At 42.6% G+C, this 72,089-nt stretch overlaps 1 long non-coding RNA gene across 1 annotated transcript; it reads right to left on the bottom strand.

Moving 5' to 3' along the window:
• Positions 1-50,027: 50,027 nt before the first annotated feature.
• Positions 50,028-65,775, bottom strand: LOC117355466. Its single transcript, XR_004538376.1, has 3 exons — positions 65,542-65,775; positions 61,393-61,523; positions 50,028-50,483 (listed from the first exon to the last, which is right to left on the bottom strand). It is a non-coding gene; the product is annotated as an uncharacterized LOC117355466 (long non-coding RNA).
• Between the last annotated feature and the right edge of the window lie 6,314 nt (positions 65,776-72,089).

Here is a 72,089-nt window from a genome sequence, read left to right as displayed (position 1 = left end):
TCAGACTTAGCCTGCCAAGTTGTTATTCAGCAGCTGGCTGGCTAAGGCAAAGTGATGAAAGACAGACCTGCTTTTTAGGTGGGTCTGTCTAGCCGCTAGCCTTAGCCTTCCAGCTGCTGAACATAGCTGGTCACCAGCCAATCTGCCAAACCAGACATTCAGCAAGAGATAGCTTGCCCTCTCCCTCTGAATATCAACAGATAGCTGGCTAAGTGGAATGCAGCCAGCCAGGAGCTGTTCCCACCCACTAAGTATCACTGAATACTACTACTACTACTACTACTATTATTCATTATTTCTATAGCACTATCAGACGTACGCAGCACTGTACAGAGTCACAAAGAAGAAGAAAACAGTCCCTGTGGTGAAAGAGCTTACAATCTAAAAAGACAAGACAGACAAACGGGATGTCATGGATACAATTAATGGGAATGGTTAATCATCTGGCTGGGTTGGTGAACAGTGAGGACTAGGGTTAAGGATTGAAGGCTATATCAAAAGGTGGGTTTTCAGTCTGCTTTTAAACATGGTAAGAGAAGGAGCTTGGTGGATAAACTCAGGTAATTTATTCCAGGCATAGGGGGCAGCTAGATGAAAGGAATGAAGTCTGGAATTAGCAGTGGAGGAGAAGGGTACAGCTAAGAGCAGTTTATCTGAGGAATGGAGTTCTCTGGGAGGTGTATAAGGAGAGAGAAGAGAGGAGAGATATTGAGGGGCAACAGAATGAGCACACTTGTAGGTCAGCAATAGGAACTTGAACTGTATGCGATGGTGAATAGAGAGCCAGTGAAGTGATTTAAGGAGAGGAGTGACATGAGTGTAGCGAGGTTGGTAGAAGATGAGTCATGCAGCAGAGTTTTGCACAGATTGCAAGGGGGAGAGGCGACATTGCAGGAGACCAGTTAGAAGCAGATTGCAGTAATCTAGACGTGAGGTTATAAGAGTGTGGGCAAGGGTCCGAGTAGTGTGCTCAGAGAGGAAGGGGTGAATTTTGGTGATATTGAAGAGATGGAAGCGACAGGTCTTAGCAGCTTGTTGGTTATGCGTAGAAAATGAGAGGACGAAGCCAATGTTGCGTACAAAGGAGACTGGAACAATGACAGTATTATTTACTAAAATGGAAAAAGGAGGAGGAGGAGCAGATAGTTTAGGTGGAAAGAGGAGCAGCTTAATCTTGGACATATTTAGTTTCAGATGATGGCAGGACTTGTAGGCAGCAATGTCAGCCAAAAAGGCATAAACTTCTCCTTGGACTTTAGCTGAAATTTCGGGTATAGAGAGGTAGATCTGGGAGTCATCAGCATATAGGTGATACCAGAAGCCATGGGAGGAGGTCAGGGCATATCGTGGGGAGGGGGAGGTTTTGTGCCTTTTTGCCATTTTTTCCCTCATGCAAAATTTTACCCCATTGCATTTGATGCATCAATTACTGCTATGGGAAGCTAAAGATGCCTGCTTAACCTATAAAAGGAAAAATAGGTTTTGGTCAATCTGTGAGCCCTATAAGGCCCTTCCTGCCAGGACTCGGAGCTTGGTCCTTAACCATGCTAACCTATAGACCTTGTACCTCAAATCTTCTTACTTAGCATTCATTTGTATATCATTACTTTGGTTTAGGGATGGGTGGGAGGGTGGGTTTGTTACTTTAATGTGGAATAGAATCTTTTTTTGAGGGGAAGGGGGGGAATTGTGTTCATCTTCCAAGGACTATAAGAATCAACAGGTCCTTGGATGGCTATGGTTTCAGAGTTTTGGTATGGGGTTATATAGTTGTCATCAAAAAAATTGTTTGAAAGTAAATGAAGAGTTATTTTGCTCTCAAATTGACAGGCATTCTCGAGCACTTTTGTATACAGGTAAGTCTTTCTACATTCTGTTGGGTTGGAAGAATAATTTTGAATCCATGTAGAAGTCATTTGACAGTTAACTGTATTCTGTAGGTAAGGCTCTTTGACTTGCTTCTATGGATGAAAAATCTTAACCCTTTACTAAAAATTTCTATTCTGCAATTTTGGATGCAAACATTCAAAGAAATATAAAGTAATCCTTTGATGTGCTAAAGAAAGGGATGAGAGTGGATAGGAATAATATACTACTGCAAAATATTTATTGAATTGATTTGACAGACATTCAAATTCTGTATTACAGGGTACATTAAGTACTGACAGTTTTAATCCCAAGAAAAGTACCTGACTGTCCTCTCATTGTCTTCAAGTGTCAGAACACGAAGTATTAATAGAGGTGTTTTTGGTTGTCTGAACACCTTTGCTGGCAGGAGATGTCAACTTTGGTCAGACAGACAATGCAAATGTAATACTAAGTAGTTACAGTGCTAATATAGTTTTCTTTCTCACTCTCACTTCTTCTAGAATAGATACATGATCCAGAGAATATATTTTATATAAATTTATATCCAGCATTATAATTATAATGCTAGTAGGCAACTGAAAACTTTGCAGCTTTTAAAGAGGACTGTGATTTATTTTAGTAAATTCTTTCCGAAACATATTAACACAAGAAATTCCATAACAGACCAATGTAATGGCCCATCAAGTCCAGTGGGTTCTGCCATAGTCCATGATACTTAGAAATACCCAGCAGAGCTTGATGGGCAGGGCCGGATTTTCCTATAGGCTAACTAGGCTTCAGCCTAGGGCCTCAAGATCAAGAGGGGCCTACATTCAAATTGTTAGCAAAATTAAAATTACACTATTCTAAAAACAGTGAACACTAAAACATTGAACCGAAAATAAGGAGAAATTCTACGCTTCGGGATTGGAACCAGCTCCGGCCGCAATGGGGCGCCGACTTGGCTTCTCCCTTTCTTTTTCTCGCCCTGGGAGGAGGATCGGGGAGGGAAAGACGTCAGTCCGGAAACAGCTGGGCAAAGCCCAGCCCCGTGGGGAGAGAGGCAAAACATGGATCCGTCAGGACAGGGCGGCCCAGACTGGCATCGGAGGGGGGTGGGGGGGTTTAATGGAAGGCAGGCAGGCAGGATGGCATGGGGGGTGTTCAATGGAAGGGGAATGGGAGGCAGGCAGGCATCAGAGGGGGGGGGATGAGGTGAGGAAGGACGCACTGGGGGCACTATGGACATAGGAAGGGGCAATGTTGTGTGTTATGTTTGATTAGTTATTGTTACAAGTACTATATATGGTGCTGAGAATAAATGTCCAAATAAGTGTTCTCGACTTTTTTTTATTTATTATCCGTGTCACATTTTTTATAAAGGTTAGTACCAATAACATGTTTCATTTAACATATTGATATATATATCACAGTAATGATGTATTTTATTATCTCTCATGTAATTTACAAACTTAAAAATGGGAGGTGAAAGGGCCTCATAAGTGGAATAGCCTAGGGCTTCTTTTCATCTAAATCCGGCCCTGTTGATGGGGTGATTATTTTCTATTGCTCTTTCCTAGAACTGAGAGGGGGTGATCCCTATATCTCCCAGTTCAAAAGCTTTTAATGAATCTGGGTTTTACATGTTGAGGACAAGAGTTTAGAGGACGGGTGCATTAGCTATGCAAATTTTAAGATCACGATCCTTGGGAACGAGCAAAAAAGGGAATGGATCTCCTGTTTAGGATCTGTTGTGCACTCACACATGAACTAGATTGACCACTGGCAGGGATAGGATGTTGGGTTTTATGGGCTATTGAGAGAGTTTGTTCCTGTGTATTTTCAGCAACTGAAATTTTTTTAAAAAAATGTTGTTAGAAGTAGTGGCGTAACAAGGGGGGGCGGGGGTGCAGTCCGCCCCGGGTTCACACCCCAAGGGGGTGCACAGCTGGCCACCAGCTGGGTTAAGGCTACCACTGCCACCATCGGGAACAAGCCGACGCCGAGTTCTCCCTCCCTGATTTTCTTCCCCTTGGAGCCGACCAACTCTCGCCACCCGACGTCAATTCTGACATCGGAAAGGACGTTCTGGGACAGCCAATCGCTTCCTGGCTGGCCTGGAACGTCCTCTCCGACGTTAGAGTTGATGTCGGGCAGCGAGAATTGGTCGTCCCCGCGGGGAAGAAAGGCAGGGAGGGAGAACTCGGCGCTGGCATCTTCCCAATGGCGGCAGTGGCATCCTTTCCACGGTGGCGGTGGCAGCAGCATGTTTCCCAATGGTGGTGGCATAGGGGAGGGCAGGGAGAAAGAAAGGAAAAAAGGGGGGGACAGGGAGCCAGAAAGAAAGAAAGGGGGCAGGGTGAAACAAAGAAAGAAAAAAAAATGGGGCACGGAGAGAGAGAAAGACAGACATAGAGAAAGAAAGGGGGCATGGAGAGACAAAGAAAGAAGGGGGCAGGGTGAAAGAAAGAAAGAAATGGGGCACGGAGAAAGAGACAAAGACATAGAGAAAGAAAGGGGGCATGGAGAGAGAAAGAAAGAAGGGGCAGGGTGAAAGAAAGAAAGAAATGGGGCACGGAGAGAGAGAGAGAGAGAAAGACAGACATACAGAAAGAAAGGGGGCATGGAGAGAGAAGGAAAGAAGGGGGCAGGGTAAAAGAAAGAAATGGGGCACGGAGAGAGAGAGAGAGAGAAAGACAGTCATAGAGAAAGAATGGGGGCATGGAGAGAGAAAGAAAGAAGGGGGCAGGGTGAAATAAAGAAAAAGTTTGGGGAGGGAATGAGATCTGGAGGGGAGGAAGCATGCAGAAGGCTGAAGAAGAGAAGAAATATTGGATGCACAGTCAGAAGAATGACTGATGAAATTACCAAACAAAGGTAGGAAAAATGATTTTATTTTCAATTTAGTGATCAAAATGTATCCATTTTGAGAATTTATATATGCTGTCTATATTTTGCACTATGGCCCCCTTTTACTAAACCGCAATAGCGTTTTTTAGCGCAAGGAGCCTATGAGCGTCGAGAGCAACATGGGGCATTCAGCGCAGCTCCCTGTGCTAAAAACCAGTAAAATATGTGCTGGGATTTGAACCTAAGACCTCTGGAAGATGAGCACAGGACTTTTACCCAGTGAGCCACAGCTGCTTCCTCTTGGTTATGGGGGTTCCTGCCATGAGAGCTTAGTGATCCTAGCCATGTGAAGGTCATGACAAGATCATAGCTTAGCAGATCCCTAAGCTATCATATCAGATGTGAGGAAGAATGACTTGTAGAAGCTGCTTTGGCTCAATGGGTACAAGCCCTGTGCCCATCTTCCAGAGGTCTTAGGTTCAAATCCCAGCACATATTTTACCGTATTTTTCATTCCATAAGATGCACCTGACCATAAGACGCACCCTAAATTTAGAGAAGGAAAACAAAAAAAACCATTCTGAACCAAATTCTCCCTTCCAGGATCTGCACCCAACCCCACACTCCTTGACAGGCTCTGTACCCTAACCCCCCCTATCAGACTCTATACCCTGTCCCCCCTCTGGTGGTCTAGTGGTAGGCCGGGACAGGGCACACTGGGACAGGGTACAGGGTAAGCCAGGACAGGGCACAGGGCTGGCCGGGATAGGGCACAGGGCAGGGACAAGGCAGAGGTCAGGCAGGGACAGGGTAGGCAGGCTTAGTAGCACCTAGTGGCCTGGTGGCAGGCAGGCCTAGTGACAAGCAGGCAGGGCCCCCTCCCCCAGCAGGGCCTCCCCAATAGGGCCCCCATATTAAGACAAGCAAGCAGGCAGGCCCCCCTTTACCTCAATTCCTCAAAGTGGTGTCAGAAGGTAAGTGCGAGCGTTTTGCTTCCTGCCTTGTCCTGTGCTGTGGGAGTCAGCTGGAGGAAAGGTCTGGAGGGAGTCAGCCGGAGGAAGGACCCTGAAGAGAAATGTTACTGCTTTGCTGGCTCTTTCCCAGTCCCAATGTCAATGGGAGTCTTCGTGTTTCAAGCAGGGCAGTGGCAATGCACCGTCAGAGGTCCTTCTCCCTTTTACACAGCGCCGCCAGAGCTGAAAACTTTTTTTTTTGTCTGCTATGGTGGTTTTATGCTGCCTTCCCCCACTGGTGCCAAAATCAGGGAGCTGAACAGACGTGCTTCAGCAACTCTTCCTCTGTGCCGGTGTGGAGCAACACTGAGGGTAAGCTTATAGACAGCGGTGTCTACATAGTTGGAGTCAGCTGGAGGAAAGGGCAGGAGGCTGAAAGCTCCTGCCCTACAGCGCTGGACCGCCAAAGGAATTAAGGTCCGAGGGGGAGGTATTCATTCTATAAGATACACCCTTATTTCCAACCAATTTTTTGGGAAAAAAGTGCATCATATAGAGCACAAAATACGGTAATTGTGACATTCTACCTTGCAGATGCACTTTGATGATCTCACAATGAGGTCAGCATTATGCAGCTGCACATCTCCATTTGCAATTAAATAGAAGCTATGTTAAGGTCTGTATCTGTTTCTTTTCTGTTTTTAAGCTTTTACAAATGAAGTTATGTATGCAATCTATATATTTTTATGTACTTTCCTTGCTTTTAGTAATGAGCTGATTGGAGCACTGTTTAGTTAGAAAAAAAAGGTAGCTTCTAAGCAAGAAACATAAAGCTGTGTTTTTCATATGCTGTGCTACAGTTAATGGAGCTTTTCCTCTAATTAGCATTGCTTTGTCCACAAAAATAGAAGGTTTTGCATGCAATATATCGTTTTGATGTGCCATGTTTATGTGGTACCTTATTAAATGTATTTTGAACTTAATAAAGCAAAAATAAAAACCCAGAGAGCTATTTAGAAGAACACATTAAGGACGTCCAAACTGTGCCTGTCCATAGAACTCAGGTCTATCTGAAGCCCAAACTATACACAAAAGTAGACCTAGTTTTCATTCGCTTACCATGTAAGCATAAGATGGAAGCCCTAGGTTGCTCAGAATCGAAGGACGCCCATATTAAAGTCTCGCCCAGACCATGCCCACGCCTATTCTGTTAAGCATGAGTTTTCCCAAGGGGCATCCATGAAATTGTGGAAGTGCCTATAAAGTGACATCCATATCCTTTGGATGGCCATGTGCCAATTATCGCTCATTAAAACCCTTAAATGGCTCATTAACCATTTAGTTTGGATGCCTATGTCCGGCTTATCGCTATATGGGACTTAGGCATCTTTTATAGAATCAGGGCCTTAGAGCCCAGTTCACTTCTACACTGGACTTGACCAAATGGAATTAGCAAGTACCAAGGAGAGAGTGACCTTCTCTGTGCCTCAGGGTTAGAGCGGTTAGGACTTCATGCTGTGTTCTAATCCCTGGTTGACCTTTTGAGGTCCCATGGCAGTTATGAGGCAGTATATTTGGATGAGATTGTAAGCTACTGTGCAGACTGGAAGACATAGTTGATCCAAACAAAAGCTGTATTGTTAGTATACTGGAAGCTGAGTTAATAGCAGACCTGAAGAAATACTTTCTGGGAGAATACGAAGTATGAAAACAGATGACATCACCTACATACCCATCGCTCAGGCCAAGAACCAAGGGTGTGCATTCCTCCAACTGGTTGATTATTACTGACTAGTATTTAAGCCCGTTACATTAACGGGTGCTAGAATATATGGCTGTCTGTCTTTCTTTATTTATGTCTCTCTCCCTGCTCCTGTCTCTTTCTTCCTTTCTTTCTGTCTCTCTCCCTCCTGCAATTTTTCTCTCTCTCTCCCTGGCACCCTTTGTCTGTCTGTCTGTCTTTCTTTCTGTCTCTCTTTGGTCCCCTGTCTTTCTTTCTTTCTGTCTGTCTCTCTCCCTAGCCTCCTTTGTCTGTCTGTATTTCTTTCTGTGTCTCCCCCCCCCGCCCACCCCACTTTCCTTTGCAGAAGCAGCAGCGGTATTTCCCTTCCCCTCCAGATCCCTGTGAAGTAGTAGCAGCATTTCCCCCCCACCCACCCCCCATTCCCTTCTCTTCCCCCACCACCACTTTCCTTTGCATAAGCAGCAGCGGTATTTCCCTTCCCCTCCAGGTCCCTGCTGAGTAGTAGAAGCATTTTCCCCCACCCCCCATTCCCTTCTCTTACCGTAAGCTGCCCTGCTCCGTTCGGCCCCTCCCCCTTCCCTTCCCGCGTGCTGGCCTGCTGCTGCTGAAGGTTTTTTTTCGGCGACTCCTCCTGTTAAAATTCTAATCCTGTTAAAACTCCTCCCCCCCTTCCCGCAACCGCTCCTGTTCAAAGCGGCCTGCTGAGGTTCGCGGCTGGCTGTAACGAACCTCGCAGGCCGCTCTCCAACTCGGTAGCAATCGCGTCAGAGGGAACGTGCTACCATGTGGAGAGCGGCCTGAGAGGTTCGCTACAGCCGGCCGCGAACCTCAGCAGGCCGCTTTGAACATGAGCGGTAGCGGCTGTTGCGGGAGGATGGGGGGGGGGGAGTCGTTGGTCCTACAGGCCGCTGTGAACAGGAGCGGCGGCAGGACCATGAGGCGGGAGTGAGCTGTTCGGCTTCCCCTATCTGGGGAAACTGCCGTGCCGAGGAGAGCCGGGAGTGAGTTTTTCGACTTCCCCTATTTGGGGAAACCGCCGTGCCGAACTCAGCTGCACGTCGGGAGTGAGTTGTTCGACTTCCCCTATCTGGGGAAACCGCCATGCCGAACTCAGCTGCACGTGGGGCCGTAGTAAGCGCGGGGCATGCTGCAGTCTTGGCGGCCACGGACATACGGATCATGGAAGCACGCTGATAAGACTGCGCATGCGCCGCCTACGGTTTTATTATATAGATGGCTCATTCTGAATTTTGCAGAAAAAAAATGCAATGACTTACCTCCTACAGAAGGCTTCAGATATGGTTGACTAGTCAACTGAGATGGACAACACCTTCCAAGCCTGAAAGATGTCCTATGCTTAGAGTCAGTCCTACTCAGTTCTGACTTCAATGTGCATTTTTCAGACTGATGCATCAGAGGCGGACCTTGGTAGAGTCCCATAGCCTTCATCAGTCTGTAACTTCTTCTTTGTGAGAACTATGCTGTACTCGAGGAGATGCTATGGCTTTTAGGTCAGTACCAAAAACATTCCAAAACTGTTTATCTTGATGATTTATCCTAATTGACCATCAGCCCTCAAGTGGCTGGCCCAACATAAGGAGGCCAGTGGTCAAAATATATAGTGGTTCATGAGTCTCCAGCCCTTCCATTTTGATGTGCATCACTGAGCTGGCCAAGAGTACCAGAATTCTGGACCTAATTGATGAAGTTGAACTGAGGGAGACGATATGTGATGGAAGGTATAGGAAACTGCAATATCTACAGAGGGAACAGGGCAAACTGCCATATAATTGAACATTCCCTGATCAACTTGCTAGCATTCATGTGATCACTGTGCATGTAGTGGTTACATGTATAGAAGTTGAGCAGAGTATAGGAAACATCCTTTCTTAAGCACAGTCCTTTACAGAGACACTTAAGGAGCCTTCATCTAGAGCAGTGGTCCCCAACCCTGTCCTGGAGGATCACTAGCCAGTCAGGTTTTCAGGATAGCCCTAATGAATATGCATGGGTCAGATCTGCACTCCTATCATCTTCATTACATGCAAATCTCTTTCATGCATCTTCATTAGGGCTATCCTGAAAACCCGAATGGCTAGTGGTCCCCCAGGACAGGGTTGGGGGCCACTGCTCTATAGGGCTCAGAGCCCACAGTAAAGACAAGCCAGGGAAGCTCACAGCAGGAAGAATGAGACCTCCAAAGTAGTGCCATAAAACTATATTTTTATGGAGGAGTAGCCATAAGGTAGGAAAAACCTTTGACTTTGCAAGCTTTGTGCACACTGTGATAAATCTGTGGTATTATAGGAATCACACCCTTTTGTTTGCTATTGAACTACAAGCTGCTTTATGTATACTCATGAGCCTATGAAAGTAACAGGTTTGTGCCTGTTTTTTTATTTTTTTATTTTGGGGACCACATTATTAAAGGGATTTTATTTACTTTTAAACTATGGTCTAGCTGTGTTTGTGAAGGATTTTTGCCCTATGCCTGTTCACACCATCACATAGGATTTCCATAAAATACAAACAGGGGTGTCATGTTCCTATGAGTGTCAGAGCAGCGCAGAGCATTCAGCGAGCCGGCTAACACTAAAAACCCCTTGCATGGTTTTATAAAGGGTAAAGGGTGGAGGGGGGTGTAAATTCTTTCAAAATAAGTAATTTGAATTTATTACACCAACAACCAAAAAAAATAGGAATAAAAATTTAGGAAAATTCTATGGCATCTAGCCTACCTCATCATATTGCAATTTCATATTACGAGAGATATTCATAGTTATTAGCCTAGTCTTTGGAAAAATCAGTAAGCCTAGATTTCTTTCCTAAACTGCATTTTCTATAAATTTTAACTATTAAAATGTAGAATCAGCCTATTTTTAACATTGGCCACACTTGAGGTCTGCATAGTTTATTTATTCATATCCGATATTCTGCCTGCGGCTGAAAGTAAAGCCCTAAGGCAGATCACAATAAAATCATATAAAACAGAGACAAAAACTGAAAGCGCAATCTGTACCAATTCAACTAAACATACAGTATATTCAAAATGCTAAGCTTTTGTTAACTTACAAAAGTGCAAATACAGTGGTGCCTCACACAACGAACTTAATTGGTTCCAGGAGCAAGTTTGTTATGCGAAAAGTTCGTTATGTGAAACGCGTTTTCCCATAACAATACATGTTAAAAAAAATAATTCGTTCTGCAGCATAAAATATGCTAAGATGACATAAAAAAAGATAAATTTGTCAAAATGGTGAAAATGGTGGTCTTGCTGAGGCCAAACTCTTTGACGAGGTCACACTGTTTTACCCCACATTCACTCCTTCTAATTATTTCCCGTTTCATTTCAACAGAAATCACCTTCCTGCTTTTTTTAGAAGCCATGATATATAAAAAATATTGAGTTTATCTTAAAAGGACGACTGTATACAGTGAGAGAGGGCAGTTAAGCGCAGTGACTAACGACTGCCTGCAGTGCCTGCGCGGAAGGATGCAATACATCGGCAGCTCGGGCGACTTCGTTGTGTGAAACGAAGTTCGTTGTGTGAAACGAAGTTCGTTGTGTGAAGTTCGTTGTGTGAAACGAAGTTCGTTGTGTGAATCAAGACATGAAGTTCGTTGTGTGCAGCGTTCGTTGTGTGAGGCGTTCGTTAAGCGAGGCACCACTGTAGTTGGTTTCACAATGACATGCTAAAGACACTTATCCTACAGGCTGGGAGCACCACACTGAAAGGCACAACATCTCATTGTAACATAGCAAATGACGGCAGATAAATCAGCTGTGAGGTCCATCCAGTCTGCCCAACAATCACATTCATTCTCATTACTGGTCTCAACAAACCAGTAATTATTCATTTTACTTTCTAAGTTCCAATATAATATGACTTCCTCTCCACACACACACACACACACACACATATACACATGCACACACACACACACACACACACACCCTCCGAGATGGGTATTACATCATTATTAATGAGGTTTTGGAACTGCCAGGAAAGCATTAGATTTTATCTGCCATATAGACACCCAGTCTTCCAGTTTCCTAAGGACTGCCTGCAATTTTTCACAGTCTGCTTGCATTTTAACAACTTTGAACATTTTAGTGTCATCTGCAAATTTAATCATCTCACTCATCATTACAATTTCCAGATCATATATAAATAAGTTAAATAACACTGATCCCAGTACAGATCCCTGCGGCACTCCACTATTTATCCTCCTCCGTTAAGTAAAATGGCCATTTAACCCTACCCTCTGTTTTCTGTCAGATAATCAGTTCCTAATCCACAACTGAATTTTGCCTACTATCCTATAATTTTCTCAGGAGCCTCTCATGAAGAACTTTGTGAAAAGCTATCTGAAAATCTAGATACAACACTACTTCATCTGGGTTACCTTTATCAAAATGTTAATTCACACCTTCAAAGAAGTCAAGCAAATTGGTGAGGCAAAATCTCCTTTGGCTGAACCCATGCTGACTCTGTCCCATTAAATCATGTTTGTCTATGTGTTCCACAATTTTATTTTTTATAATTGTTTCCACTATTTTGACTGACACTGAAGTCAGGCTTACCAGTCTGTAATTTCCTATATCTCCCCTAGAACCCTTTTTAAAAATTGTTATAATATTGACCATCCTTCAATCTTTCAGGTATTACAGATGATTATAGTGACAGATTACAGATCACTAACTGCAGATCAGCAATTTCATGTTTGAGTTCTTTCAGAATCCTGAGATGTATACCATCTGGTTCAGGTGATTTATCAAATCTTATTTTTCAACAACAGATAAATAATGTACTTAGAAAATGTTTTTACAGTTTAAATTGCCTTACATCAGGTTTTTTAAAAAAATAAAACAAACTTATATTCTGCCTTGGGATAAGTTTATATCCCGCTTGAGCAAATCCACTGCTTATCCGTAGGATAATCAGCATAAAAACTGTTTATTACTTGAGGTCTAACTAGATACTTGGAAGTTGGGTTAGCCACTGCTGGAAACAGGACACTGGGCTTGATGGACCTTTAGGGATCCTTTTACTAAGCCGTGTTAGGGCTTTAACACACGGAATAGCACGCGCTACACTGCCGTGCGTGCTAGACCTTAACGCCAGTATTGAGCTGGCAGTTCTAGAAGCATAGCACGCGGTGTAGTGTGTGATAATTTCCTGCGTGCGCTAAAAACGCTAGCGCACCTTAGTAAAAGGAGCCCTTAGTCTGTCCCAATATGGTAATTCTTATGTTACAGAAATACATGCATAAAATACAAATAAAATCAATAACATAATATAACAATACTATGACATAAGAATTACTCATTCTGCATCTATCATTCCTCATTAAATAGTACTTCTCATCTATCTAAAAAAGCTTCCACAAATACAGATGTTTTTACAAGCATCTTAATATGCCAATAACAAGGGAGCTTGTCTCTACTCTCTACGCTGAGCTATCTGGCAGAGTAAGAGGCTCATTGATGGCCAAATGAGAATTAACATCTAGCATGTATAGCTGAAGATCTCCCGAGGAAGCTCATATTTGAGTGAAACGGAGATGCTCCATTGAGCAAAGCAGAGCATAAGCATAGCGGATTATGACAAGGAACTCAGCTGTGAGCCATTTATACCAGCTGAGTTAATCCTGAAGCTACATTATACAGCTAGCAGCTAAAAAGCAAAGTATTTTAGGCTTTATGAAATTTAATAAGCTTGAAGATTGGAGCAATTTTTATTCAGATTTAATATTTGCTATGTCACTACTTTAAAAAAATTAATAGTTTCAAATTGAGTATTTAAAAGTTTTTATAAAAAATAAGTTATCAATAAACACGTATTCAATAGCGACAAAGGATTAAAAGAAAGGCATATGAGACCAATGATAGTTCACAGATGGTTGTTCTGACAGGGCTTGCTCCAAAGACAGATGGCCGTGAACACTTGAGGTCTTTTAGCAATCAAATAAGTATATAAAAATCAGCATTTATAGATAAGAAGTTTTTGCAAAGAATTCCTTCTTATATTCATCACAACTGGAGGGTCATTGGTCTTTGACTTATTATTTTGAGGATAAGTTTGTTTAACTTTTAAAATTTATCATGGTCAATCAGTAGAATCTTTAACATCTATAATTTCTAATTTTTTAGTCAAACTAATCATAGATCTATTCATGCACATTCTTTCATGTATCTGTCTATTAAGGGTATTTAATCTAAGAATTTACTTTCTCATACTTTGTCATTTATTTTTACCTCTACCTGGAATCACTTACCAGTAAATCTAAAATTATATACATCTTATAAAAACTTTTTGAAAATACCTAAAAGCTTTTTTTTTTACTGACACTTTTAGAATGATAATCTTAATTATAGTTCACAAGCATCTAAGGGCTCCTTTTACGAAGGCGCGTTAGGGCCTTAACGCGCGAAATAGCACGTGCTAAATTGCCGCACACGCTAGCCGCTACTGCCTCCTTTTGAGCAGGCGATAGATTTTTGGCTAGCACGCACTAATCCGGTGCGTGTGCTAAAACCGCTAGTGCACCTTCGTAAAAGGAGCCCGAAATCTTTAATTTACAAAGCTGTGGATATACATATCTAAAACTGAAAAAATGTGTATCTGGCAAGGGACCATGGTCTGGGCATTTTGGGGGCCTAAAAATTGTATATTCACCATTTGAGAAGGAGAATGCACCTCTGTGTCTATAAAGATTGACACCAGGATTTATTCCTGCTGTTCAGGTTGTCCAAGTTTCTGAAAAGTGTCCCTGTTTAGCAGTGCTTCATTGCAGGGATTTGGGGAGGCCATCTTTCTTAATCCAACAGTAACTGAAGCCCCCCCCCCCCTTCTTTCCTCCCAAAAGTGAAACTGGCAAGAGATACCTGACTCTATGATGGCTGCTGGAAAAATAAACATTTATGTTTTTAAAATGGCCAACACAAACATTTATATTCTAGCACATATACATTCAAGTTGCTATTTCAAACCATAAATGTATATATGCCCATTGTATGTCCACTGATATATTTTTTTGCTTATTCTTCTAAAATTGATGTTCTTCTTGTTCTTCTTGCACATAACCAGCACATCAGCTTCCATTTTTCTATGCATTTAAAAATAGGCTCTGTGTCAACAGATCCATTTCTAAGATACTATTGCAATTTGAGACATCCTGACCTAAGCATCTCAATTCTAATCTGTGCGTCCTTTCTAAAGGGAGGTGTGTGGTGCAATGGTTAGAACTACAGCCTCAGTATCCTTAGACTGTGGGTTCAAATCCCATGCTGCTCCTTGTGACTCTGGCAAAGTCACTTAATCCCCCATTGCCCTAGGTACCTTAGATAGAGCATAAGCCCACTAGGATAGATAGGGAAAATGCTTGAGTACTTAGGTTATAAGTGATATATAAATAAAAATTTAAAAAATGGTGCTCCACATGCTATCCAATATTAACACTTGGAGTCATTATAGATTTCTGAATCTAAATCTTCTGGAAATGTGATTTTTCTTATAAAGGATAATTCCTACTAATAATTTCAGCCTATAATAAAACATTCAGTTGCTGAGACCAAACCCCTTTGAGCAGGGCAGGATTAATTCTTTGAGGGCCCCTAGGCACACAAGTACACTGGGTCCCCCTGGCCCTAACCCGCCCATGCCCCTCCCATGCCTCACCCCTGCCTCGCCCATGTCCCGCCCCCATTTATCTGTTTTCTTCTTTACTTCTTTATTTCCACTTGTATTTCTTTTTTTTTTTTTTTTATTCAAAACAAAGATTAGTATGCCAGTGCACAGTTTTTCTTCTATGCAACCCCCAAACATCCCTGAACAAATCCCCCTTCCTTCCCTTCCCACCTACTTACCCAGGAATTTAACTCTGAACCCTTTCCATGCATATATGAAAGTGTTCAATTATTTGTAAAAGCAGTAATACTATCCGAAATATAAGTCTATATTAATAACCAAGTTTACAACCCCTCTAACTGCCTCACTCTACATCAACCAACTGTAACCCATATGTATGTATAAACAACCAAATCTGTAACTCCTCTAGTACGTTCCACTCCATGTATGTTAACTTGCAACGAAACAACAAGGCAAGCAGTCCACCAAAGAATCCAACATGAAACAAAAGAAGATTGGCAGAAAATAAGGAGATTCAAATCAGGTTAATTCAAGGTGCTCCCAAGAACCATGCCTGATGCATTTCGCCAAACAAGGCTAGTCAACGCTAACAAAAAACCATGTCTTTCACACAAACAGGTCACAGAAAACATCTTCACCTAGTATGGAATATGTAATCACAAACTAACCTCTCCCCTCTTTTACAAACTGTAGTATGTTTTTTAGCCACAGCCCGTGCTAAAAAAAATGCTCTACAGTTTTGTAAAAGGGGGGATAAAATAGGCAAAGGTTAAATAAAACCACCAAGAAGCTGGACTCTACATACAATGGAACACCACAGAAACAGCGATGCATGTCCCCTAAAGCAAAAAAAATAAATAAATAGAAATTTTATTTCTACCTTTGGCTTGTCTGGTTTCTGCTCTCCTCATCTTCTTGTCAATATCTTCCTTTTATCTTTTGTCCTTCTGTGCCACTTCCAGAAACTGTATGCCTCTCCCTTCCATCTTTCCCTTCACCTTCATTGGTCTGGCATCCATCTTCTTCCATTCCCTCCTCCAATGGAATGGCATCTCTCTCCTCTCTTCTTCCCTTCCCTCTCCCACACCCCCATGGTCTAGCATTTCACTCTCTCCTCTCCCTTCTCCCCACTTCCATCAGCATCAGCACCCTTTCTTTCCATCCAACCCAATTCCATCCAGTATCCTTCCCTTTCCCTACACACAATTCCATCAGCATCTGCCCTCTTTCTCTCCCTCCACCACCCTTCCATACCATGCTGCCCCACCATCCTTCCCACCATCCTTCCATACCACCTTGCCCCCTTTTTCTTCCTCTACCACCCTTCCATACCATCCTTCTCACAACCCTTCCATACCACCCTGCCCCCTTTTTCTTCCTCCACCACCCTTCCATACCATCCTTCTCACAACTCTTCCATACCACCCTGTCCCCTTTCTCTGTTACTAGAAGGTCCCGCGATGACTGCTTCTGCCGGACCATCCCCCTCTGACATCACTTACTTGCTCTGGAAGAAGTGACGTCGGAGGGGGATGGACCCGCAGAAGAAGTCATCGTGGGACCTTTCAGTAACAGATCCAGCTGTATTGCGGTTCCTGCCGGGAGGAGGGCTCGTTGCCGTTGCTGCCGGGAGGGGGCACCCGTTGCCTTTGCTGCCGGGAGGGGGGCCCATTGCGGTTGATGCCGGGAGGGGTGCTCGTTGCCGGCAAGTTGAGTCGTCCTCTTTCAGCGGGCCCCCTCATCGTTTTGGGTCCTAGGCATGTGCCTAGTGTGCCTATTGATTAATCTGGCCCTGCCTTTGAGGCATGAGTGAGGGGTTAACTTAACTGAGCACATTATGAACAGAAAGCCTTATGTTGTCTCATTTCAGATAAACTGCTTAGACAAAACACTGTGTTGTGGCTTTGACATTGATTCACCCTCTCTCCTTATTTTTTACATACATGCAATCAGAGGAATTATGTTAAAGCTGGTACGATTATGAGACTATGGTATGCCAACTGCCATTAACAAGTGTACTTGAGTCATAAGAACATCTTCTCCCTTCTCCCTGCACCAAAAAAAATTATATATATATATATCTATATAATAAAATGCTAGCCCGCGCATGCGCACTCGCAACAAGCGTGTTCCCTGATCCCTTTTCTGTTGGGATGTGGCCGCACGAGTGCGCATGCGCGCGTATTACCTCACAACAGCCTCCCTACTCTCCACCTAGCGCTGCTTTCAAAGGGCCCGGTGAAGGTTGGAGAAGGCACTGCGATCGGCAAAGCACAGCCGGCGACTCCCCCCTCCCGCCCTCACTCACTGCCAAAACCACCACCTCCTCCTTCTCGCCGGCTCACCCGCTTTTAAATGAAGAGAACGTTGGCTTTGCTGTCTTCTGTCTACTGCGGGCCGCCCTCTCTGACTACTTCCTCTTTCCGCTAGGGTTGGCCGCAGTGGATAGAAGACGCCAAAGCCAGCGGCTGTAACCGCCGATATCCGTTCCTCCAGCGGAGGGGGGGGTGTCTGGGAGGAGAGGGATCGCGGCCACTCAGCGCCCCCACCGAGGAGCCCAGCAACTTTCCGCTGCCCGGGACCCGACTCATTTGCCGCCCCCCCCCCTTCCCTTACCGCGGGCCCGACTGGCGATTTAAGCAGCGTGTCCAGCAGTCTTCACACGCTGCTTCGGGCCCTTCTACTGCCCTGATTTGCTCAGGACATGCCAGAGTAAATCAGGGCAGTAGAAGGACCCGAAGCAGCATGTGAACACTGCTGCACATGCTGCTTGAATTGCCATGTGTAGTCGGACCTGCGGGAAGGGAAGGGGGGAGGGGGGCGGCAAAGGACTCGGGCCCGTGTTTGTAGTCGCGACTGTGGGAAGGGAAAGGGGGTAGAGGAAACGCTAATGCAGGCACAGGGAACTGGTGTGGGGGGAGGGAAATGGAAGGGGGAGGGAATGCTGCTTTGGACAGACAGACAGAGGGAGGAAGGGAGACAGAAAGAAAAGAAGAAAGACACAGGGGCAGGGAGATATACAGAAAGACAAACAGACAAAGGGGGCCAGGGACAGAGACAGAAAGAAAGACAGCGGGAGCCATGTCAGGAGGGGTGCAGGATACGGCAGAAGGAACTTTTCCAATTGGTGCAACTGGGCGACTGTCGGGAACCTCTGATTAGGGGCAGAGCAAGGTACGTGTATCATAGGGATAAGAAGGAGGAGGGTGGGAGAAAAAGGAAGGGACGCCTACTGCTGGACAGGGGGAGAAGGAAAGAAGTGCTGATGGACAGGGGGGAGGTAAAACAAAGGGAGAAGGGCTGCTGCTGCATAAGGAGAGCAGTGAAGGGGTGGTGGAGGACACAGGGGAGGTAAAAGGAAGGGAGAATGGACAGGGGGAGCAGGCAAGGGGTGGTGATGGACAGCCAAGGAAAAAGAAAGACAGAAAGAAAGAAAGCGGCTAAGGAGAGAGAGAGAGAAAGAAAGAAAGAGAGACACACACACATATATTCTAGAACCCGTTAATGTAACGGGCTATAAGACTAGTATATATATATATATATATATATATATATATAAATCAGACTTTTTTCTGCTTCTAATTTTTGACGAATGCTAATAGAATCAAATACGAGGGGGCTGCAGAAAAGTTCTCAGCCCAATCAAGAAGAGAATGATATGGAGCCATGAAACTTACAAGTTATTCCACACTTTTTTGACACTTTTCATTTCAAAGATATGAAATGAAACAAAAAAATGTCAAGAAAAGTGTAAGTTTCATGGCTCCACATCATTCTCTTCTTGATTGGGCTGAGAACTTTTCAGCGGCCCCTTCATATATGTATACATAATGCATCAAGCGTCATTTAAAGTAATTTGCAGACATTTGTTACAAGAAATTAATTAGGGTTGGTATGTTACATAGATTTTTTAAAAATCACCTTGCCAAACCTGCAAATTACATTCATGAATCACCGAGCTCTGGAACAACCTTTCCTCCCCTCTTCGGAACTTGAGCTCTCCAACTTTTCCGCAAACATCTGAAGACCTGGCTATTCTCTAAAATGTGATACTTACTGCATTTCTGGCATTCTAATCCATCTAAAAATTCCTCATACTTGGACCTCTAACCCTTTATTGTAGTTCCTTTCTATCCCATCTCCTGTAAACCGTGCCGAGCTCTACGAATGTGGAGATGATGCGGTATACAAACCTAAAGTTTAGTTTAGTTTAGTTTAGATCTAGAGCATCTTAGTTTTTCTAGCTCTAGGTTTTTTCAGATGAATCTGATCAATTCCTTTGACTGGGACATCACAGAGTTTCAAATGATGATATAAAACATCCAACCTTTTTCATGTATAGGGCCACAGTGTGAACATGAGAAAGCTCCAAAATCCACCAAAGATTTCAAGCTTACACATATGTACTACTAAGTTTGTAAACTATCTTGTTCAGATTGAGTATTAAATATTAAAAATTAATACTAATATTGATTCTACAGCACTTCAAGGATATATTTTAAAAACTCACTTTAGTTTGGGCTGTCAACAGTAGCAAATTCCATACATGAGACACCTAAGTACTTAAGAGATTGTTCGCAGTTAATGTATCAAGTGATTATTAAACATGAAATATTGATTCCACAGCAGAAACAGGATATTTATAAACTCGCTTAACCCTTTAATTGGCAGATGGTGAAAACGGCTGCATTAAGTAACTTGATGTAGAACGAGAGCAACAGTGCCAAGTAACAGGCATTTGGAGATGTAGATCTCCCATAAGAGCCATGGAAACACATGTTGCTTCTGAGCGACAACGCCAAATAAAGGGTTAACTGTGGCTTGTCAACTGGAGCAAATGAAATTCCTATGTCTGCTTATTGTTTACCAGCATAGCAAATCGTGCTTCATAATTTGTCTTGCATATTTATAACAGACTTAAGAGACTGTTTACAGTTAGTCTGTGCCTCTTTTTTTTATTTTAAAATGTTCATAGTTGAAAAAGTCTGTTAACACAGATACATAGAGCCATAACATGAAGGAACTTTTCATGTACATGCTTCTAAATATGATTCCTGACCTTTGACCTTTTGTACAGCACAAGCATAGTAGGTCCTATCCCTGGCCTACAGTGACCTACATACACACTTGGCCTACAACAATCCTTTTTTAAGACATGTAATCAGTGGCGTAGTGGCCTCTTCCCCACCCTCTTCTCCACCCTTCAGCTCCACATGCTCTTTTCCCCACCCCTCCTGCCCCGTGTGTGTCGCTTCCCTTCCCCGTACCTCTTTAACATTCCTGCTGCGAACAGCACCCCCCAACCTGCTGTCGCACCAGTGTTAGCTCTTCCTCTGATGTCACTTCCTAGGCACGGGTACAGGACGTGATGTCAGTGGAAGAACCGACACTGGCACGACAGCAGGTTGGGGGTTGCTGCTCATGCCAGGAATGTTACAGAGGTACAGGGTAAGGGAAGAGTCGCACGTGCGCGGGAGTGGGGAGGGACACGGAAGGAGCAGGGAGCAGGTGCCTGCGCCCTCACCAAGACAGCGCCTGAGGCGGACCACCCCATCCCCTTACTACGCCACTGCATATACCCCCTCTTTTATTAAGGCACGTTAGCTGATTTAGTGCTCGCTAACAGTTAACACGCACTAAATGCTAACGTGCCCATTATATTCTATGGACGTGTTAGCATTTAGCACGTGCTAATCATTAATGCATGCTAAATCAGTTAGTGCACGCTAAATCAGTTAGCGCGCACTAAATCGGTTAGCTCGGCTTAGTAAAAGGACTCCTATATAATGAACTATCTGAGTTGGCATGATTGAAATTAATGCATTGACAGGATTTAAAGAGCATTCTAACTAACTGTTAAAGGGCCACAGTGGAAGACTTTGGGGGCACCATGCAGCCAGGGCCTGCGCATTGGAGATCATTGATATAAGAAGTGGTTCCTAGTTACATAGCTCCAAAGTAAGACCTGCCCCTGCTGCCTTAACTTTTGAATATATTTATTTATTTATTTTAACTCATTTATATACCGCCTAAAATCTAAGTGGATTTCAGTATCAAACATTCATAAAAATTTCCATAAAATACATAGACATAAAAACAACATCCATTATCTGCTTATCCATATAAAGTGGTCATATACCTAAAGTAACATGGGAGCTTTTCATCTATATTATATATAGGTATCCACAAACAGCTGTGGGGCTCATAATAAAAAAAAATGTCTAAAAAGTGGCCTAAATGGGTACTTGGACGATCAAAAAGCCTGATAGTCCAAGTACCCATAACCAAAACTGGTTTTAGACGTATCTAAAACCAGCTTAGGCCTTTCCCCTGCCTCTAAACGCGTGGAGGGGCATAATCAAAAAAAGTCTAAGTCCCCTTTTGGGGGAGGGGCTGGATCACGGCAGGAGAGATTGGCTATCTCTCCTGCCGTGATAGCGATCAGAAGTGTTGCACTTCCCAGGATCGTTATCACAGCAGGGAGATGAGCCATTTCTCCTGCCACGATCATTGCTGGGTGTGTGTGTGTGTGTGTGTATTCTGTAACTGGTGTTCTTTTTGACAGACACTGGTTACAGAATCCAGCTTTTAGGCAAAGGACTGGCCCCTCCTTCGCCTAAAAGGTCTGGTTCTGGGCATTTGGGACTTAGGCTTTTTTTTGTTTGATAATATGTTGCAAGTGTAGACGTAGTGGTGGTATGGCCTTCTGCCCCAACGCAGCTCCCCCCCCCCGATCGGATTGGGCAGGAGGGATCCCAGGCTCTGCTGCCCAACGACCCCCCACCCCCGACACGATCCGGGCAGGAGGGAGCCCAACCCCTCCTGCCCGAAGACCCCCCCCCTCCCTGACACGATCCAGGCAGGAGGGAGCCCTTCCAGTTTCACAAAAATATATATGAGATATTCCTATCACTGAGATGGATACTTAGGGGATTCTATCCTTCCATCTATTTGATCTATTACCTGCCTTGATAGCCTTGAGTGAAAGCCTTCAAAAAAGATCCATGACAACACTTAAACAAAGCAAAAACCTTTTATTTGATGTAACTAATAAAGATGGGCAAGAAGGAAAGGAAAGTCTTAAGGATGTCAGGGATGAGCAGAGAGAATCTAAGGAAGCTAAGTAAGAGAAGTTCAGGAAAGTAGAGTTAAAACTACAGGGGACTGGCATGTTGGCCATAAGAGGAAACCCTCATGTTCCAGAACAGAAGAAATTATAGTAGTAATATCAAGCATACATTCCTGGGCATGAAATACCCTTTCAAGTGTCACACCCCCACCCCCCATCCTCTGACCTCCCTCTCCATAATAGCAACATATTGGGCTAACTGATATAAAGCAGCAGCCACTTTACAACACCCACTGGGTCCAGGAAGAGAAGCTACCGCTCCTCTCTGAGTCACAGCAGCCAATGAAATGACTGTCTCTGAGGCTGGCAAGGGCAATTGGTAGCCAACAGAGAGGGGGAATCTTCAAACAGATGACCATCTATGCCCCTTCATCCTCACCTCTTAAGGCAGATCAAAGGGGTGAACCTATAGGGAAAGGAACAAAGGGATGCGGAAAAGAAAAGTGAAAGGGAGTTTGTGTTCCAACTGTTGCCTCCTTTGTTGCCCTGGCTGTTGTCACTTCTTTTTGTGGTGGCAATAGTTCCTCCAGTGCCCCAGTGGCTACAATCTCTGCTGGTGCTGGAGGGGATTTGGGGAGTCATCATGCGGCTGCATCCCTAAAGAAACATAAGAATAGCCTTACTGGTTCAGACTAATGGTCCATCAAGCCCAGTAGCCCATTCTCATGGTGGCCAATCCAGGTCACTAGTACCTGGCCAAAACCCAAGGAGTAGCAATATTCCATGCTACTGATACAGGGCTAAGTAATGGCTACATGAAAAAAAGAGAAAAAGAGGTAAATTCATAAGACAATTAGATATGTAACAGTGATGAATATGTAGTGTGGGCAAATATGTGGGTTAGTCCAGCAGATTAGTAAGAAAGAGGTGGGAAAAGGCGTAAGTTTATATGTTGTAAGCTAGGAATACAAAGCTATGCCAAGATTTATAGTTTTCATATTTTATATTGCTTGGCTCACTGGTAGAGCTGCTCCTTGTGATCCTGGGCAAGTCACTAAATCCTCCAGTGCCCACCACTTTGAATGTCAAAGCAACCAAAAGGCACTATACAAATCCCCATTCCCATCCCTCACACATAGGAGCCAAGAGGAGCCAAGACATTTTAAAGAGCCAGCTTACTTGAAGTTCTGCCCGAACTTCAGATACCACTGCTGCCTCTGGGTTAAGAGAGCTCTTTAGTAGACATTCTGAAGGAAAGTTGAGATTATTTAGGGTTCCTTTTATCAAGTAGGTTGGCGAAGTAAATGCTCCAATATTCATTCAATTCCTATAAGTGTTGAAGCATTTACCATGCCGGCCCTCAGTAAAAGGCTCTACTGCTGCTTGAAAAAAGGAGCCCTTAGTTATTATAAAGTTATAGTCCACCTAGCAAGAATGTTGCTACAATTTGGTTTTTTGCCAGGTACTTGTGACTTGGATTAGCCTCCGTGAAGATGGGATGCTGGACTAGATGGAGCATTGGTCTGACCCAGTAAGGCTATTCTTATGTTCTGAGGGATGCACAGTCATTTGAAACAACACAGGAAATATTGTTATATGCATAGGCATCTGAACGGGGGGGGGGGGGGGAACCACAGGGGCCCTGGCCTCCCCAAAACTTTCCAATCAGAAGTACGGTTCTCCTGACTCCCCCACCTACCACCTCCCACTGCTGATATTTAAACTCTTCAGGCAGCCGACGGCACAACAAAGCCAGCCTCTTGCCGTTGGCCTGTCCCAGAAGTGTTCTTTCTGCAGCATCCTGCTTAAGTGGGAAGAGGAAGTGCTGCAGAAAGGACACTTCTGGGCCAGGCCAACGGCAGGAGGCTGGCTTTGTTGTGCTGTCGGCTGCCTGAAGATTTTAAATATCAGCAGCGAGGAGGTGATAAGTGGGGTAGTCAGGAACTGGGGCGATGTTGTACAGGGGGAGGGGCTGGGGTTGGGAATGAGAATGAGGGAAGGACAAATGCTGCATGGGCTGCAGAGGGAGGGGATTGGGAAAGCAAGAAGGACAGATATTGTACAGTTTGGGAGAGGTTAGGAGAGTGGCATGGGGATCTTGGTGTGTTGGGGGCATATGGGGAGTGTAGGGGAATCTTGGGGTGTTGGGGAGTGTGGGGTAGAGTCAAGGAGTGTTTGGGGAGCTACGGTGGATGATGGGATCAGCAGTAGGAGGGAGTGGGCATCTCTCCTGCCGGGGGATGTCTCGGGGGGTGGCAGCAGGAAGAATTGGGCACTCCTCTTGCTGCAGAGATTCATGGGGGCTTCATGGGCTCCAGCAGGAGGGAGTGGGTATCCCTCCCGCTGGGGGATGTCTCATAGGGATGGCGGCAGGAGAGAGTGGGCATCCCTTCTGCTGTGGGATGTCTCAGGGGGTGACGGAAGGAGGAACTGGACACTCCTCCTGTCAATGACATTTGGGAGAGGGGACTTTAGGGGTTCTGGCAGGAGGAAGTGGACATCCCTCCTGCTCTTTGACTTCGCGGGAGGACAGGTTCCTTGCTGTGGCCGCTAATCTGATCTCGGCAGGGAGATTCCCTTGCTGCGATCAGCTCAGCAGCTGTGTCTATTTGAAATGTAGACCAGCATTTTGCTGGCCTACATTTCAAGCACCTATCGCGACCCTAGGGAGCTCCCTAGGGCTGCCTAAGCTTGCCTAAGGCCACTTCCAGGCAAAACCGCACCTAGCCTTAGGCGAACTTAAGCAGCTCTATGCACCTCTCTAGGCTGGCAAAAATGCCTATAATATAGGCAGCCTGCCTCGGGGTGTTTGTTTTTTAAATGTGCATCCCAATCGGCTGGTTGGATAGTGGTAGGATGCCTACCGCCACCTACAATCAGGATGCTGTTGATAAAATTTGCCCCAAAGTGTGTCTATATGGTGCCTAGGCATAACAAGTCAAATACACACTGGGAGGGCATCTATAGGACACTGCCCCTTTCCTTTAAGAATACTCCCTCACAAAGTCAGGACTACCTTGAGCCCTGTAGTCCCACACAAAAGAAGAGGTGGCACTGGAGGAGTAGAGTGAAAACAAACAACGAAGGAGACTTCTGGTGTTCAATGCCTTTATTTTATATCACGACTCGACACGATCGTGTTTCGGCCCAAATGGGCCTACCTCAGGAGTCTGAAGTCTGAATGGTGATTAGGTATGCTATCCTTTTAAAACAATCTTGAGAAACAATTTTCTAAAACATAGAAAAGGTCTCTGAGAGCCGACGTCGCGGTCGTAACAGAAAGCTTAGCCACAAATACTTGTACTAAATTTACTCTCTCTCAGAGCCCTTTTCTATGTTTTAGAAAATTGTTTCTCAAGATTGTTTTAAAAGGATAGCGTATAATCAACATTCAGACTTCAGATTCCTGAGGCAGGCCCATTTGGACCGAAACACGATCATGTCAAGTCGTGATATAAAATAAAGTCATTGAACACCAGAAGTCTCCTTCGCTGTTTGTTTTCATTTTCCAGGCTTTGGGAAGTTGGCATCTCCTGTTTTCCTGGGACAGGAGGAGTAGAGCCAGAAAGACAGCTGCCAGGAAGTATAAAAGGCAGGGCCAGATTTGGTTTAAGGAGACCAAGGAAGGAATAAGTGTATCCACAGTATGTGTCTTCCACAGTTACATATAATTAGACTATCGTGGCTGAGAGAGACTGAGGCTTGGCTGGAACCAGACCAACTTTGGAGTACCTGAGAGAGAGACTGGAATCTATGTTTGGGGCCTGTCAACCACAGGCCCAAGTTCAGACTTCCCCAAGTCTAAAGAGACTTTACCCTTGAACCCTTATCCTTTTGCATTAATAAACAGTTTTGTTTTATCTTCACAACTGTGTCTGGCTGTGTATCCATGGGCCTACTCCCCCCCCCCACACACACACACACACTCTTGGTCATGTTATCACATGTACCTATAATATAGGAATAAGAACGTAGGCCATAGAGCTGATGGAAGCAATTCTGTAACTGGGCACTTGCATTTTGGTACCAAGGCCATATGGTAAGTATATATTCTATAACAGAACCTGGGTTATAGAATATTAGTGTAACCTGCTATTAGAAAACATAATATTTAGATACCCACATTTAACCATAGATCGGTTATAAGTGTGATCTCCTAAATATGGCAGGACTGCACGTACTTACTGTATTTTCTAAGATACCTGTGAATATCATCTCTGACCAGCCCCCCAAAAATGGACAATCAAAGGTGGGCTAGGGAGAGGTTCTGGGGAGGAGCCAGGGCTTATAAGGTGCTGGTGAAATTCAGTCAAGGTTCACATAAACTAAGTGGGTAAATTTAGGAGAGCTTTTGAGCTTAACTTATGCAAGCCTCCTATCTTCTACCCCTCTCCAAGCCCATTGCCACACATCATTCCTCCTATCCCACCCTGAAATGCCCCCTCATCCGCTCAGCCCCAAATGTCTAGGTAGGCCCTCTGGATTTACCTCTCTCCCTGGTGGTCTACTGGGGGATTCACTAGGCTCCTGCAGCTTTTGCTAGTGCTTTACTTGCCCTGGGAACTGTTCCAGAGATCTCTCCCTGAACATTGCAGACTCCTCCCACTGTTATGTCAGAGGGACGCTGAGGATTTCAGGAGAGATTCTGCATCACAAACTCACAAGCTAAGTTTCACACCCATTCAATCAGGCTCCTGCAGTATTTACCGATGCTTTACTTGCCCTGGAAACAGCTCCAGAACTCTCTCCCCAGAACATTGCTGACTGCCCACTGTGATGTCACAGGGACATTGAGGATTTCAGGAGAGACTCTGTCAGAAGTGCCATGAGCCAGAGGTCATGTGTCAACTCTGTCATGCTGACGAAGGAGCTTAACAAAGGAGTACTCTGAACTGTTTGTGGTATTGCGGTATATAAAAATAAAGTTATATTATTATTATTATTATTATTAATGCATACTTTGTGCAGGTATGGACTCTGGAGTTTTGAATTTTGCTCTAAATAGTTTATTGTGTGTTAAAGCTTTAACATGATATCTGCCATTATGGTGTGTTATGGGTAAGGAAGGTATGGTTTTTTTATCTGGTATGTTAAAGCTAGATGATTTGATCTGTATTAGTGTCTATTAAAACTCCCACAAAACTGCAAAATATACATACTAGAAAATTATTAATGTATGTGAATTCAAGGTCTATGGAGAATAAGGTGATATTTTAAGTTATCCATAGCCTGATTAATTTGCATTATAGAATCTTGTTTGCTTTCTTCTGACATATTGATTTCAAATCAATTATATGCCTCTAGTTATGAAGCATTTTCTCAACTTAGATTGAATAGAAGAGGTACGAGAAATATCTTGGTTTAAAGCAGAAAGTTGTTACTGATTCTATTGAAGCCTTATATTTGTCTTCAGTGAGTTTTAATATCTTACTGATTTATGCTTCCTAGGGACTCTTCATTCTGATTTCTCTCCTTTAATTGAAGCTTTAATAGCTTATAATATCTGTCCTTATAATACTATAATGAGTTGTGACTTTAATCTTCATTTTGATTGTGTATTGACGGATTCTATTATAACTGAATTTTCTCAGACTTTTGTCAGATCTTGGCTGGAAGCAATTTATAAGTGGACCGACCCACTCTGCAGGGCACACGTTAGATCTTTGCTTCTTTTGATCAGGATTATTTACAAAAGGCTTCTGTTAGGATAGATGGTGACTTAGTACCCCGGTCGGATCATTATCTGTTCTATTTTCTGCCTTCTGTAAATTTGAAGTAGCTAGTAGTAAACCTCAAATTAAAACTAGAAGTAAAATTGATGTTAAGTTGAAAAATAAGTGGACCCCCTTGCTCAATGATTTAGAGCCTTTATCTGTGTCTAATGCTGCTGATTGTTTGGTATTCAACTTTCTCTGGCTGTCTGAATGACATAGCACCCTGGAAAGAAGTTAAGAATAATACATCATGCTCTGTGCCCAGGTTCTCTGACTCTTTGATAACGGTTAAAAGGAGTTTGAGGAAACAGGAAAGAATGTTGAGAAAGAAACCCAATGATGATCATTTTGCTGCATACCATGTATTTATTTTACTTATTTAAAAGATTTATAATGTGCTTAAATCTTAAGTGGCTTACAGGTAAACATACACAATTATACTCCAAGTTATAGAGTACACTTTACATTACAAGAACTACATGCAATAAAAGATAGGGAAAAAAAATCATTGGACAAACCTTATTTTCTTTCTTCAGCGAGAACATAATGGACAGTCCCACATCTACATAATTGTTAGAATCAGCTAAATGCTAAGACAAAAAAAAAATGTATCTTAAGTAACTTTCTAAACAGTGGTGCATTATTATACAATCGTATCACTCCAGGCAGCTTGTTCCATAGTACCGGACTTGCAACTGAAAAGCAGGACGTTCCGATGGTAACATATCTGATTACATCTAAGAGCATTCTATTCTCAGATCTTAATGCTCTATTTGTTTGCTATATTTTCAGGCATTTGGTCAAATAATCAGGTAAAATACCATATATCCCTTGATGGATTATTTTCAAGTATGTTTGGTTGAATATAAAAAAAATAACTTTGCAGGTGAAAAAAAGATTTTTGGAATTCCCAAAATTAGTGAAGCTTCATCATCTTGTAAAGAATTATTTCAAATTCTGCGTAAACTTACTACTCTTCCTGATAGGAGTTCTGGTTCCTCCATCTCTAGTGAACAGTTTGCTTCTGCATTTTGCAAAAAAGGTGATGATGTTATATGTACTTTTAGTTATGAAATCCAGTGGATTGAGTGTGTTTCATCTCAGCAAATGGCTGATATTGTAAAAAAAAAAAAAAATCCCTCTACTTCTGTATTGAATGATTGCTTACCAACGATTATCTGGGTTAGGGCTCTCTGCCCATGCCACCATATTACACATGTCATAGAAACATGATGGCAGATAAAGGCCAAATGGCCTATCTAGTCAGCCCATCCGCAGTAACCGTTATCTCTTTCTCTTTCTAAGAGATCCCAAGTGCCTATCCCATGCCTTCATAGAATCATGATGGCAGCTAAAGGCCAAATGGTCCAACTAGTCTGTCCATGTCATTCAAGAGGATTTGTTACTAAATCCTAGAGAATTCTATAATATTCCTTGCCAAACCTGTCTGGGCCAGGAGCCTTTGCTAATCTGTATGCTTTAATACTAATCCCCATTTCTGCCTTCATGATTGGAGCGTTCAGGGTGTCCAATTATGCTGTAGAGAATTGTGGCAGGGATAGACCTGTAAAAAAGGAGGTACCTTTTCGTACAAGTCCCATCTTTCATATAGGGCCTTGGAAATAGCACAAATTGATCTTGTATTTGCTCCTCACACACAAATTTAGTGGACAATTTAAAAGTATCTCAATCATAATTAATACATCTTTAGATGAAAGTTGTGTTCCTAACACATCAACATGCACTGCCATTCATCCATTATTTAAAAATGCTAATTTAGTTTTCATTATTAGAGAATTACTACCCAATCTCTTCATTCAGCTTTTTGGTCAAGATTTTGGATAGTTACAAGATTTTTGTAAATATTAATGACATATTGGACACAGCTCAATTTGGTTTTCATCCAAAACACTCTACTGAGATTTTGTTGATTTCTTCGACTCTATATATGTGTGGAGGGGCATAATCGAAAGGGATGTCTAAATCACAAGTCGTCCAAAGTAAAAAACAGCCTAAGACACATTTTCGAAAAATACATCCAAAATTTTTTTCTTTCGAAAATCGTCTAACTATACATCCTGCCGATCTGATCGTCCATGCCGCTAAATCATCCATTTTTATAGCACATTTTCATCCAACTTTCGTCCAAGTCAAAACCACCTAGAACAAGCCCTGTTGGACATGGGAGGAGTCTGCAAAGCGATGGACTGAACACCCAGACATGGCACCTAAATAGTGGGGTAACTTACAGGACACTGCTGTGAACTTCACAAAAAGGGTGCCATGTTTTCTCACTATAACTCCCTTATAGGTCACGGTGAGCCCCCCAAACCACCTCCAGAATCCCCTAGACCCACTTATCTACCTACCCAATAACCCTTATGACTGCAGGAGCCACTTATATGCCAGTAAAAAAGGGTTTTGGGGGTGTATAGGGGAGTGCACATGTGTAAGTATCAATGCAGTGATTACAGGGGCTTATGGGCCTGGGTTCTCCTCTCCATGAGTCCCTAACCCACCCTCAAAATGGCTTAAGCTGCCTCGGTGCTGGATGACTAGGCTTTCCTATGCCAGGCTGCCAGGTGATGATGGTCTGGAGGCTAAATTTTAAAGGTGTGATTAATATTTTTATGTGGGGGGGGGTCGGTGATCACTGGGGTAGTGTATGGGGGTCTGTATTATGTGTTTGCAGTGCTTATCTGGTGACTTTAGGTGGATTTTTGTGACTTAGACCATGTTTTACATGGTCTAAGTCACAACGTCCAAGTTCCGTCGATCCTGGGCTGTATAACTTTCGGTTATACATGCTGTACGACTAAGTCTAAGCCGGCCCATGTCCCGCCCAACTCCCGCCCTCAACACTCCTTCTGAAGCACCCCATTTAGCTTTGGTCGTTCAGCGGCACTAAGAAGGCCTAGGTTGTTTAGAAATACGTCCAAAACCCATTTTTATTATCGGTACTTGGACGTATTTGGATAATGTTCGTACAAGTGCCGACTTAGGCTGGTTTTTGGACGTTTTTCTCTTTCGATTATGAGCCCCTTAGATATTATTGCAGCCTTTGACGCTGTACAACATGGTATTTTGCTAAATCAATTTAGGTTATTTGGTATCTCTTGCAAGGTGCTGACATAGTTTACTTCTTTATTCAATCTTATAGGGCTCTTTTTACAAAGGTGTGTTAGGGCCTTAACGCGCGGAATAGTGTGCACTAAATTGCCACGAATGCTAGAACATAATGCCAGCATTGAGCTGGCGTTATTCTAAAGGCGTACCGTCCAGTTTAGCGCACAGTAATTTTGTGCGTGCGCTAAAACGCTAGTGCACCTTAATAAAAGGAGCACATAGAATACAACAAGGGTAAAATCAATCTGATTGGAAATCATTGTCTACTGGAGTCCCCAAGGTTCAATGTTATCTTGCATTAATTTTATTCTTTATTTAGTTTCTATTTGTTGATTATTATAACATAACACTTTATTTCTATTCTGCAAATACCTAACAGTTAGATATAGTTCATATAAGAGAAAACTGTACATTTACAGCAAAGTACAAATTTAAATAATACAGATTAACATTCAATCAATACCATTCCCCATAAACTGTCTAAAAACAAATAGGTTTTCAAAGGTTTCCTGTAATGTTGATAAGACTGGAAAATCCATATCAGGGGGCCAAGCTTTCCTTCCCACTTAGCAGCCTGATAATAACATCTTTTCCGCATATTTCATTTTTGGACAACCCCTTATAGAAAATACAAAAAAAGTGGTATTTCGAGAAGAACATGTTCAATCAGATAGTTAGGTAAGAAACCTTAAAATGCTTTATAACAAAAACAACCAAATTTAAAAATTGTCCTGGCTTTCATAGGGAGCAAGTGCAATTTTCAAAGATAAGGTGCGATATGATCAATTTTTTTCAGTTTAAAAATTAATCGAACCACTGCATTCTGGATTAATTGCAATCTTTGAAAGTGCTTTTGTTAACCAGAAAAATAAACAATGTTACAGTAGTCTAATGCAGATAAAACCAAAGACTGAGCTAACAATTGAAAAGCATAATCAGGGAACCAAGCCCTTAATGAGCACAACTTCTAAAGTACAAAAAATCTCTTCTTGACCACCGCATCAATCTGTGTTCTCATTGTCAAATTTCTGTCCCAATGGACTCCTAGTATTTTTATGGTAGAAAAAATAGGATAACGTATAAGGGGCCACGGAAAAGTTCTTGGCTCAACTAAGAAGAGAATTATGTGGAGCCATGAAACTTACAAGTTATTCCACACTTTTCATGACACTTTTGTTTTTAATTATATGAAATAAAATCAAAAGTGGCAAGAACCTTGTGGAATAACTTGTAATTTTCATGGCTCTGCATCATTCTCTTCTTGGTTGAGCTGAGAACTTTTCAGCAGCCCCTTGTAGACCTAATAATAATAAATTTTCCTCTGTAAGTTTAGTTGGAGGAGCAAAAAGGATTTTGGTTTTTTCTTCATTTGGCTTCAGCTTAAATTCTTTCATCCGTTCTTCAACTGCCAAAATTCTTGTTTGGATCTTCATTTTAAAATTTATGCTGATGATATTCAGTTTTCTTTTCCTGTCAAAACCTCAGTGACTGATGCAATGCAACATCAAGTGATGTGTTTAAAATTGATCCACTCATGGATGAAGGCTAATAAACAGAACATGACTAAAACTCAGATTTTGTGATTATCAGATAGTTCATTTGACACATTAGCCCATTCTGAACTAATTGTGGATGATATCAGAATCCCAATTGTTACAGAATTATGTTATTTAGGAGTTATTATTGATTCCTCTTATCTTTAAAACCTCACATTAGGAGTATGAATCGGAAGATTTTTTTGACTTAAATTATTGAGAAGATTGAAAAATTATCTGACAGTCTAATTTCAGGACTATTGTTTAGGCTTTATTTCTCCTATAATTGACTACTGTGATTCTTTCTCTCTCCTCCCCTCCCCCCCCTTTTTTTTTTACTAAGCCACGATAGAGGTTTCTACCATGACCCAGAGCACTATATGTTCCAACACTGCTCTAATACTCATAGAATTCCTATGAGAGTCAGAGCATTTAGCACACTGGGCCATGGTAGAAACCTCTACCGCAGCTTAGGGCTCCTTTTACAAAGGCACGCTAACGGCGTTAACGTGTGTGACTTTTCATCACGCGCTAACCCCCGCGCTGGCCATAATCTTCCACTTGCTCAAGAGGAGGCGGTAGCGGCTAGCGCGTTAAACCGGTAGCGCGCCTTTGTAAAAGGAGCCCTTAGTAAAACAGGACCTATATTTGGGTCTTCTAAGTTATATGCTTAGGGCCCTTCAGGTAGCTCAAAATACTACAGCTCGAATGTTTTATTTTTATTAGCAGTGGAAGAGGATATACAGAATTGCAATGTACAATAAATCTAATTCAGTACATCTGTGCAAAATGTACAGAGGTCCAACAGCAGCAAAGAATCAATTCTGATTAGAAGTCCAGCCTCTCCTTAACCCTTCAACCAGTGAGTCTCTGATACAAAGTAAAAAGGCTTAACAATAGAACATTATACCTGCATTTTCAAACCAAAAGAGTGCAATCCCCTTCTTTCAACTTTTTCATTTTTTTTTTCACATATCCATCTTCATACATACTCCCACTGCTGCCCTAAAGGTTACAACAGCTTAAAAAGTCCTTTTCACCAATGCCACCCTACTGGCAAAGCTTTCCAGTAGCTTCCAGTTTCCATCTTTGACAGCAGGCTGGCTAATCTACTGAAGAGGGCTTTAAACTAGAAGCGATGGGGCAGGGTGATAAAAAAAGCCCTGAGTATATGTCACAAACAAGGATAGTGAATCACTCAGTGATGATAGAGAATTGCTTGAAATGCTCACTTTTAGATTAATGACCTCGTTGTACAACGTTTGCATGACAGAATCGGAGACTGCTAGGAAACTTGGAAAAGACCACGGTAAGCCGTTTTGATAATCCGCCATTAAAATACGTGTACGCTAATCTAGCTGGAGCCGATTTAGCGAGCACTTTAAAGGCACATTTAAGTTGGAGAATCTTCCCCTTAGTGCTGACAAATGGTGAAAGTGTTTCTGATGTTACAGTGAGCGATCACCTGGCATCCAGTGATCACTGAATGGTATGGTTTAATATTAAGACGGGTATGGAGAGGGCTCATTCTAAAGCAAAGGTTCTAGACTTTTTAAAAAACTAACTTTATTCGGATGGGGGATTACTGCGCTTCTCGGAAAGAAATTAAAACTTATGAGAGCCGACGGCTGCATGAGTGATGAAAAAAAGTTATGTAGGTAAGAGAGGACTCTGCTGCAATTAGTTTTACGATGGGGTTAGTAGGATTTGGTTTTTTTAATGATAGTATATTGTGTTTTCTTTTCAGTTTACCCATGCCTTGATAAAGAAAGCAAAACGTGTTGGTTGAGGGGACTAACACTGATGGCTGAAAAGCTAAGTTATGAGATTAAATTCTATTGAAATTAACTTATGAAATTAAGCTTATTGAATCATTCAAAGTATTTTGGATGAGGATTAACATAAATGAGAATTTAGAAAAGTCGTGCCTTATGGGAAGAATGAGGAATTGAACCCTAATGAGCTATTCTGCTCAGAGGGTGGTCTGATACCCCATTGGCACTTATGTGAAATCATTTTTGTCTATAACTGGACTGTATGTTTATGAACTTTTGAGGATACCTGCTAAAAGTAAGAGAAGTAGAGAAAATGGTTTGATATTAAACCATCCTTAGTAGCCCTGGGGAAAAAGAAGGAAAAATAGGGTAGCTACCTTTTGCATTCATCTGTACAGTTAACAGTAATAAGACAACTATTAGAACAGGGAGTGTGTGGTGCAGTGGTTAAAGCTACAGCCTCAGCAGCCTGAGGTTGTGGGTTCAAACCTATGCTGCTCCTTGTGACCCTGGGCAAGTCACTTACGGCCTCTTTTACAAAGCCGAGCTAGCGGCTGCGCTGCGCTAACGGCCCCGAAGCCCATAGAGATTTAAAGGGCTTCGGGGCTGTCGCCACGCGGCTTTGTAAAAGAGGCCGTTAATCTCCCCATTACCCCAGGTACATTAGATAGATTGTGAGCCCAGCAGAACAGACAGGGAAAATGCTTGAGTACCTGAATAAATTCATGTAAACCATTCTGAGTTCCCTGGAGAGCATGGTATAGAAAATTAAATGAATAAATAAATATTAGACAGTGAGCAAAAATGGATAGCATTGGAGATACGGTGGAGGCAGTGTGCATTTTCTCTCATTAATCTTTATGCCGCTACCACGGATTCTCCACAGTTCTCTAGAGAGCAGACACAGTTGTTGTGAGCCATGGAACGACTCCTAAACTGCTTAGAGATCATTTTAATTTGTCCTTAGACAGAATATTGGACTGGTAATCTAATTGCATAATGTACCCTTATCAAGCCGAAGAAATGCTGCACTCTCTTATTCAAGAGCTAAAATTAGTTGCAACTAAAGAGATTATTTTATCCTTTGTTCAGAAAATATACTTATTACTCACCTATACATGGTTTCTATTCTTGGAACTGACTATTATTTGATATCTAGTTTACTCTTATTCACAGTGGAAGCAGCTCATATTGGTAATACAGTAGTGTCAGATTGTTGCCATATCTATAATTCCAGTAGACAGCCCTGTTTCTGATTTAGGGGGATTGTGTAGATTTAATAACGGATATCTGATGGATCCTCAGTTTTGAAAATGAATTGCTCAAGTTTTCAAAATAACCCTGCAGTTACTTCCTGGTGGGATGCATTTAAAGTTATCTTATGAAGGGAAATCATAAACTATTGAGCCCATGATAAAAATAAAAATAAATAAATAAGAGAAGATGAATTGCACAGATTGACAGAAATATAACAAAATTAGAATAGATTAAATGCAAGCATATCCCATTGTTATTGTGTCTCCACTTAAAAGTATAATTCTTTCCTCAGTAGACATTTAGGCATCTTGAATATAAAACTGGCTGTGCGATATTATGAGGAGAAATAATAAATGAAGTCATCTCCTGGCGCAATACATAAAAGGGACACAGAGCAAAATGGAGTGTGGTTTTTTTTAGTCTCTCCACAGGAGGACCTTCTCACTGAGCATAAAGATATTTTACTGTAATTTGAAGAATACTATGGCATTGGCAACCTGGATAAATTTTACACCAGGTGGAGGATTTTTTTTTTAGATAAATTGCCTCACTCATGCCTGATCCTTGAACAAAGGGATATGCTAGAGAAGCAGAAATTTGGAAGAGCTATTAATACCCCACTATTTCACGTAACTCCTGGCTGTGATGGATTTATGTTTTCTACTGTTGGTCAAGTACATAATGCCTACATTGAGGCAGGAACAGTTGGGAGGTGATTTTATACTTTTTTTTTTCAACTTTCCCCATCTTCATTATAACAAAATCTCTTGCTTTTAAAAATAACCTCCCAACTGTAGATATATATATATTCTAGGATGAGCAGCATAACATTTGCTTTACTCTTTTTGGATCTTGCCAGGTATTTGTGAGCTGGATTGGACACTGTTGGAAACAGGATACTGGACTTGAATGACCTTTGGTCTGTACCAATATGGCAATGTCTATATTCTTATCTACTGACCAATGGCGTAGCGTCGGCGAGAAGCGCCTGGGACGGTGGCATCCCTCCCCTGCCCTCTTCTCAACCCCCGCTCCTTCCCTCCCCCCCCCCCGCCCTGCATGCACACCCCTTCCCCCATACCCCTTTAACTTTCCCAGCAGGAGCAGCGTCACTAATTTGCTGTCTGCACTGGTGTCGGCTCTCTCTCTGACATCAGAGGACCCAGAAGTAACATCATAGGGAGATCCAACGCTGGCGTGAGACACAGGTTAGAGTTTCCGGTGAAGAGCTAGAGGTATGGAGCAGGGAGCGGAGAGGACGACAAGTGCTGGCGCCCCCCACCAAGACGGTGCCCAGGGCGTACCATCCTTCCCCCTTACTTCACCACTGGTACTGACATATCTTGCTAATGAATGTGGGCTGTAAAATTTATGTCAAGATTTTGGCTTTACCTTTATCTAATATTTTTCATGCACTTATTCACAGAGATCAGAATGCATTAAAAGCTGGCAGGTCCAGTGCAGATAATACAAGGATGGACAGTAATGTATTCTGTTTCGCACAGTGTTGAAACGAGCCACTTGTCTTACACGATTGAATGACCACACATGTTATGTTATGTTATAGGCTTACATGTATATCTTGGCAAATCCTCACAAGGTGGAATTCTAGATGGATTACAAATAGCATATGCATTACATAGATTTATATACATGCAATGTATGATAAGAAACTGGTTACATCCTTAATAAAGATATCAGAAACAGTATTATTATAAATAGTTTTCTATAGACGGTTACTGATAGCATTCGTGTTGTGTCAAGTGGTTCTTAGTGTGAAATCTAGATCATATTAATTTCTTAATAGAGGATTTTGAAGAGCCATGTTTTCAGGTGTTTGCGGAATTCAGGCCCTGATTCTATAAATTCCGCCTAAAGTTAATAGGCTTAATTAGGGCTGATACTGACACTCAATACCTCACAATCAGCCTTAATTGGGACTTAATTAAAAGGCACCTAACTCACAAAAACACGATGTATACAATGTAGGCTCTTAGTCCAAAGCGCCTACACTAAAAGAGCCATATTCTATAAACGGCATCCTGATTTTAGGTGTCCTACTGCTCTCTAACCAGCCAATTGGGATGCATATTTTCTAAAAATAAAAATAAAAAACCCTCCGAGGCAGGCCGCCTACACTGTAGGTATCTGTCGCAGGTGCAGGGAGGTACCTAGAGATGCTTAAGCTTGCCCAAGGCTGGGCATGGGCATGGATTCGCCTGGAGGTGACCTTAGGCGAACTTAAGCAGCCCTAGGTATCTCCCTAGAGTTGCGATAGGCACCTTGAATGTAGGCCAGCAAAATGCTGGCCTGCATTTCAAATAGACGCCGCCACTAAACTGATTACGGCAAGGAAATCTCCCTGCCACAATCAGCTGAGCGGCTATGGCAGGGAACCCCTGAGCTCCACTGCAAGTCAGCCAACAGGAGGGATGCCCACTTCCTCCTGCTGGTACCCCCACAACATCCACAACAGGAGGGATGCCCAGTTTCTCCTGCTGCAAACCCTGAAACAATCCCTGGCATAAATACCTTTATAGACAATTAAAACTACATGATAGATATCTGTATTTTAGCCCTAAGAACTGAGATGACATTAAACATTCTTACGTATAAGGAGAGAATGGGCACAGAGATTACGAACATAAATAATGAGAAGATTTTACTTGTGTAGCAAGTGACCATTTAAACATTGAAGATACCAAGATGTGTGCTAAACAAGACATAAAAAATGAGCGACATAGTGCGATAAAACCAGACCAAAGAAAAACGGTACTTAGGAAATAAAACTATAAAATCATACCTGTTAAAAGTAATTAAAACTTATAAAATAGGATATGTGTAATTGGATAAAATGTAGGAGTACAAAGCTCATACATGGCTGCAAAAAAAACGGAGAGAGTGATTTGAAAATGCCAAACAGACAAAAATGTGGAGTATGACAAGGTACATACCGTGACGGTGTCTCTCTGAGAAAAAAAATAGTAGAAAAAAGGTCCTGCACATGCGCATATGGGGTATTTAACAGTGAAAGCAAATGTAACTTTACATGAAAACATCAAAGGGCCATGCACATAAAAAAGGAGGACAGCCAGAAAATATGGGTAAAAACTATGTTACTTTGATTAGTCACCCATCAGCATTCTATCAATCTTTGTATATATAAAAAATGAACACACAAAATATGATACGTGCTTAATAGTGAACGCTCAGACCCACAACTATATCCCAGTGAAATATCACAGAGAAGCTGTGTGAAGAGACCATCATTGCTTGTTCACAGTCTCACCCACCATTACTGTATGAAATGAGTTCTAACAACATCCACAGCTCCTAAAAAAGGAACAAAAACTACTTATCTTAGTAAGGTGGTACTGTAATCTTTACAGCTACTCCGGGTACATTCTTAATCACCACTGCTGCACAAAATGTATGTTCACCAACCCCCCCAACCCAGGTTTCACCGGTTGGCTTCATCAGGAGGCGATGCCAGAGTGTGCTGTGTGCTGGAGGAAGGAAGTTGTCTGTCCCGTACCCCTCCTGATGAAGCCAACCGGTGAAACCTGGGAGACAGAAAGAAAAAGTTGGGGGAGAGAATGAGGTCTGTAGGAGAGGAAACATACAGGAGGCTGAAAGAAAGGAAGAAAGATTGGATGCATAGTCAGAAGAAGAAAGTGCAACCAGAGACTCATGAAATCACCAAACAGCAAAGGTAGGAAAAATGATTTTATTTTCAATTTAGTGATCAAAATGTGTCGGTTTTGAGAATTTATATCTGCTGTCTATATTTTGCACTATGGCTCCCTTTTACTAAACCGCAATAGCGTTTTTTAGCGCAGGGAGCCTATGAGCATTGAGAGCAGCACGAGGCATTCAGCGTTACTCCCTGTGCTAAAACCTACTATTGTGGTTTAGTAAAAAGGGAGGGGGTGTATTTGTCTATTTTTGTATTTTGTTACTGAGGTGACATTGCATAGAGTCATCTGCCGTGATCTCTTTGAAAAAACCCGGAATATGAATAATTAACATTTTCTCTGCCTTTCAGTGTGCTTTGTGTTTTTTTTTAATTTTATTGTTGGTAGATCATTTTGACTTAGTCATTATAAAAGTAGCTCGCAAGCCCATAAAGTGTGGGCACCCCTGCTCAAGACCATCTTTGTTGGTGATCCTAGCTGTACATGGGATTCGTACAAGTCTTCTCCAGCACCACAGAACAAAGTGTCACAAATTGGAATTAGAAATATAAAGATAAAAACTGAACTCAAAAGTGACACATACTACAGCATGAGAAAAAAAATAATTAATTTTCTTTTGTATTAAATACAGTACAGAGATATTTATGATGTATATTTCCAAAGGTAACATTCCAGTTAACACATTAAAAATAAACACTTTTTTTCCTATCTTTGCTGTTTGGTCATTTTGGGGTCCTGGTCATTTAAGGGCTAACTCTACATTTTCAGTGGCACTTAACGGTACTCCTAACTAGCTGATTGTTAATGGCCAGAGTGAAAAGATCATGTGGCGATGTCATGTCATGTTATTAAGTTAGGTGTGCTTGGCAACCATGTTTGCTAGCAAAACTCCATTAGTCATGATAGGAGTATAGATAAAAAAGAACTTTCAAGTGGGAAAATGTTGAATAAAAGAGGTCAAAATAATAATAATAGCTTTATTCTTTTATACCGCCATAACCAAAAGTTCTAGGCGGTTTACACTAAAAAGAGCTGAACAATCAGTGGAATACAATAATACAGTCAAAAATACAAATATTTATAAAATAGAATTTCAATAATAAAACTCACTAAGTAATAAACTTATCAAACAAAGTGGTCTTAATTAATTTCCGAAAATAGCAATAGGATAATATAGCTTGCTGAATGCATTTACCTTACCAAGATTGTTGCCTACCAGATTGAAATGCTAGGGTCTTATCTAAGAAGGTCTTATATCTACACCCATTAATTTTTGGATAAGCAAATAAGTAGAATTTTCGAGTTTCTCTTGATGGTCTATGCAACACAAAAATGAGGAAAAAGGTAAGTTGGAGAAAATCCCGATATCAGCTTAAAGCAAGTTAAGTAGCCTTTCCCAACATGTCACAGCGCAAGAAGGCATGGACTTTTTTCAAGAAGAATGGCAAAAGATGTATAGTTTTGTTCCTCAAGGAGAGAAGATTGTATGCACAATGTGCAGTGAAACCACTGTGGCATGCACATCATGGCTCTGATTCTGCAAAGCAAAAGCGCGTCTAAAGTTAGGCGTCGTTTGGACGTCCAAGATAAGCGTCCACTGTTAAGTCAGAAAAAAGGGTAGCGTTTTAGCAAGAAACCTAAAGCTGTGTTTTTCATGTGGATCTTTTCTTCTAATTAGCAAATAGCATTGCTGTTTGTCCGCAAAAATAGAAGGTTTTGCATGCAATATATCTGTTTTGATGTGCCCTGTTTATGTGGTGCCTTATTAAATGTATTTTGAGCTTAATAAAGCAAAAATTAAAACCCAGAGAGCTATTTAGCAGATCGTATTAAGGACATCCAAACTGTGCCTAAGTTCCATCCATAGAACTCAGATCTATTTGAAGCCCAAACTAAGCTCAAAAGTAGACCTGGGTTTTATTCGCCTACAATGTAGGCATGAGATGGACGCTCAGTGTTATGCAAATGAATCAAAGGATGCCCATATTGAAACCACGCCCATTTCACACCCACACCCATTTCCTTAGACGTCAGTTTTCCCAACGGGTGTCCATGAAATTGTGGAGGCGTCTACAAAGCGATGTCCACATCCTTTGGACATCCATGTGCCAATTACCGCTCGTTAAGACCCTTAAATGGCTCATTAACCGCTTAGTTTGTTACGCCTAAGTCCCGCTCAGTGTTACACAGGACTTAGGTGCCCTTTGTAGAATCAGGGCTCAAGTGTTTTGAGACATTTTAAAACAAAGCATGAATCATCTTTATTATACATGGATGCTACTGACATGACTGAGTATGTTAATATGTGTGGAATCATACTGAAGCTTACAAAGATATGAAATTTCCACCAAACTACAACCCCCCCCCCCTCCTTTTATCAAGCTGCGCAGCAGAGCAGTGTGAGCTAAATGCCGAGCTGCTCATTCTATTCCTATGGGTGGCTCGGCATTTAGCTCGTGCTGCTTAGCAAAAGGGGGGGATAAGTTACACAGCAGTACTCTGCATTGCACAAAAGAAAAAACTGTTTCCTGATGATGAGTTTCTAAAACAAAGCTTTTTTTTACAATGTGCTAAATATTTGTTTGAAGGTTTGTCAAACAAAAAATGACATTTTGTCTAGAATTCACAGTGTACTTCTCACAGCTAAAACTGTTCAGTGATGTGCATGTGACATTGTTCACAATCTCGACAGGTAATTAAAAACTGATTTCACAAGTTGCAATGCTGTAAGTTTGACTTTAGATGAGGGTACTGATATAAATGATATCTCATGTGTAGCATTAAGTGCATGATTTCATTCCTCAGCACATAACACAATTATAGAGGAGGTATGTGCTGTTTCACCTATAACTGGAATCACAACAGGCCAAGATATTATGAAGGTTGTCGCTCAAGTTATCAGTCTGGAAAATGATGAAGGAGGCATTACATTTATGGACTTCTATTTCGCCATAACCTTGCAGTTCTAGGCAGAGATAAACTGGTAATTTTCAGTGATGTCACAATTTAGTACATATTATAGAGCAGCACTAACAAACACTTCCTGACAAATTTCCTGAATAAGGTTTTTGTTTCCCTTTGGAAAATTCTATAATCTGATACTGCAAGTAGAATTCTAGTAATGTCGGGGTCCAGTTTTCCTGCCTGAAATGACAATAGACTCTCCAACATTCTCTTTCATTTTATGTCCTTAGCTAGTCTTTAAGCCCGTTACATTAACGGGTGCTAGAATAGATGTGTGAGTCTTTCTTTCTTTCTCTCTCCTTGGTCACTGTCTATCTGTCTTTCTGTCTCTCTCTTTCCTCGGCTGTCCACTACCACCCCTTGCCTGTTCCCCCTGTCCAGCAGTAGCCCTTCTCCCTTCCTTTTACCTCCCCCGTGTCCATCAGCATCCCTTCCCTGCTCCCCCTGTCCAGCAGCAGCCCTTCTCCCTTCATTTTACCTCCCCCCTGTCCATCAGCACCTTTTCCCTGCTCCCCTTGTCCAGCAATAGGCCTTCTCCCTTCCTTTTACCTCCCCCTGTCCAGCAGCACCTCTTGCCTGCTCCCCCTGTCCATCAATACCTGTCCAGAAGCACCACTTCACCGCTCCTCCTGTCCAGCAGCAACCCTTCTCCCTTCATTTTACCTCCTCCCTGACCAGCAGCAGGCCTAATCCCTCCCTTTTACCTCCCCCCCTGTCCAGCAGCACCCCTTCCCTGCTCCCCCTGTCCAGTAGTACCCCTTCTCCTTACCCTGCTCCCCCTGTCCAGCATCCGCTAGCCCGGGCAGCCTCGGGGATTATGCTATGCCGGCCCACCTCGCATTATCAAAGTGGACCAGCCTAGCAAATGCCCCGCGGCTGCTACATTTACTGGTCTGGGGGTGAGAAGCGGCGTCCCGGCAGCAGCAGCGCAGGAGTCAAACCCCCACTGAACTCGCTGCACGTGCTGCAAGCCACCCCACACGCCGGAAATCAAATTTGGCATGGAGTCAGATCTCACAGACACCTGGATCACAGATTTTCTACTGCGCATGTGCGGCAAGGTTTTTATTATTAAGGATTGACGAATAAATAAATAGGTTCTGGACTCTCCTTGATCTGGTCATGTTTTTCAGGACAAAATGCTCATTCAGGACTTTGAATAACAGGCAGTAAAATTTGGGGATCTAATAACCTAAAGCTTCAAGGAATTATAAAAAAGGCCACACAGCTAATCTGGGTGGCATAGTAACATAGTAACATAGTAGATGACGGCAGATAAAGACCCGAATGGTCCATCCAGTCTGCCCAACCTGATTCAATTTAATTTTTTTTTTTTTTTCTTCTTAGCTATTTCTGGACGAGAATCCAAAGCTTTACCCGGTACTGTGCTTGGGTTCCAACTGCCGAAATCTCTGTTAAGACTTACTCCAGCCCATCTACACCCTCCCAGCCATTGAAGCCCTCCCCTGCCCATCCTCCTCCAAACGGCCATACACAGACACAGACCGTACAAGTCTGCCCAGTAACTGGCCTAGTTCAATCTTTAATATTATTTTCTGATTCTAAATCTTCTGTGTTCATCCCACGCTTCTTTGAACTCAGTCACAGTTTTACTCTCCACCACCTCTCTCGGGAGCGCATTCCAGGCATCCACCACCCTCTCCGTAAAGTAGAATTTCCTAACATTGCCCCTGAATCTACCACCCCTCAACCTCAAATTATGTCCTCTGGTTTTACCATTTTCCTTTCTCTGGAAAAGATTTTGTTCTACGTTAATACCCTTTAAGTATTTGAACGTCTGAATCATATCTCCCCTGTCTCTCCTTTCCTCTAGGGTATACATATTCAGGGCTTCCAGTCTCTCCTCATATGTCTTCTGGTGCAAGCCTCCTATCATTTTCGTCGCCCTCCTCTGGACCGCCTCAAGTCTTCTTACGTCTTTCGCCAGATACGGTCTCCAAAACTGAACACAATACTCCAAGTGGGGCCTCACCAATGACCTGTACAGGGGCATCAACACCTTCTTTCTTCTACTGACTACGCCTCTCTTTATACAGCCCAGAATCCTTCTGGCAGCAGCCACTGCCTTGTCACACTGTTTTTTCGCCTTTAGATCTTCGGACACTATCACCCCAAGGTCCCTCTCCCCGTCCGTGCATATCAGCTTCTCTCCTCCCAGCATATACGGTTCCTTCCTATTATTAATCCCCAAATGCATTACTCTGCATTTCTTTGCATTGAATTTTAGTTGCCAGGCATTAGACCATTCCTCTAACTTTTGCAGATCCTTTTTCATATTTTCCACTCCCTCTTCGGTGTCTACTCTGTTACAAATCTTGGTATCATCTGCAAAAAGGCACACTTTTCCTTCTAACCCTTCAGCAATGTCACTTACATACATATTGAACAGGATTGGCCCCAGCACCGAACCCTGAGGGACTCCACTAGTCACCTTTCCTTCCTTCGAGCGACTTCCATTAACCACCACCCTCTGACGTCTGTCCGACAGCCAGTTTCTGACCCAGTTCACCACTTTGGGTCCTAACTTCAGCCCTTCAAGTTTGTTCAACAGCCTCCTATGAGGAACTGTATCAAAGGCTTTGCTGAAATCCAAATAAATTACATCTAGCATATGTCCTCGATCCAGCTCTCTGGTCACCCAATCAAAAAATTCAATCAGGTTCGTTTGGCACGATTTACCTTTTGTAAAGCCATGTTGCCTCGGATCCTGTAACCCATTAGATTCAAGGAAATACACTATCCTTTCTTTCAACAACACTTCCATTATTTTTCCAACAACTGAAGTGAGGCTCACCGGCCTGTAGTTTCCTGCTTCATCCCTGTGACCACTTTTATGAATAGGGACCACATCCGCTCTCCTCCAATCCCCAGGAATCACTCCCGTCTCCAGAGATTTGTTGAACAAGTCTTTAATAGGACTCGCCAGAACCTCTCTGAGTTCCCTTAGTATCCTGGGATGGATCCCGTCTGGTCCCATCGCTTTGTCCACCTTCAGTTTTTCAAGTTGCTCATAAACACCCTCCTCCGTGAACGGCGCAGAATCTACTCCATTTTCTCGTGTAACTTTGCCGGACAATCTCGGTCCTTCTCCAGGATTTTCTTCTGTGAACACAGAACAGAAGTATTTGTTTAGCACATTTGCTTTCTCCTCATCACTCTCCACATATTTGTTCCCAGCATCTTTTAGCCTAGCAATTCCATTTTTTATCTTCCTCCTTTCACTAATATATCTGAAAAAATTTTTATCTCCCTTTTTTACATTTTTAGCCATTTGTTCTTCCGCCTGTGCCTTCGCCAAGCGTATCTCTCTCTTGGCTTCTTTCAGTTTCACCCTGTAGTCTTTTCTGCTCTCCTCTTCTTGGTTTTTTTTTATATTTCATGAACGCCAACTCTTTCGCCTTTATTTTCTCAGCCACTAGGTTGGAGAACCATATCGGCTTCCTTTTTCTTTTGTTTTTATTGATTTTCTTCACATAAAGGTCCGTAGCCATTTTTATCACTCCTTTCAGCTTAGACCACTGTCTTTCCACTTCTCTTATGTCCTCCCATCCTAACAGCTCTTTCTTCAGGTACTTTCCCATTGCATTAAAGTCCGTACGTTTGAAATCTAGGACTTTAAGTATCGTGCGGCCGCTCTCCACTTTAGCCGTTATATCAAACCAAACCGTTTGATGATCGCTACTACCCAGGTGAGCACCCACTCGAACATTAGAGATACTCTCTCCATTTGTGAGGACCAGATCCAATATCGCTTTTTCCCTTGTGGGTTCCGTCACCATTTGTCTGAGCAGAGCCTCTTGAAAGGCATCCACAATCTCCCTACTTCTTTCCGATTCCGCAGACGGAACATTCCAGTCCGCATCCGGCAGGTTGAAATCTCCCAACAGCAGAACCTCCTCTTTCCTTCCGAACTTTTGGATATCCACAATCAGATCCTTATCAATTTGCTGCGATTGAGTCGGAGGTCTGTAGACTACACCCACGTAGATAGAAGTTCCATCTTCTCTTTTCAGAGCAATCCATATCGCTTCTTCCTCAGTGGGCGATATCAAAGGCCTAAGCAGTTAAAGAAAAAGGGTGGATTAGGGGTTGGAATGAAGAGCAAAGGGTTAGCAACAAGGAAGATAATTTTGATTGGTGGGAGATAAGAGCAGGGGATTGGAGGAAAAAGGAAAAAGGGTGTAGCTGGGGATGAGGAGATTAGGAAAGAAATTGACGGGCTAAATTGGAAACACGGAGGAAAGAGCTAGGGAGGAGAGGAAAGGGTTTTTAGTTTCCCTCCCTCCCACCGCTTTGGGTGCATTAAGAGAGTGAAGGGTTAATGATGGGGATGAAGATAGGGAATTGGGGGGGTGGGAGGTCACAGCTAATATGTTGGTAGGCCTATGACCTGAGCCTTATGATAGGCAGATAGAATTTGAAGTACTATGATTGTGAATAGTAAATATGTCCTCGTGTGTGACACCACCACGAGGTGAGGTGACTTGACGACACCGTAAGTCACCGAGAGATTAGGGAAAGTTTGGATAAGAGAGCTAGTGTCGATACCGAATAGCTCTTGGAAGGAAATCATAAATTGTTAAGAGTTAAGTTTGGTATGTTTTCAAAAGTTTGAAAATTAATGTTTAAATAATATGAAATAAAGCTGCGGCCAATATTTGCCCAATAGAACATTGTAAGAGTTATTAATGGAAATGTAGTTCAGAATGGCTGATGTATGAGTCCCAATGTTATAGATCCTCACTTGATAGACTGATTCTCTAAATGGAGATTCGAGTCTCCTAGGATCAGATTATATTTTGAGGTCAGCAAATTTTGAAATATAAGCTCTTCAAACTCAGACTTTCCTACTCACCAGTTTCCTGGGGTTATGTAACATAGCATACATGTTCGGGTCTTCTGCAATGCTCAAACAGCTATTTTTTTTTTTTTTTTAATTCTTTATTGGTTTTTAATCAAAAACAGTGTCATACAAATCAAAGAACAAAAGATATTCCATATATTCCACTATTATCTATACAGGTAACATAAATATCATTCAATAATTTCATTTTCCTGCATATAATAATATCATAATATATCCTAATAAACAATACAAATAAAGAATAAAGTTACCCAAATATCACTATCAATATTTATTCCCCTCCTTCCAACCCCCCAACCCCCTGGATGTGTAAAGATAAATAAACCAAAGAAAAGAAGAGATATGATGAAAATACAGTACAGTATGGCAATATAATATATTAAAGGTTATAAGTTAGGTGTGTTACAAAATTAAGAATGAGTATAGTAGGGGGCCCATAATCAAAACAGACATCCAAAAAGCATCCTAAATCAGCACTTGGACGTCCTAATCACCAGATCGTCCAAGTGCAGATATTCAAAACCATCTTTCTGTACATCTAGTAAGGTGTTCCAGCCTCTGTATGTTCAGCACATGAGATGGGTGTGGTGAAGGTGTGTTATGGGCGGGTTTTGGGAAGTCTCAAGGGCGGATTAGTCATGGATGCCTTGCAGCGATAATTAAACATTTCGTAACACATCCTGGACAGAACTTATATGTTTGGAACTAGACCTGTTTTAGAAGGGTTTAAGTGCCACTTAGGTGCCCAAACTGACCATATGATCATATGCATGCATCAAGTGCTCACAGACCCCCTCATACCCACAAAGAATACAAACGTACATACCTGTCTCCAGAACATTAGCACCCGGTATATGAAAACCTAGTATAGCTGCACACAGGTGTCTTAAGTAGCCTGGTGGGTGGGCTAGTGAACCATAGAGATGAGTAGCAGGTCCCATAAGCCACTCTAACCACTACATTCATGGTAGAAAATGTGTGCCCACCAAAATTCCCCCAATACTACTCTACAGCCATATAGGTGCCACCTGCAGCCATAAGGGTCATTGGGGTTGCAGACAGGTGGGTATAGTGGGTTTTAGGGGGCTCACCATAACCTATAAGGGAGTTCTGGTGAGATGTTTATTTGGCACCCATTTTATGAAGTTCATAATAGTGCCCTCTAAGGTGCCCCACTGCTCTGTTGCCATGTCTGGGTGGCCAGTCAATTGCAGGCCTGGCCTTTCCCATGTCAAAATGGTCTTGTTCTGGGCATTTGGGACTTGGACAAATTTTGTTTGAAAACGTGGTATAAAGATAGATGTCACGATGGTCTAGACCAGGGGTGTCCAATGTCGGTCCTCGAGGGCCGCAGTCCAGTCAGATTTTCAGGATTTCCCCAATGAATATACATGAGGTCTATTTGCATGCACTGCTTTCATTGTATGCTAATAGATCTCATGCATATTCATTGGGGAAATCCTGAAAACCCGACTGGATTGCGGCCCTCGAGGACCAACATTGGACACCCCTGGTCTAGGCGTTCCAGTGGCCTGGACATCCAGATAGAGGATTAAAAAATAAAATAAAATTTCTAGACGTATGGTGGTTTGCCTTTCAAAAATAAGCATTTTATTACTGTCGACTTTGGACATCTAGCGTCATGTGTCCAAATCAGATTTAGATGTATGTTTTTCAAATTCCCCTCCACATATCTAAGATACTCCGACTTTTGATAAAGGTTATGTTTTAAAGCTATAATTTCTTCATATTTTCTATAAGCACATAAAATATTCCACCATTTGTGATAAGTGACATACTGATTATTTTTCCAATGAAGAATAATGATATGCAAAGCCAAAGCTATCATAAGGTCAAATAATCTGGAATACATGGTACTAGTAACAATATTGCGGTTAGATGATTGAAGTATAATAGTTTCATATGTTATAGAGTCTGATACAGAAAATACATTGGAAATGGTATCCCAAATTTGAGACCAATATTGTAATAAATTAGTACAGAAAAAGATCATATGCGATAGTGTTCCTATTGAATTATTACAGGGTCAGCAGATAACTGAAAGAAAAAAAGACAGTAAAGAATCAGCAGAAAGTAACATCAAGTTGCAACACAAAGCTGTAATGGGGTCTGCTTCGGCCATCTGCCAAAATTCCATTTCATCCTGAGTTCAATCTCTTTTGCTTTTAACAAAGCCTCCTCTTTGCATTAGAATAGGAGAACCCCTCTCCGGATTTTATCCTAAGAAGGTTCTTTGTGTTTTCTAAATAGAGCTCTAGGAGCTATTTCATTTAGCACATTGAAGCAGTTATCTAGTGGTAGTTATAGAATAATTTTTCATCCCAAAGATAAAAGTAAGGGCTCTTTTTACTAAGCTGCGATAGTGATTTTAGCGCACACTTAGCGTGCGCTAAACCTTAACGCTTGTATGATAGTTTCAGATGTGATGGCTAGTCCTAGTAGAGCAACAAGCAAGTTTCTAGAGTAGCCCAATGGGCAGTGTAGCCAACCACAGAGATGGGTACTCAGATTCATATGCCACTCTCCACGCTAACCACTAGACTTACAGTGGAATTTGTGAGCCTTCCAAAATCCACCCAAATCCCACTGTACTGTGAGAGGCGAAGGCTGGCATAAGGTTTATTGTTGTCATGTACAGTTGGGTCCAGTAGATTTTGGGTTGGTTTTGAAGGGTTCATCATACATTATAAGGGAGTTATGGTGAGATGTGTACCTGGGCCTTTTTATGTGAAGTTCACTGCAGTGCCCCTTAAAGTGCTCCTCTGCTTTGCTGGGATGTCTTTGTGGCTATTCTACCAAAAGTGCTGACCCCTCCTATATCCCAATAGCTTCTTTTGTACATTTATTTTTTTGGTGTGGTGGTTTTTTTAAATGGTTCAATAAAATAAAATGCACCGAGGACAAATGCATTTGAGAAATGGTCAATTTCAAAACAAACATGATATCAAGAAAACAACAATTTATTATTTCTATAATGCCACCAGACACACACAATGCTGTACATTAAGCATTTATGAGACAGTCCCTGCCAGAAAGAGCTTACAGTCTAATTATGACAGGCACACAGGTCAAGAAGGTGAATCTATATATGATGCTCAGATAGGAAATTAGAAGGGGAATGATGAGGCGGATAGGGTAGGGGATATGGAGGCAATGACCAGTAGAAATGGGTGCTTTACAAGTTGGTTGGATTAAGACCTAACGGCAACTTTAATAAAGTGGGCTTTCAGCCTAGATTTGAATTCTGCCAAAGAGGGATACTGATGTACTGAGTCAAGCAGGTTGTTCCAAGCATACAATGTAGCATGGTAGAAGGGATTGAGTCTGGAGCTGGTCATAGAGAGGGTTACCGCCATGAGAATCTTGCCTGATGAATGGAGGTCTTGGGATACAGTCTAGAGAGAGATAAGAGAGGAGTGATACTGAAGAGTTGCAAAGTTTGTTTGTGTGTTTATTTATTCATTTATATCCCACTCTTACCCAGGGCGGGTTACAAACTTACATACAAAAACTATAACATTACATCAAACATTACATACACCATTAACAATACATACTTCCACAATACAAAAACCTCCCAGAGAGGAAAGGCTGGATTATAGTGATTTTGTAGAGAAAGGAACAGGATTTGGTGGTTTGTTAGATATGCAGAGAGAAGGAAAGAGATGAGTCAAAGATGACCCTAAGGTTGTGAGACAGGGAGGATAAGAGCATTATCCAATGAAGGAGGAAAGATGGGGAGTTCAGTTTTGGCCATGTTTAATTTTAGATGGCGGTGAGACATCCCGGTAGCAAGGCAGGCCGAGACTTGGGCCTGGAATCCTGTAGAAATTTCAGGTGTAGAGAGGAAGATTTGTGAGTTGTCAGCATAATGGTGATACCAGAAGCTATGGGAGGAGATTAGAGCACCAAGGGAAGAAGTGGAGAAAAGAAGAGGTCCCACGCCAGAGCCCTGAGGTACACTGATTAATAATGGAATGGCTGCAGAAAAGGATCTTCCAGAGCTTATGCTAAAATTGTTAAAGGAATGGTATGACAAAACCCATGAAATACACTGAAATTTCAATGAGGTCAGCATATCAGTTAATAGGCGGTGGTCTACAGTGTCAAAGGCCGCAGATAGACCAAGGAGAATAAGGATAGAATAGAGGCCCTTGGATTTAGCCAATAGCAGGCCATTGGAGACTTTAGTAAGGGCTGTTTCCATAGAATGAAGAGGGTGAAAGCCAAATTGAAGTGGGTCAAGGATAGCTTGAAATGAAAGAAAGTCAAGACAACAACGGTGAATTGCATGTTCAAGTAGCATGGATAAGAAGGGGAGGAGGGAGATGGGATGATAATTGGAGGGGCAGGTAGGGTCAAGTGAAGGTTTTTTTTTTTTTTGAGGAGTAGCATAACTACAGCATGTTTGAAGGCATCAGGCACAGTTGCAGTGGAGAGCAAACAGTTGAGGATGTGGCCGAGTACCTCCACAACAAGGTTCACAAGAGTAACCTTGAGTTCTCAGCCGAATCACCTCCATCTCTCACACTTCCCACACGCCCTGCAGAGATTGTGATCAGTAACCAGGTGGGGATGGGATCAGAGGAACAGGTAGTGAATTTGGAGGAGGAGAGAAGGTGTGCGGTTTCCTCCTCAGTGATTTCAGAGAAGGAAGAAAAGGCAGCAGGGGGTCAACGGAAGGTCAGCAGGATGGTTGGGAAGTGTGAGAGGTGGAGGTGATTTGGCCAAGAACTCAAGGTTACTCTTGTGAACCTTGTCGTTATCACATAGCTAACCCCTGCCTAGGCCTGCAGGCGGTTTAGCCGTGTTTTACTCTGACCTGTCAGCGTGGCTTCCTCAGGAAAGAGGAAGGCCTTTCAAGTAAAACAGACCTAGGCCCCTGCTGCCTAGTCTGCCCAGGCCCCACTGAGATAAATTTACCAATAATGAGAGACACAGTTCAGGTATTGTTAAATTCTCAATTCTAGGCTTTATTTGGCAAGTGGTCTGAGCACCATCAGTCACAATCATGAAATTCATAAATCAGGTCAAAATAAATATGGTTCACACAGTTGTCAGAAATGTCCAAAGCTCAAGTATGGCATGCAGTATAATTCCCCTGGACTTTCTCTGGTTAAAGACAGTCCTCTTCACCAGGGTTCAGGTAAATAGAAATGCCATGAAAATAAATTCCATAAAAGAAAAGAAAACTGTAAAAACATGAAAGGCAAATATAGTAGCAAAACTTTGGAGATAAAGCCACAAGTCCCCATCTAACCTTGCAGGGTATAGTCTCCAGCTCTCAGCCCTTTTTGCTATTTTCAGAGCTCCCGTTCAATAGGGCTTATCAGCAACAGCTGAGCTTTTCTGTAGACAGAGCACAGCAGGGTGCTTTAGATAAGTTACTATTGTTGCACAGAAACTTCACAAGTTGGAATTTACAGCTTCTCAACAAACAAACATCAGGACAGCCATGGAGAAAATGGAGAGGCTTTTTCCTTCTCTGCTTGCAGAGAGCCAGCACACAAACACAATTTACTGAGACAGGTTCTTTTCTTCCCTTTAGCTTAGGAACTAACCTCCATCCCCTCTGGGGTAAAGCTGGCATCTAGAGGCAATTCAGCAGTGTCCATAGTTTTGGCTCCTACCAGGCTCTCAGCAGCTGGTCTCAGGCTAGGAAAGTCCTCAGCCATATCCACGTCCTCACTGCTATGAGGTTGAGGAGAGAGACTCCTCCCCTTACCTTCCTGGTTGCACTGCTGCTGGTGCCTCTGCCTCGCTTCTCCTGCCTCTGTCTCTCCTGTCTATTCTCTCCCTCCTGTCTTCCCCCTACTGTGATTCAGGGCTCTGCTTTTATGTGTGCCATAGTCCCACCCCTCTCTCCTAGAAGGAGGGGAGTTGGGCTTATAATCCCTAGGGAAATAAAGCTGGTTTTTCCTAGGCTGCCGATAGTGTGAATACTCTGCAGGACTAGGTCTCCACTTCTCAGTAAAAGTCCTAACAGGCTTTCTGGTATATTTACTCTGGTATGGCACATTCTGCTGAATATCCTTAGGCTCATACCCTTCCTGCTCTTCCTCACTATCTGAGGGGTAGTCAGCCATTTCTATATCATTATTTTTAACCTGGTCAGCTCTCCTGACCAGGGACCGTGTTCTGCTTTTATTAATCATAGGGACAAAGCTGGCCATGGGTTTGTCACATCGTGGAGGTACTCAGCCATAGTCTGAGGAGAAAGTGATGGAGGAGCTGGAAGTGAGGGTACTTTGAGTAGAGAGTTGAGTGTGGAGAAGAGACAGTGAGGGTTGGACATACCATACTCAAATATAAACCGAGGTAATTGTCCCCCCCACCAAAAAAAAAAAAAAGAAGTGGGGAAGGTTGACTCAAATATAAACCAAAATTAGAAATCTTGGTGATCATAGCATGGCCTCAGAATCCTGTCAGGCATTTAGTTTCACATGGGTAATGGCTAATCAGCTTTTATAAGAACTCAGAATATTCAGTATGTATTCATTCTAGTGCTCTCTTTTTTTCCCTTCATTTCAGTCATCAGCAGCAGCACCACCACCACCAAAACCTGTCCAACAGGGTGTATATGACACCTTGCCAAATTATTTGGCCAAATGCTTGATGATGTACAGCCCACCGAGAACACTGAGATCTGAAAATCGTCGGTTACATGACACAAGGAAAACGAACAGTGTCCGATATGTGCGAACTAAAAAAAAAATCTTGTTTCTCAACCGCTGGGCCAGTTTTATGGAATGCCATGACTAGCACCTTGAGGTTTTGTAGAAATTTGTCGCAATTTAGAAAATTGCTCAAAACCTATCTTTTTTGTTCAGGCCTCCCATGGTTAGCACTTTGCCTCTCTGAAAATGATGATGTTTACCTCTTTTAAGACTGTTATAGTGTATTATTAGTAATTCTGATCCCTAATTTTCATCTGCTTGTATGTGGTTATTTTAAAATGTATGTATCTAAAACTATGTATGTTAAGCTGTGAGCTGCTTTGGAGAAAAGCAAATTATAAATGGTTTTAAATAAATAAACACTTTCTAGAATACCACAGAATTTCTTAACATTGTAACTAAGGAGCAGTTTTATAATTGGTCGGTGCTTTTTATCAATTACCACCCCAAAACAATTAGCGTTTCAAGTGCTCTTACTTCCTGCACTTGCTATTCAAATATGCTTTTTCCAAGTCTGTGCCTTTAATGAGCTATGAATACAGATGACAGTAGATAAAAGATTTAATTGGCGCATATAGAGCGCCTAACCCTGACCAATTTAATTGACTCATTCAGTCTGCTGAAGAAAATATATCCTCTGAATTCTACTAAGACCTGTCTAAAATGGGGCTGCACACGAAGATATGAAGACTTCAGAAAGACATGCCACTGTGAACATACAAGAATAAATAACCTGTGCTGGAAAGGAGCTTGGTAAGCGTGTTCTGTTCAATGCAGTACAATGCTTTCCTGTAATAGCTGCTGCTTTACTTTTAGGGTTATCAGATGTTCAGATTTACCTGAACATGTCCTCTTTTTAGAGGACTGTCCAAGTGTCTGGATGGATTTTGGAAAACCCGGCAGTTTGTCCAGGTTTTAGAAAGCCCTGGCTCGGCCAGAGCTCGACACTGCTTCTGGAGAGCCTCCGAGCATGCGCGGATGTGATGCAATGACAACACTGCTAGATTCTTGGATTCATGGCGACACCAAATATGAACCCAACACTCCCTTTTATCCATAGTAAATCAGCAACTCAAAACCCAAATGGTTTTATCCCAAGGGGAATGGCTTCTGGGACCCTGCTACAACTGCCCCCATCCCAATATAGTACCACTAAGAGCCTGACCTTCAGGCAGAGGGACAAAATTTGACCTGCCTCTCGGGTTCCACAAAACAAAAGCAAAGGCTGATAAAAATACCCCTTGGTATTCTTTCATCTCCAAAAATTGTTGATCAGGTGCTCGGAACAGAATTCTCACCCAATCAGCTGCCATTCACTGAACATTCCTCACTAGCTCTAACCTCCCCTTCTCCCTGCATTGTCCTTCACAAAATTAACTCTCTCTAGACCAGAATTTGATCAACTCAGCCAAGTTAAAACATATTCTCCTGCAAAACAAGAACTATCACCTCGTATTTCTATTTTTTGCAACCTGTCAGACAGAGTCGAATCTAAATACAGAAGTTACTAGATTACTAGTAAACCTCCAAGGTCCTCTGTGAAACTTGCCAGATGGACTTAGTGTGCTCAGTGCCATTGTGAGCCACTTGGCCATTTGATCCTTGCTAGGGTTACCATATAGCTCCAGAAAAAAGAGGACGGATTGAGACATCCGGGTTTTACTTCCACTGAAAGCAATAGAAACAAGGAGGACAGATAGAGACATTTGGGTTTTACTTCCATGGAAAGCAATGGAAGTAAAACTAAGATGTCTCAATCTGTCCTCCTTTTTTAGGAGCCATACCCTAATCTTTGCTCTACTCTTCAAACTATCATGGTTCTCTAGCACTTGGTTTTCTTTTCTAAACAGCATAGGCCTATAGCGATTCTTTTCAGGATCAAACCTTATAGTTATTCTATCTGGATGCAAGCATACTTGCTAACTCAAAGTTTATAAATTAGGCCACGAGGAGACAGTGAATCTTATGCAGTTATATCTATTTGCAACTTGTTAGTGTTTCCTTCCTCCCATTTCTATTGATTTTAAATCAAATATGCTCTTAATCATTTTCCACCTCTGCAGTTTGGATGAACTATTCTAATTTATCATGGAAATCTTTTGCACAGATCCTTGTAAGATTTCCTTAAATTCTTATCCAATTTTCTTATAGTCTAACCAGATTTTTCTATAATGAATAGCCTCAAGTCTTCTTCTCTGTGCAACTGGTCATATATCCTTTGTTCATTAATTTTTATCAGTCTTATGTATGTCCTTTTCATCTAAGGAGACTAAAACCATACTCCATATTCTAGATGAGGCCTTATGGGATCCTTGATATTTTCCCAGATACAAAATGACACTTTTTCAGTTCACTTTCAATATGGGAATTTGCATTATTAATACAAGAAAGTGAAATAAAAAAAATAACATACACATTAAAATTTTGAATATATCTTGACGCCGCTATTTTCTCTGACACACATGTTTGAGAAATATATCCTCCTGACTTGTATGCAGATACAAGTTGATAACCTAATTCTTGCAGATAACTAGTGCACATATATTTATAACTCTTCTCACATGTATCCCATGCTCTTTTGGTTAACAGAGATAGATTATCAAGCAATGGACAGGAGGCAGGTTGCCTAATTAATAATGAATATACAATGTTTTAAAGTATGTTAAGTGCCTTCAAGCCTGTGCTGACTCATTGCAACCCATTGGTTAGTTGCTCTGAACTGTGTCCAGCCTTCAGACAGACAGTTAATTGTCAACAGAGGGGTTTCCATAGAAACATGATGGCAGATAAAGGCCAAATGGCCCATCCAGTCTGCCCATCCACAGTAACCATTTTCTCTTCCTCTCTCTCTAAGAGATCCCACATGACTATCCTAGGCTTTCTTGAAATCAGACACAGTCTCTGTTTCCACCACCTCTATTGGGAGACTGTTCCTCACATCTACCACTCTTTCTGTAAAAAAATATTTCCTTACATTACTCCGGAGCCTATCACTTCTTAACTTCATCCTAAGCCCTCTCATTCCAGAGCTTTCTTTCAAATGAGACTCGACTCATGCAGTGGCGTACCTAGCATATGTGACACCTGGGGCCCATCATTTTTTGGCACCATCTGTACGAAAAACATGATTTTTAATAACAAGCCACACGTCACACATGAGTACCTAGGAAAAGGCAGCATCTTACATATGCAGTAAGCAGTACATCAATACACCCATTGTAAAACTAAATAAGCCAGACTAGTACAGATCAATCCTACACCGTCAATCATAACAGAAAACCATGTCTTTCGAACACACAGAACACAGAAAATACCTTTGCCTAGTATGGAATATGTCATCACAAACTAACCCCTCCCTCTTTTACAAAACTGTAGTGTGGATTTTAGCCACAGTGGTAACAGCTCTGATGCTCATAGAATTCTGCTGCTACCACCACGGCTGGAGCTAAAAAACGCTCCACAGTTCTGTAAAAGGGGGGATAAAATAGAAATACATAGGCAAAGGTTAAATTGAACCAGCACATGTCTCCTAAAGCAACAAATAAATAGAAAATTTTTGTTCTACCTTTGTCTTTTCTGGTTTCTGCTTTCCTCATCTTCTTGTTACTCTCTTCCTTCCATCCACTGTCTGCCATCTCTCTGCCCCTATATGGCATCCTCTCTCCTTCTATGCCCCTTCCAGAAACTGTATGCCTCTCTCTCCTCTCCTTCGCTCTCCCACACCTCTCTTCTGCAATCGCTTTCTTCCCTCATTTTCCTTTTCAATTTATTTTCTGCATCCATCTAGATTACGTTCTTACTACCCTCTCATCAATTTCCTTTTTTACTGTCTACCTACAGCTCACCACCTCTTTCCCTCACCCCCTCCAGTATTTCCCTAACTCAATCCTTTTCCCCCATCATGTGCCCTCCTTTTATTTATCCCCTCCTTCTATCCTCTGCTCTCTTCTCTCTCTCCCTTCTCTCCACTTCCCTCATTTGCCCCTTCTCTCTTTCCCCCACTTCCATCATCTGCCCTCTTCTCTCTCCCCACTTCCATCATCTGCCCCTTCTCTCTCTTTCCCCTCCACTTCCATCATCTGCCCTCTTCTCTCTCCCCACTTCCATCATCTGCCCCTTCTCTCTCTCTTTCACCCCTCCTTCCATCATCTGCCCTCTTCTCTCTCCCCACTTCCATCATCTGCCCCTTTTCCCCACTTCCATCATCTGCCCCTTCTCTCTCTTTCCCCCCACTTCCAACATCTGCCCCTTCTCTCTTTCTCCCACTTCCATCATCTGCCCTCTTCTCTCTCCCCACTTCCATCAGCTGCCCCTTCTCTCTCTTTCCCCCCTCCTTCCATCATCTTCCCTCTTCTCTCTCCCCACTTCCATCATATGCCCCTTCTCCCCACTTCTATCATCTGCCCCTTCTCTCTCTTCCCCCCACTTTCATCATCTGCCCTCTTCTCTCTCCCCCTTCTCTCCACTTCCATCATCTGCCCCTTCTCTCTCTTTCCCCCACTTCCATCATCTGTTCCCTTCTCTCAATCTCTCCATCCACCACAGGCCCATCTTTCTCCCTCACCTTTCCGATTTTGGAAACAAGATTGGCAAGGCCCCCCCCCCCGCGACGGCACCGAGTGGCATCGGCGCCCCCCCTCCACGATGGCACTCAGCGGCATCGGCGCCCCCCTGCCCCGCGACAGCACTCAAGTTTGGCCTCCTTCTCCCGGCATCAGCAGAACTTCAGATCGGCAACAGGTGCTCAGTCAAAAGCTTCCCCTGATTGAACTGCCTGGGCGGAAACAGGAAGCTGAGTCAGGGGAAGCTTTTGACTGAGCACCTGTTGCCGATCTGAAGTTCTTCTGATACTGGGAAAAGGAGGTCGAACTTGAGTGTTGTCGCGGGGCAGGGGGGGCGCCGATGCCGCTGAGTGCCGTCGTAGCCCAGGAATTTTCCGGACCTGTCCGGCTGTGTACCCCCCCCCCTAAGGCTGCACCTGGGGCGGACCTTCCCCCCCCCCCCTTGGTAAGCCACTGGACTCATGCGCATTTATGCCACGTAGGTATTTAAACGTCTCTATCATATCTCCCCTCTCCCGCCTTTCCTCCAAAGTATACAGATTGAGATGTTTAAGTCTGACCCTGTACGCCTTATGATGAAGATCACACACCATTTTAGTAGCTGTTGTTATTGTAATGAATCCATTGCAATCGCTGGCCTACCTCTTTTCAATTCACCTTCTATCTTGATAAGCATGATGTCTTTTCTCTAATGAGCATTCTCTTCTCATGATGCGTCTGAAGTATGAAAGCCACAGTCTTGTGATTTGCACTTCCAAGGACAGCTTTGCTTTGATCTCCTCAAGTACTGATTGATTTGTTCTTTGGGCAGCCCATGGTATATACCTGCCATTCCCAGTCCAGTCATTAGGGCACACCTAGTCCCATTGGTTTTCAGGATATCCACAATGAATATTCATGAGATTGATTTGCATCTGTTGCTTCAATTGCATGCAAATCTAACTCATGAATATTCATTGTGGATATCCTGATAACCCAATGGGAAGTCGTAGATGTACCCTGATGACTTGGTTAGGAATGGTTGGTATACACAGAAGTCATCTCCAGCACCATAATTCATAGTTGTCAGTTTTCTTCCTGTCCTACTTTTTCTGTCTTTCACATCCAAATATGAACCATGGTAGTCTTAAAGTCTAAGCAATAGATGGCATTTGCAGGAGGGCTGCTGCAGTGAGCTCTACTGAGTTGCAAAGCCTCTGAAAATTTACAAGCATGCTGGAAGCTGAAAGAAGCATTCAGCTGCCATTGCGGTAATACAATGACATTTATCTTTGATTAAGTCAGTCCCATAACTTATCCAAATCCCACTGCAGCATTTTCAGTTTCTGTAGAATTATTTGCCATACCACTAATTTGAATGTCATCTGAAAAAAATGTTTCTCTAACCCTGTACTGCTTTATGTGACTTGCTAATAAATATAATGAAAGCGAGCAGGACCCAATGCAGACATTGGCAGGGTGCCTCGATATCAATTAGTCTAGATTTGGTTTGAGACTTCAGAAATGAAGAGAAGGGGAATAGAATGAAGGCCAGACTACGCTAATCTGTAACAAGGTCACACACACACAAATCTCTACCAATGTATGCAGATACAGAATAAAAACACTTTTTACTTGTCAGTGAATAAGCAATGGCATGTTTAGAGAGCAAGAGAGATTTAGAGAAGCATTGGCTTCACCCTGCCTTTGATCCAGAGTACCCTTAAACCGGTTGGACAATCAAAGTAGGTTAAAAAGCATTCCAGATCTGAAAATGTCTCACCTCTGTGAAGCAAACATGGCATTAGCTTTTTTTTTTCTCTCTCTCAAACTACTCCCTCTTACCGACTGAGCATTTCTTAAAGCATAAGGTACCCTTTTTACAATTATGCCGCCTGTCTAAGGAAAGGAAGAAACTATCACATAACACTTCAAATGCTACTGACACCCATCACCTTGGATTTAATAATGTAACCACTGCCAAGCGTTCACATGTCAGCTGTCAAGCAATGTGTGCAAATTGCCGACCTAAAATTCACGGAAGGAATAGGCTGACTGCAATTACTGTAACCTACAAAACTGCAATGGTAACAAAAAGTAGAAGAGGCTGATAAAAACTATAGCTCATATGTTTTATGCAAATTATTCCTTGAAGCACTACCATTGTTAAAAATTTTCTTCTCTCTCTGTAACGAAAAGCAGTTTCAGCTAGTTTGGACATATCAATTAACAAGAATAAATATCATAGGGGCCCTTTTACTATAAGCTGTGTAAGGAGCTAACATATACTACAGCAACTTAAAATGGCAAACCGCGGGACATACACAGGCATCCTGAGGTTAACTGCCAAATGTGGAATACTGCGTTCAGTATTGGTCTCCGCACCTCAAGAAGGACATGGCGGTACTTGAGAGAGTCCAAAGGAGAGCAACGAAAATGGTAAAAGGGCTGGAACACTGCCCATACGCCGAGAGGTTGGATAGGCTGGGGCTCTTCTCTCTGGAAAAGAGGAGGCTCAGGGGAGATATGATAGAGACCTTCAAGATCATGAGGGGCATAGAGAGGGTGGATAGGGACAGATTCTTCAGACTGAAGGGGACAACAGGTACGAGGGGGCATACGGAGAAACTGAAGGGAGATAGGTTCAGAACAAACGCAAGGAAGTTTTTTTTCACCCAAAGGGTCGTGGACACTTGGAATGCGCTACCGGAGGAAGTGATCAGGCAGAATATGGTACAGGGATTCAAACAGGGATTGGACGGATTCCTGAAGGATAAAGGGATCGTGGGATACTGAGGGAGGAGCTGGGATGTAACACAAGTATAGAAAGCTAACCAGGTAATGAGTATAGAAACCAAACCAGGTCGTGCATGTGCAAGACCGGAGGGTTAGGACCTCGATAGGAAGACAGGACTTAAATGAGAAACCAAGGTGGCAAGGGAGCCCCTTCTGGTGATACAGACAGGTCGTGACCTGTTTGGGCCGCCGCGGGAGCGGACTGCTGGGCGGGATGGACCTGTGGTCTGACCCGGCAGAGGCACTGCTTATGTTCTTATGTTCTTATGTTCTTATGTGCGTGTACTTACTATTCCAGTGTGTCGCAAACTTTTTCCGCCACGGCACACTAAACTCAGGGACGCGTATACAGGGCCTCTCAGCATGCGTGGACGTCAACTTGTGATGTCATACGCTTTTGCATGTTCTGTTTTGAATGGAGCTGTTTTATAACAAAAGTAGAAAAAAACCTGATGGTTACCTATCAATTAAATACAATATATAGAGCCACCAAAAATATATCAAAATGACACTGGAAGTAATTCTTTTCTCTTTTTTCTCTATTTATAAACAGGAACAAGCCTCAGAATATTGAGTATTAAGTTTCACCCATTTGTGGTTCTTTCAAAGAGAAAGACACTTCTTTTCTCTTACTCACATTCACATCACTGGCTTGAACCCATCCTCCCTACCATCTTTCTAACATTAAATATAATTTTATTTCTTCAATGATTTACATTAAAACTACTATTTAATACTAAAGGGGTTATGCAGTTCATTAATACTAAAAACTATTTAAAACTTATACCGTATTTTCATGCATATAACGCGCGCGTTATACACGATTTTACAAACAGAGCATAACCATGCGCGTTATATGCGTGAGCGCGTTTTACAATTTGTTTTTTACATTGCTGGTTCCCTCCCCCCCCCGACGTCCGATTCATCCCCCAGCCCTGAAAGCCTGATGCCCCACCCCGAAGGACCGCTGGCCCCCCCACCCTGAAGGACCGCTCGCACCCCCGCTCTGAAGGACCGCTCGTACCCCACCCCCCGCCGTCCGATTCATCCCCCAGCCCCCCCCCCCCCCGCACCGTTTGCGGTGGAGAAGCAGCCTACCGTGGGTTCGCGATGCCAGTGAGCCCTGCTGCTTCCTCTGCCGGCGGTCCTGCCCCTTCTCTGAGCCCTGCGCTGCTTCCTCTGCCGTGGTCCCGCCCCTTCTCTGACATCAGAGAAAGGGCAGGACCGCGGCAGAGGAAGCAGCGCAGGACTCAGAGAAGGGGCGGGACCGCCGGCAGAGGAAGCAGCAGGGCTCACTGGTATCGCGAACCCATGGTAGGCTGCTTCTCCACCGTATATGGTGCGGGGGGGCTGGGGGATGAATCGGACGTTGGGGGGGGTGCGAGCGGTCCTTCAGGGTGGAGGGGCCAGTGGTCCTTTGGGGTGGGGCATCAGGCTTTCAGGATGGGGACAGGACTTCAAGGGGGACAGGCAGACCTTTAAGGGGGGACAGGACTTCAAGGGGGGACAGGCAGGAGCAGGGCGGCGATTCGGGGCAGAGCGACAAGAGGAGAGTCGGGACGGCAAGGCAGGAGGAGGTTTTAATTCAATGAGCAGCATGCGCGGTATACGCGTGTGCGCGCTTTCTGTTAATTTATTTTGGTTTCCCGCGCGCTATACCCGTGTGAGCGTTTTACACAGGTGCGCATTATATGCGTGAAAATACGGTAGTTCATTTCAGAGACTCTAGACCGACAGAAAGTCCTAGATTTCAAACGTACGGACTTTAATGCAATGGGAAAGTACTTGAAGAAAGAGCTGTTAGGATGGGAGGACATAAGAGAAGTGGAAAGACAGTGGTCTAAGCTGAAAGGAGTGATAAAAATGGCTACGGACCTTTATGTGAAGAAAATCAATAAAAACAAAAGAAAAAGGAAGCCGATATGGTTCTCCAACCTAGTGGCTGAGAAAATAAAGGCGAAAGAGTTGGCGTTCATGAAATATAAAAAAACCCAAGAAGAGGAGAGCAGAAAAGACTACAGGGTGAAACTGAAAGAAGCCAAGAGAGAGATACGCTTGGCGAAGGCACAGGCGGAAGAACAAATGGCTAAAAATGTAAAAAAGGGAGATAAAAATTTTTTCAGATATATTAGTGAAAGGAGGAAGATAAAAAATGGAATTGCTAGGCTAAAAGATGCTGGGAACAAATATGTGGAGAGTGATGAGGAGAAAGCAAATGTGCTAAACAAATACTTCTGTTCTGTGTTCACAGAAGAAAATCCTGGAGAAGGACCGAGATTGTCCGGCAAAGTTACACGAGAAAATGGAGTAGATTCTGCGCCGTTCACGGAGGAGGGTGTTTATGAGCAACTTGAAAAACTGAAGGTGGAAAAAGCGATGGGACCAGACGGGATCCATCCCAGGATACTAAGGGAACTCAGAGAGGTTCTGGCGAGTCCTATTAAAGACTTGTTCAACAAATCTCTGGAGACGGGAGTGATTCCTGGGGATTGGAGGAGAGCGGATGTGGTCCCTATTCATAAAAGTGGTCACAGGGATGAAGCAGGAAACTACAGGCCGGTGAGCCTCACTTCAGTTGTTGGAAAAATAATGGAAGTGTTGCTGAAAGAAAGGATAGTGTATTTCCTTGAATCTAATGGGTTACAGGATCCGAGGCAACATGGCTTTACAAAAGGTAAATCGTGCCAAACGAACCTGATTGAATTTTTTGATTGGGTGACCAGAGAGCTGGATCGAGGACATATGCTAGATGTAATTTATTTGGATTTCAGCAAAGCCTTTGATACAGTTCCTCATAGGAGGCTGTTGAACAAACTTGAAGGGCTGAAGTTAGGACCCAAAGTGGTGAACTGGGTCAGAAACTGGCTGTCGGACAGACGCCAGAGGGTGGTGGTTAATGGAAGTCGCTCGAAGGAAGGAAAGGTGACTAGTGGAGTCCCTCAGGGTTCGGTGCTGGGGCCAATCCTGTTCAATATGTATGTAAGTGACATTGCTGAAGGGTTAGAAGGAAAAGTGTGCCTTTTTGCAGATGATACCAAGATTTGTAACAGAGTAGACACCGAAGAGGGAGTGGAAAATATGAAAAAGGATCTGCAAAAGTTAGAGGAATGGTCTAATGCCTGGCAACTAAAATTCAATGCAAAGAAATGCAGAGTAATGCATTTGGGGATTAATAATAGGAAGGAACCGTATATGCTGGGAGGAGAGAAGCTGATATGCACGGAAGGGGAGAGGGACCTTGGGGTGATAGTGTCCGAAGATCTAAAGGCGAAAAAACAGTGTGATAAGGCAGTGGCTGCTGCCAGAAGGATTCTGGGCTGTATAAAGAGAGGCGTAGTCAGTAGAAGAAAGAAGGTGTTGATGCCCCTGTACAGGTCATTGGTGAGGCCCCACTTGGAGTATTGTGTTCAGTTTTGGAGACCGTATCTGGCGAAAGACGTAAGAAGACTTGAGGCGGTCCAGAGGAGGGCGACGAAAATGATAGGAGGCTTGCACCAGAAGACATATGAGGAGAGACTGGAAGCCCTGAATATGTATACCCTAGAGGAAAGGAGAGACAGGGGAGATATGATTCAGACGTTCAAATACTTAAAGGGTATTAACGTAGAACAAAATCTTTTCCAGAGAAAGGAAAATGGTAAAACCAGAGGACATAATTTGAGGTTGAGGGGTGGTAGATTCAGGGGCAATGTTAGGAAATTCTACTTTACGGAGAGGGTGGTGGATGCCTGGAATGCGCTCCCGAGAGAGGTGGTGGAGAGTAAAACTGTGACTGAGTTCAAAGAAGCGTGGGATGAACACAGAAGATTTAGAATCAGAAAATAATATTAAAGATTGAACTAGGCCAGTTACTGGGCAGACTTGTACGGTCTGTGTCTGTGTATGGCCGTTTGGAGGAGGATGGGCAGGGGAGGGCTTCAATGGCTGGGAGGGTGTAGATGGGCTGGAGTAAGTCTTAACAGAGATTTCGGCAGTTGGAACCCAAGCACAGTACCGGGTAAAGCTTTGGATTCTCGCCCAGAAATAGCTAAGAAGAAAAAAAAAAAAAAAAAAAAATTTTAAATTGAATCAGGTTGGGCAGACTGGATGGACCATTCGGGTCTTTATCTGCCGTCATCTACTATGTTACTATGTTACTATGTTACTATGCACTAGTGCAAAAAGTGTACTAGTGCTTTAAAATGCCATTTCAAAAAGTGCATATGTGCTGTAAACTTTTAAACCTCATAGAAGTACTTAGCTTTTGTTCATATGTTCTTTAAGAACCAGGACCATTGCTTGTTACTCTCAGTCCAACATGGCCTACGTTTCGCGGGATCAAATTACATCTGTGTTGCATCAGGGAAGAGTGTTTTTGCAATGCTGGAAAAACAGAGCCAGACCGTTACTCTATCTACAAAGGAAACAGTTAAATACTTATAAAACAGATATCTTTTTACCTTATCTGGGCTACAGATGAACTCCTGCCGGTTCAGAGCAACAATTGAACAGAGCAGAGCAACTTATTTAAAGAACAGCGGGACTTGCAGCTCGTTGCGTATTGAAGCCTCATTAACAATTCTTAAGGAGGCGCAGAGCAAAGTACGGAAAGAGGAAGGCACCAAAAAACTTCAAAAGCCTTCCTCAGAGTTTAAACATATAAAACTATCTTAGAAAATAATAAATGAAAAATCTAATAGAAATGTTGCCATTCTAGAGCTTTATTTAGGCCATTAGGTTCAATTGTGTTTAATTTAAAAATCCAGCGTTGTTCTTTCTGGACTGAGAGTAGCAAGCAACGGTCCTGGTAGCTGGGACTACTTTCAGGTGTAAAACCTCTTAGGATCAAGGGGATTATTCACTTACAAGCAGGTACACCACTATTTGAATTATTTATTAGTGGATGGACTTAAGGTTCAATTGGGGGTCCAAGTGTGAAATTTTTTCTATCAATTCATGGAAGGTGGTCTGTCTTTGTCTGTGTTGTATTGAGCAGTATGTCAGTTATACCCTATTAAGGAATACAAAGGACTGTGGGCTCAATGGAATAGAGACCTCGGTGTACCTGTTTTTTAAAAAGCAAACCAGGGATTTTAGTAAGTGCAGAACTTCAGGAATGTTAGTACAACATAGTTCTTATAAGAACAGGTGTACAGAGCAGGAGGTCTCGATACTCAGATTTGCCCCAAATGTCTTCTGTGAACTTGTTTTACCACATTTTTTGGGCATGTCCAAAAATAAAAGACTTTTGGAGAGCTATTGTCCGCTAGTTGGAAAATCTGTTTGGTCATTCTTTTCTTTTTTTTCCCTTCAGGTCTTCTTCTAGATACATATGAGTCTTTTCGTATACCAGTACTTAGACATCATATGTTGATAAGTAAGGCTGGGATACTGGGTAAAAAGATTATTCATGGTGTTGTGATGTAGCCGGTAGCACATTATTATTCGGCATGGAAAACAAAATTTGAAAGAGTAGAGACCCCTGATGGTGGGAATAACATGAGGAAGGACATAGTGAATCTTGAAGAATGGTCTGAAATGTGACAGCTAAGATTTAATGCTAAGAAATGCAAGATCATGCATTTGGGCTGCAAAAACCCAAGGGAATGGTATAGTTTAGGGAGTGAAGAACATTTGTGCATGAAAGTGGAGAGGGAGTTGGGTGTGACAGTATGTGATGATCTTATGGTAGCAAAGCAGGTTGAAAAGGCGACAACAAAAGCCAGAAGGATGCTAGGGTGCATAGGGAGAGGTATGGCCAGTAGGAAAGAAGGAGGTGTTGATTTCCCTGTATAAGACTCTGATGATACCTCATTTAGAATATTGTGTACAATTCTAGAGATCACATTTTCAAAAATTTATAAACAGGATGGAGTCAGTCCAGAGGAAGGCAACTAAAATGGTTGATGGTCTACGTCATAAGGTGTGCAATATGTATACTTTGGAGGAAAGGCAGGAGAGGGGAGATGTGATAGAGACATATAAATACCTATGTGGCATAAATACACATGACGCAAATCTATTTCAATTGAAAGGAAACTCCAGAGTGAGAGGGTACAGAATGAGGTTACGAGGTGATAGGCTCAGGAGTAATCTAAAGAAATACTTTTTTATTGAAAAAGTAGTAGATACATGGAATAGTCTCCTAGTAGAGGTGGTGGAGACAAAGACTGTGTCTAAATTCAAGAAAGCACGAGACAGGCAAATGGCATCTTTTAGGGAGAGGAAGAGATAGTGGATGCTGCAGATGGGCAGACTGGATGGGCCATTTGGCCTTTATCTGTCATCATGTTTTTATGTCTGTGTGGCCAGTCCATTAAAATGCTGGACCCTCCCATGTCCAAATGGGCTTATTTTGGACATTTTATATTTGGATGTTTTGGTTTTCGAAAATGGCCAAAAAAGATAGATGTCCTAAGGACCTGCACATATAGATGAGTAATTTTTTGAAAAAAAAAAAAAAGATATTGTAGTTGTCTTGCAATTTCAAAAATAGTTATTCTCCTGATCCAACTTTAGGACATCCATACAGAAACATCCAAGTCCAGTTTAGATGTCCTATCAAATATGTCCCTCCATGTCTCATTGTATGAAATGGGATTTGTGCTAAAATAACACAAATTAGTGGTAAAAATCATGCATGTTAATGGTAGCCTGCACTGATAACAACACTCGTAAATCTTCAAAGAAAACTAAGACCCCCTACACTAGGGCAGTTGGGCTACTGACAGATATATGTTTCCTCAACCAGACAGAGAATTGTGAGGGCTGTGTTAGTCCACTTGGATATGTGGAAATTAAGGGTCACCAACTATCTCGCAGGTGACATTTTTTTTAAATTGGACTAACTTAGGGCTCCTTTTACGAAGGTGCGCTAAGCGTTATAGCACACGCACCGGATTAGCGTGCACTATAGCGCGCGCTAGCCAAAAATCTACCTCCTGCTGAAAAGGAGGAAGTAGCGGCTAGCATGCGCGGCAATTGAGCGTGCGCTATTCCATGCGTTAAGGCCCTAGCGCAGCTTTGTAAAAGGAGCCCTTAATGTGTCTTTGACATCATTTGACCGTATGTAGTTATCTTCCATCTCAAGCACAGAAATGATTATTGTGTTAGTCTACTTTGATATGTCGATATACAGTAAAAATCCACAACCAGTTTTAGATGTTACCTCTGTACTGGAGTAACTAGAAGACAAAAGGTACTTCTACGTTAGTCTAATAAGAAGATATGACCTACAAATCGGCAGATGTCTCTTATTCCTACACTCCAGCAAGAAAATAGAATTAGCATCCTTACTATTGTGTACTGTATTTATTAACCACCTTTTCATGAAGAGATTCATTCAAAGCAGATTACAATACATTGAGTACTCGAGTATTTCCTCTCTCTCTCTCCCAGTAGGCTCACAATTTAACTGTGGTACTGGGGCAATGGAGGGTTAAGTGAATTGCCCAGCGTCACAAGTGGCAGGCTGGGAATTGAACTCGTAACCTCAGAGCACTGAGGCAACGGCTCTAACTACTAGTCCACTCCTCTCACTGAAAGTTCCCCGTAGTCTTGTTTTCTTTTGTTTTTACCCTTTTTTCACAATATGTCAGACTCTTTTGTCCTTTTGAAAATCGCTCATCGTACCTGATACCTCAGTACATTTCAAGGGAGTACAACTTGGCTGTTGATTATAGCAGCCTTATGGCTCCTTTTGCATTGACTGATTAACTTCATGCTGTTTTGACAAGGTTGTTGTAGTAAAGCTTCAATTTGAAAGGTAGTCTCTGTTAATACAGCTGACATTTCTTTCGCATTACATCTTTTAGATGCAGTCACTCTCAGTTCCTTGGGTATCTAGTCTGTGTTCATTCTTTGCAAACCTCGTTGATTTGAAAATCCCAGAGTTTGGGGGACACCTGACAACAGAGACAATGTTTAAAGTAGTTTTTATACAGTATAGTTTCAAGTTTAATGATTTTTGGATTAATCGCTTAATCATAATTCAAAGCAATGTACAATTTAAAATACATTCAGTGGGAAACAATACAATACAAACTTTAAATAATGGCATAATATTAAAAATGGTTCAACATATTCGTAACATAAGGTAAAAAAGGGGATGTGAAATACAATTCATGATAGAAAAGTAAAACAAAAAAGGAAAAAAACATTGGGAAGGGATGTAACAGTAGAATATAATATTTAAAACAACAGTCTAAAAATGAATAGATCAAATGCCAAAGGCATCTTTAAAAAGAAATGTTTTTAGATTATCCTGAATGTATGAGTTTAAATCTTAAATAGTGCTAATCCCATGTAAAACCACTATGCACAGAAGCATCTGGGGTTCGTAAAGTTGAAGACTGACTCCTATGTTAATAGCCCAAATTCAGCATGATCTGTGGATGAGAGAATGGAGCAAATATGTAAAGCAAATAATTGTTTCAGTTACTTTATACTGAAATTGGAATTCCTTGGAGACATAGACCAAAAGATTATTATTTGACAAGGAAACTCCATTGCTTAATACATTTGCAGTTTTCATTTTAGGTTATTCATTGATGGCTTTTGAATTGCAGAGAAAAGGCACCCAAAGTTCAAAGGTAAATCAGAGCGGATTTGTTCCAAGGAGAGTTGTTTTTTGAGAACAATATAGCTGGATTATTGGTCCTGCAAAGTCTGCAGTGTTGGGAATGGCAACTGGGATGACACAGAGGCTTTCCCACATATTCTAATAAACGTTATCTGTGAAAGCAATCAATTGTACTGCCTAATAAAGCATATGGAAAATCTATTACTAACATGCATGAAGAACCCATAATCACTTGTATTATAAATAGAATAAATATATCCAGGTCCTACACATTTACACAAGAACATAAGAATAGCTTTACTTGGTCAGACCAATTGTCCATCAAACCCAGTAGCCTGTTCACACGGTGGCCAATCCAGGTCCCTAGTACCTGGTCAAAACCCAAAGAGTAGCAACATTCCATGCTACCGATCCAGGGCAAGCAGTGGCTTCCCCTATGTTTTTCTCAATAACAGACTATGGACATTTCCTCCAGGAAATTGTCCAAACCTTTCTTAAAACCAGCTACGCTATCCGCTCTTACTACAACCTCTGGCAAAGCATTCCAGAACTTAAATATTCTCTGTGGAAAAAACCAAAAATTTCCTCCTATTGGTTTAAAAAGTATTTCCCTGTAACTTCGTTTAGCCACCGCTAAATGAATCCGTTTTCTATCCTTGAATTTTCAGTGGTTGGATATGGCTAGTGCTGCCAAAATTTCCCTCTAAATAATCTGACAATATCCAGCTAGTATCAAACAATACAAAGGAAAAAACAACCCACGTATGAACTATAAAGTCCAAAGAAGTGGGGAAGGGATGCTAGTCAGACCGCTGCAGGGATAATCTGTTTATTAAAATAGCAAATTTCAAAATAAAACTAAAAGTTCACATGTATAACACATATATAAGATGTGATAGGCATAAATAAATCATTTGTGACAAAGTATATACTGGACCCCAGTCCTTTGTAACGTAATGCACACTGGACCCTAACACAGTCCATGTTTCGGCCAAAAAGACCTTCCTCAGGGGTGTAAGATATGGCCCAGCAGATGGCGCCAATGTAAAAAACAAGCCAAAATCTGAACTTGCGATACATTTTAAAACAAATCCTGCTGCCTGGCACAATGTTTAAAACAAACGCAATCTCAGAAACACACCAGGAAATCAAGAGTTGCTGCTAATATCCAGAATAGTGCCTGCTTGGATTGAAGGTGTTTCTCCTAGCCTCATGTTGAATGGTGTAGTTTAGGACAGGAAAAAAATGTTACTGAGCTCTCCCCCTAATTCTATATATAGTGCTAATAAACTGTAAGTGCAAATTTGGGTATGCAGTTTAATTGCATAACAAGCCAATAGCAATGATAATTGTTTATTGGAAGCTTCTATACTGCTATTAATGACTGGGAAGTCAATTCAAAGTGGTTTACATGAGCTTCTGTAATGGTGTTACAATATATGAACTTCTGTAAAGATGTTACAATACAGAGTTAGCATTTTCTGAGATGATTTTCAACCAGACATAAATCATAATCAATCATCCTACTTCTGTGTGCCTATTTATACCATAATTAATCTACTTGCTTATATATGCATATAATATATATGCATATATACACATACAGTATACAGTGGTATCTTGGATTACAAGCATAATCTGTTCCAGGAGCATGCTCGTAATCCAAAATGCTCGTTTATCAAAGCGAGTTTCCCCATAGGAAATAATGGACACTCGCTTTGATAGGTTCCCCTCCTCCACCCCCCCCCCCAGGCCAGCAGCGCTGCTTCCCCCCCCCCCCCCCACGAGAATCGGCATTGCTCCCCCCGAAGGCCCCCCCGCAATCCGGCACCCCTACGCAGCCATCGGGCACCTCCCCGCCGCCATCGGGCACCCACCGCCGTGACCTGAGGTCCCCCAACCCACCTGAACCCTCTTCTTACTTTGATGTAGCCTCCGCACCGGCACCAGCATGTCCTGTGTTGTGCCGGTGCCCGAAAATCTGCCTCCGGTGCTGGGCCTTGAGCATGTGCGCATGTTCAAGGCCCAGCACCGGAGGCAGATTTTCGGGCACCGGCACAGCACAGCACAGGACATGCTGGTGCCGGTGCAGAGGCTACATCAAAGTAAGAAGAGGGTTTGGGTGGGTTGGGGGAACCTCAGGTCGCGGCGGGGGGGTTGCCCGAAGGCGGTGGGGGGGTGCCGGATTGCGGGGGGGGAGGGTGCCGGTTCGCAGGGGGGGAGCTCGCAAATCGAGGTGCGCTCGGTTTACGAGGCACCAAGTTTGCAAATGTTTTGTTCATCTTGCAAAACACTCGCAAACCGGTGCACTCGTAAACCGAGGTACCACTGTATTAGTATCGTGTACTGTATTCATATAACTCCTATTTGCATGCTTATTAGCTGTATTTGTGTTCTATGTTCATCTTGGAAATGATAACTTCCTGA

The sequence above is a fragment of the Geotrypetes seraphini genome, chromosome 2 (genome assembly GCF_902459505.1).
Source record: "Geotrypetes seraphini chromosome 2, aGeoSer1.1, whole genome shotgun sequence".
In the NCBI taxonomy this organism is placed as follows: Eukaryota; Metazoa; Chordata; class Amphibia; order Gymnophiona; family Dermophiidae; genus Geotrypetes; species Geotrypetes seraphini.
The sequence above is the reverse complement of the archived record's forward strand: the minus strand, read 5'-3'. Positions and strand labels throughout refer to the sequence as shown.